Source organism: Lagopus leucura, unplaced genomic scaffold (genome assembly GCF_019238085.1).
Source record: "Lagopus leucura isolate 7727_CA_CO unplaced genomic scaffold, USGS_WTPT01 Super-Scaffold_100002, whole genome shotgun sequence".
Classification (NCBI taxonomy): Eukaryota; Metazoa; Chordata; class Aves; order Galliformes; family Phasianidae; genus Lagopus; species Lagopus leucura.
Window position 1 is genome coordinate 59,634,474 of NW_024962263.1, and position 72,089 is coordinate 59,706,562.

Sequence of the window (72,089 nt, forward strand, 5' to 3'; positions counted from 1 at the left end):
AGATCATTACAGTCTTAGTTATCTGTGCCAATTACTGCATAATTTTTCAGCTGCTGACATGTAAGCAAATGCCAAAAAGATATAGAAAAGTAATTGTTAAAGAATTTAGAACTGTGAAGATGACAGTAAAATAATCCAAGCAAGAGTCTGCCAAATGGCAAAGAAAAGCCCGCATTTATGACTTAATAAATAAACTTAGAAACACACATTCACAAAATCACAAACCATATGTTAGTTGAAGATAGTAAATATGAACATTCTTAACCTTGAAATGCTTTGTCACAAATATTTTCTAACCATTCACAGGAATGGTCAAGTGTCTTCCAAAAGTGAATTTCAAAAATATTCCACATTTTTGGCCTTGTAATGAAAAGGTAAAAGTGGAAGTCTGAAGCTAAAATAATAACTACAAGGACAATTTACTTCACGCTCTCATCAGTTGCTTTTCCTTTAAAATGTTTGTATGAAATTTACCACAATAAATTGCTTTGAACTTAACAGTAATTATATCATGACCCCTGTTTGTTCACCAGGGATTAGAATCCTCTCACCAAATGGGAGCCACATGAAATGATGCATTTAATTTAAATTGGTCACTCCAACCCTCATCTTCAGTGGAGACAGAGAGACATCCACATGATGTGTAGGGAAGGTCCCAGTTTTGAGGCTTTCTTCTCCCAGTCAACATAGAAGATGGTCTGAAACCAGATTTCAAGACTGGATGGCTATGCCTCCCCCAAGATTTAGTGTAATTTCCCTTAAAATCAACTGGGTCTTAGTGGAAATTTATTCACAAAAATTGCAATTGCAATTGCTGCATGTTCTATTTTGAAACTTCATATAATCACTTAGTCGTACAGCCAATATTTGTCGTTACAAATCAAGGCCAGAGGAAAATTTCTCCATTGCCTTCAAAGTACCAGTTCTCAATGGCAAGCCCACTGCCCTCCCCCGCTTCCTTCCAGCAGCATTAACTTTTTCACTGCAATCTCACAAATCGGAAAAAGAGTAACCTCTAAAGCTGTTTTAGACTGAAGGTCAGAATTCAAAGGATTGGTAACTCTATCCACAGAGCTCTGCAATGATATTGCTATTGGAAACACGCTCAGAAGCACCAGTATTCAAGATGTTTTTATTAAGCAATATCAGTAAGTACAAAATATGAAGGCTTTTTTTTTTTTTTTTTTTTTTTCCCATATTGTGAGTTTATCAAGACAAGTATTTGCTTTCTGTCACCGAATTTTAGTTTGATGTTCTCTGAAGTAACAAAACTGGGCTCTATGTTATGTGCTAATGAAAACAGCAGCTTTGGTTTGTTTATCTAAATACTTAAAGAGAGGCACCTCTTGCAGGCAAAATGTAAACAAAGCTTAAACTCCTTTTACTGCTTGGATACTTCCAAGCTGCTAATAAGGATTTTTTTTTTTTTTTTTTAATTAAGTGCATTTTGCAGATTTTCTATATTTCCTGCTTGACAATCTGTCTTCCCAAAGAAATATTTAATTCCTAAACCAATTATTCATGATTACTACTATATTTTAAGTCTATGAACATAAGATAACAGATCCCTGTCAGACTTAGGCTCAGAGGAAAAAGAAGACAAAGGGCAGTCAGTACTTTTGTTTCTGCAAATCTGACATTAATTTAGAGGGAAATAGGTTAGAATAAGGATGGTTTCAAAAGAGCTAAGAACAAGCAAAAGTTTGATTTGGTATCAAAAAAACCCCAGCATATCATATACCTTGCCCTTCTGTCTTGTATCAACCACACTGCATATAGAAGAAGCTGAAGCAGCCTTATCTACCCTGGAGATTTGCCTTACCAAGTTCTGAAATCCTGTCTTCAAGGATATCTTTCCTTTTACAGTACAGGAATTTCAACACATAACAGTCTGCTAAATAACATTGTTAAATGACTATTTCACAAAGACACAGACAAATGAAAACACACCTTATGCTGGATGCCAGTTTCTATGTTGAAAGGTACAACACATACTGTACACCAAGCAGAGGCAGAAGGCTTCTCCAACAAGCAATACCAGGAGCATACAATAATGTAATCAAGGAGAAGAGCACACAAAGATGCACACAACTGAACAAAAGTGTATGAAACAAAGCAGGATGATTAGAGATAAATGGTTTGCACTTGCTATAATCTGATTTTTAAAACAGAATTAGGAACTAGAACCACATGGAATACACTGAGTGCAACTCAAAAATGCTTAATCTTCAGTGTATCTGGTGCCAGTTTCCTTATATGTATGAGTAGGGCACCTTCACATACACAGGCTGATTTTTAGCAGCTCTTCTGGAAAGCAGCAAAACACTGCTTAATTAGACACACCTAGGAAAATTAAGTAGATTTAGCAGCTTGAAATTCAGTAGCCTCAAATGTTCTCCTCCAATGTATTCCTCTTCAGATAACTACTTCATTAAAATAAGTCATAACTCTATGGCTGGAGACTGAATACTTCAAGTGCCCATTTCTGGTGCTAGGGAAGCAATGCTCCACTGCCCCAGGTGAGGACTCCATTGGTGCTGCTCTCACATCAGGCCCTGTGACTGGCCCCACCAGGACAGCATGCCCATCCTCAGCAGACACTGATAAATTGCTTCCCTACCCCTAACTGTGAGGAAAAACAAGTGTCCAGAAAGCTCCCCTTCCAGAACACACATGAGAAAGGACTTGGAATTCAGGAAGCACCTCAGCAACTGTGTGGTGCCTACGTTTGGAAGGGGAATATCAAAGGGACTCAGCCCCCAGCTGGGTACTGCTCAGGCACCATAAAGCTCCCATCCCTCTCTGAGATCTGTAGGAGCTGCTGCAAACCAGCAATGATATCCCTACAACACATTTCTCTTCCTGCCTGTTTCTCCCCTCTCATAAATTCTCATTATTATTTATAGTTGTAATATGTTATTAAATAAGAAAACACTATCAATATTTTCACCTCCAAAAAACTATAAAATATCGTTATAAATCTTAAAGCCTAAATTAAAATAGGATTGATGTTATGAGTTTCTTTTTATGGTACTGGCCTCAAATATATGTGGTGTACCAAGCACAGCTGGAGACGTATAGAAATCTTTCTCTATTAGTTGATGAGTTCCAGGACTTGGCTTTTGTTTTTCTGGTCAGGAAGTAAATAAAATACAAGTTAAACAGCATGCATCATAAAGTAACAACTGGTAGATCAAATATTTTTTAGTCTAATTTAAGATGGAGTTGCCTAAAAATCTTTTTACTACCTCCTGAATAAGTGGGATGTAAGTTTCAGCAGACCCTACACTGGGAGGTTCCTACCAGCCACTGTTGGAGTCAAACAGGGTTTGAGCCTTGGCTACTCCAAGTTTGATTGAAAGTTTGGGCTCTGGTACCCACTAAAAACCCTTTTGAGATCAGAAGAGCTGTGTACTGATGTTCGGAGCCTACAGCTCACATTGCACGATACAGGTATAGTTATCTCCTAATGTCTGGATGCACTGAAGACTCCATTTTCTCAAAATTTGAATGGATACCATAAATTACTTGATGTGAAAATCAATTTAAAAAATAACTGGAAGTTAATATGCAATAAAAATGTCACCCATTAATTTAGTAAGATAATTAGACTTCAGAAACCCCAAATAAGAGGTTTGAAGACTGGTGCTTAAGTTTGATTTACAAATTCAGGTCTATGCATAAAAAAAAATATCCATCATAGTGATTTAAGAGACTGGTTTAAGATACTACTTTGCTAAATCTTTATGCTCACCTAAACATTGCTGTAACTTTGTAAGACATAAGTTTGTTTTAATAAAATCGTACAGCACAGTTCAAAAGTATTTCAACTTTAGTTCTGTTTGAGCTCACACAAGTCTCCTGCTAGAAATGTCCATGCATAACACCAATAAGCCTTCCATCAAACACCTGAGAGCCAACTGTAATGGAAACTATTAGTAATTAGAAAGCAATGATATCATTTAACTGTCAACAAACATGAAGTACATGTGCAGACATCAATAGGAATGTGATAACCTAATAAATAATAAAAATGGCAACGTACAGACTTCGCAAGATTTCTACAGCTCAATGTGACATGAGCACATAGGTGTCATCTGCTCAAGGAAACTCATTCAATATCTCCTTCAGCATGTAAAAAGGTGTTTCTTTCTTCATAAACTAGAAGAACCAAGAAGCCACAGCAACCTTTCCCAACACCAAATGTAACAGTGTCCAAAGTAACATTTCTGTAAGATGATGTATACTCAAAACACCCTAAATCTTGGATTCAATCCGTGATTTGGAAAACCCCAATGATGGACTTACTCCTTATTCTGTTTATTTTCTGAGATATGACAACGGATTCACCAGGATTCAGAAGATAATGAGACAGAATCCAGATTGTCAAGCAAATGCAATTTTTTTTAGGGTCAGGAGGGGTGGAGAAGACCCCTCAATGGAATGTGGGTAGCACCATAGTGAGTGGTCCCTCCTGTGCCTCAAGACCTACATGAAGGATCAAGCTGAACAGCCTTTAACCCTTCAATTCTCACTGTCTAATTCAACTCTCTCACTTCTTAGATGGCAATCTAATGACTCAGCTCTTTGGAGAAGTAGCACACAGGAAGGTCTGGGGTCTAAGTGTGAAGCCCACTTCATGGAGAGGCACATTTGCAGCTCTCAGATTAGAAGGTGGCAAAGAAACCCACAACTACATGTTGCCTCCACAGTGCAGATGGACTTCTCGGATAGAAGAGGTGTGTAGAACCAGGCTTAACTAGAATTTCCTCCATCTTCTTTTATATACGTAAAACCTATGTGTAATCTAGCTTTTAATAATCATAGCTAAACTACTGCTGCAGAAGCAGCATTTCCTGAAAAAAGACTCTCATCAAATCAATGTTTTTCACACCTGCCATGTTCATGTTTCTACAACACCTTATCAATACGAACATTATCAACATGTTTACTAAAATAATTCTTCTGTTTTTTAGGTTTATTGAAATCACTGGGTGAGATGATAGTGAAAATAAAGCAGTATTTAATGAAAAAAAAAATCAATACACAAAAGAACGATTGATAAAAACATTTTCAAGTCTCCTGGTTTTTTTTGTTCAACCTCTTAGAACTGAACCCTTGATTTCATGCAAGTCTAAATAAAATAGATAATATAAATACTAATTTACTGCTTGAAATTTGTTTGTTTTCCTCACCAGCCTGCAATCACAGCTCTGACTTTATTAGCTGAAACTCGCTAAAAGCATCCTCATCATCTTCTCATAACTGCATCCTGAAAGAGTGCCTAATTTCTCCAGGCTTGATCAGCTTATCTGATTACTTCTCCATTTACATAATTCCTTGTTAGCTCCGGAAATTACTTTTCAGAAAGCGTTATCAGAAAGGTCAATGTGCTGTTGAACACGGTGGTGCTTAGCCCCCTAACCACATTATAAATACTTTCTCAGGAGTCAGTCCGCCCACGCAGGAGTGACAGTCAGTCTTACTGCACGTCAGAAGCTTATTTCTCTCCTCTTAACTTTGAAGATGTGAGAAAGAAATGGACATATTCACTAAATCTCTTTTGTGTTTACTCTCACAACTCTCTTCATCAGAGCTACCAAAAGGCTGATTGCAGATACGCTGACTTACATTCACAGAGGACACAACCCCTTGGCAGTGTAGGACACCTGGCATTTTTCCACAGTAGGTTCTACTATCCAGCTGTTCACAAGTCACTCTGAATGGCTAATGATACCCACATTTACCTACCATGATTTTCCAGCCATCTCTCATTTTATTCTTTGGTTAATCGATTTACACGATTTCTTTACATAAACTCATTTTTCACTGGAGAATTTAACCAAACCTATTTCCCAACACCGTATATTGTCTTAGATCTTCCACAGAATACAGAGGGAGCTTATATTTTGCTTGTGACATTTAAGAGTTCACTCTACGACTTAATACTATTTATTACTGCTATACTAAACACAGTAATGAAATGATTTATTGTACATACGAAATATGCTTTATTATATTATTTACACATTTCTATTCAGCTCTTTAACCATTGCCACACTGAGCCTTGCTGGAGTTTGAGCAGTTTGGTCTTACTGGAGATATAACTGTTTTGTTTCCCAGTTTAGGGTCTCATGGAGGAATTTCACTGCTTCTCAGCTTCAGGAAGGGAGGATGTTTGGGTTAAGGCAGTGTTATCCAGAGAGAAAGCATAACATTTCTTTTCTCTTGATCTTTATTTGGTATCCAGCATTCAGTCCACAGGGCAGAGAAGTTAAGATAAACTGACAAAGCCTATGACAGAATAATTGGCAACGGAATTATTTAGCAGGAGATTGCTGCTTGGTTTGACAGGACTTCAAGATGTAGCTGGCAGACAGATGCACAGAGAAAGCTTTGAAATAGCTAGTTCTCCTCACTTTTTTTTTTTTTCTTTTCTTTTTTTAAGGTTATACTGATTCAGAAATATTCTTATTTTGTAGGCATTAACGTTATTTCACCCAGCAGCAGCTATCTCAAGAAAGCAAAGGTACAATCATACTACCTTTTTTCCAGGGAGTCTCAAATTTTGGCTGAAGTACAGACAGCATAAATTTTTTTTTATTATTTTTTTTTATTTTTTTAGACATAACTACTCCATCTTTTCTTTCTTTCCTAAACTGATGCTCAGGAACCTGGCACCTTCCTACTTACCTGGCTTTGGATTTGTGATGCAGAGCAAGAGATCATTGCATAATCAAATTAAAATTATTCATGACTCAAATATCAGCACCCTATCTCTTTTGGTACACCAGTGACAGCTGGTCAGAGAAGAATGTAGATATGTGGATTCTTACTCAAGTGCGTACGCCTTTTCTTCCACCTCCTGTACCCTTCTGATACAGTCTTACAGGGCTATCTTCAGAATACAAAGAGCTAGTTTAACCCAACACTGAGATCCACCACCATCTGATTGACATACATATCTCCTCAAGTGATGCAATCATCTGCCTTTTATTCTTTTAAAGCTAACTTTGGACAATAACTTTTAAATACGCTTGTTAAAATTACAAGCAGATTCAGTGACTTCTTTTTAAACTACTCCAGAAAAGTATTTTGTGTTTTAATAATTGCTGAAATTGTTTTCCTTTGTGTTTAAGCACTTTATTCAGCCACATGCATTTTTTATTACTGGACAGAAGGAGCTTATGTCAATAATTAAAAACATGTAAATTATGTGATCACTTTGTATTTACACTGGCTTTTTCTTCATTGTCTGCATTTTATTTCTGATTGCATAAATATTCATAGAGAAACACCTAGGGAAATTTTCAAAGTGGTGTAGAGAGACCGAGCTATGCAGTTCCTATTAATTTTAATAACAGTCACATGGTTTTGTTCTCATACTCTAATTTGAAAATTTCCCTCCTGTTTTCCACCATCTAAAATAACAGTATAATTCCAAGTATGCCCCGTCTGTGTCTCCCTCCCTGCAATCTATACACGGGGGACACGCAATATTTTCATACAAATACTTTGGGATGCCTTGGTGGCATTTTTTTATATAGAAGAAAAGTCCCCAGCCTAATCAGTGTTACAAAACTCCTCCTGCTGCTCCTAATCCTCATCTTTACAAATATTTCCATTCATTCTTTTACTGAAATGCCTCTTCAGATGCACTGAAAAATATATTGTGGGAACCTCTTGCACGATTAGAAGTACAATTACCAAAAAAATATGATCAAAAGCATCACTAAAACCAGAATGAGACATAATTTATAACCCATCAAACAGTCCCAGAAACCATACTTTGACATTCCTACCCCAAAAGCTAATGATGGCAAGCTAGAAATGAAAGATTTTTGTCATTTGATTATATTTGAACTTTCCTCACAATGTGCCAGGAAGGTCAGCCAGGGTATTTTAGAGCAAGACTTAGAGTTACTTAGTGCCTTGCCAGAGATTCCCTCTGTTTTACAAATCATAGGCAGCAGTTTTCTCTGTTGTTTCTTCTAAACAGCTTTTTTATATCTCCTGGAAACCAAAAGCGGGTGAAGAAAAGAAGGGGAGGTCTGCTATGAGGATAGTGCAACTCCCAGGAGGGAAGGGCTGGGCTTCTGGGATGCAAGCTGCTTAGGAATGCTCTCTCTGGGCTGGGAAGTATTGAGAGTGTATGGCTCAGGGTTGATAGAAATCAACTCTGCCACGCACCTCTTAACAAGACCCACACGCCTCCAGACTGTCTGTGGTCAGTAACCTGCCTTATTCTATGAATTTTCAGGTATCTATTGAAAGATACATTGGTCTCCAGCTTTCACCAGCCAGGGATGTATATTTACAATCTCCACAATCCAACTGTCCTGTCTATTTTCATAAAACTTGAAGGAGTAAATCGTATCTCTGAGACTGGTAGCTCTCCATCAGGCTCAGTTGAGACTTTCCAACAAATTGAGAAGTTAATAATGAAAGATGTACAGCTAGGCAGACATGTCCAAAGAACGTGACTGCAAAAGCCTTTTTTCTTTAGGAAAGCAAGCTGTAACAAGAAACTGCCTAACCTCCATTCACCAATTCTGTTCAGTTAATTTAATGAACTTTTTCATCTTGCTGACATCCATTTTGCTTACATAGCAACTTTGTTTTATGTAGAACGACAGCTTCCCAGAGGGTGAGATCTGTCAGATGTCACAGGAAATCCTGTCAGTCCCTACTTTTATAAGAGCAGAGCTGTACCTGAAGAAATCAGGTTCATTCTCTAGAGGAAAACAATGCTACAGACAAACTCCTTCCTTGATTTGGTTGGTCTTCCCTTGCTGTCAGAGCCCAGCTATAGCTACAATCAAGAAGTCTCTTCTTCCACATCACACTACCATCTGAGTCTTCTTCAGCCAGTGTCTCATGCTTAAGGCTACACACAGCTGGAGTGCCCTGCCTCATACACCTGACCTTCTCTTCCTCACTGCTTAGCAGCTGCTCCTAAGTGTGACATCAGTGAAGAGGATCTTCCCTTTTACCCAGTATCAGCCTACTATGTCAAGCACTAGAAAACACTAATACTGAGGGTAGCATAGGCATACAGAGAAGGATTATATCACTAGGATAAAATAAGCTGAAGGCTCTTTGAATTTAGTGTCCTAAATATTTTACTGCATTCTGTAATTTTCTGAAATCCACATTCTTCTCCATTTTAACAAGTTTTTCCTTTTAAACATGTTTTCCATGATATAATACTACTTTTGTGTCTTAATCCCTCCACAGAAACCAATTTCTAGTTAGTTACAGAAGAAAGCAATAAACACAGAAACTAAATAATTGTCACTAAGCTTTACATCCAATTTTTTAATTATTTTAAATTACTTTTAAATAACATTAAATGCAGAAACCATACTAAGCCTATTCTGTAGCTGTCCTGTAATAAAAAAAAAGGATGAGAGAAGTATAGAGGGACTTGCAAAGCCTCAGCCAACTTGCAAACACTTTATATGCAGCACGTTGGGCACACTTATCAGGCCTGATCAGACACCCACCATTTATGCGAGTAGCTAAGCACAGCAATTTTGATGTCTTCAGTACACATTCAAAATTATAACATATTGCAGTGTTTGGCCTACATGATCCTTAAAGGATATTCCAAAGTAAAGTTCAAAGCTGCCAATTAATTTCACAATGGGAAAAAATGAGAATAGGTGGTGCCAGCTTCACACCCTCAAGAGAAAGGTGGACTATTCCACAACTGAAGCACCAAGGCTTCAGAACACAAAATAGAGCAATCATCATATTTTGTCTGTTTCTGACTTTAAAAATATTAGTTATAAATTATCTAAAATGTATCAATAGGTACTTTTGTTTTAAATTAACTGTTAACAATACAAATACTCATACCATATCAATGCCCCTACACAGAATACAGTCTAAGTTTTTATACTACTAAGTATAAAAGTTTTTATACTACTCTATCCACAGGCCAGAAACATTTTAAAGGATGTCTACTGCAATGATTCCCTAAATCCACTCCTCTTCTCTGAGCCAGTCTCTCATTCACAACTGCCTGTGTACTCTCAGATTGGCTTGTGCTATACTATTAACTAAGCTCATCAGAGGTAGAAGGAAATTTTTGTTTTAACTTACTGAAAATATTAAAATATTGCTCAAGCTGAAAAGATGTCAAATGTAACTCATCCTTTTAGCTTTCAAATGTTTGTAACTGGTAATATCATTTACATGTAATGTTGGAATGGCTTTGGTCTAGTTCCCACTTTTTAGCTTCACATAGAGGTTTGGACCTGTGGAGGAAATGTCAGAGGCCAAAATTACTAGTTATGGCACTGCCACTCACTACATATATGAACCTAGGACCTAGAATGAAGAAACATACTCATGTATGAGTACTTCTCAGCCTTCGTGTATGTGCAAGATCTGGACTTACATGTGAGGGTATGTATCCAAATGTAAGACAGTATATTTTAGCAAATTAGAGCTAGATCCTCAGCAGACATGAACAATGCACCAAGTGAACTTTGGTTACGAGTGTCATCTGGAGACCCATCTAATTAATGTGATCACTCTCACAGGAAGAGAACTATCCTACCAAGCGTATCAGGATACATTGAGACTTAACAGTCCCAACAAAGTGCCAAATAACAAAAAATTGTGATGCTGAAAACTTACAAGTACAATAAATGACTGTTCTGTGAAAAAGGGCATTATTTGCTTTCATTAACAGATGCATTGTGTCGTGTTTCTTCAAGATGAGGACTGTAATATTCTACAGTCATCTGTCAGACTTCGGGGCACATTTACTTAAATCTTTTAAAATATGCCGTCTATTTGGCCAGTGAATTTCAAAGTTAATGAAGCAAACATCCTCACATACACAAGTGAGGGAAAAAAAGGGCATAATTCTTTGTTTGACCTTTATTCACATCTGAACATGAAACATGAGCACTCTCAAAGCGAGGTAGAATTTTGTAATGTACTAAAACATCTGCTAAAGCCTAGTGCTCCAAAAAAGCCTCCTGCTCCTAACTTTACCTATGCACTATATGCCTCACCAAGCAGGTATCTATGAACTTTGATATACTTACTTCTTCAAAATGTGAAAAAAAATGAAAAAAGTAGAAACAACCTAATGATGACTTGGCAGTTTGCAGAGGAAAGCTCTTTGAAACCCTGCCTTGAGCCACACAGAACTCCAGTTGAATAATTAATTACATATTGACAAGGTCTTATAAAAGAAAAGCTCAAAGCTGTATTGACATTTACATCTTCTTAACATTCATCAGAAAATGTCATTCTGCTTGAAACAGTTATTGGTAGTGTTCATGTTTTTGACTTCTTATCCAAGTTCTGAGCAAGAAAATGTGATGATACATAGTAGAAACTTCCCTAAGATTTAATCTTTATGATGAACTAATTTGCACTAGCAGAATCTTAATGTGCATATGTACATACAAGAATGAGCTACAGTGTGCTGGAAACATTTCTGAAGTATTCTAATTAGGCATTACATCTGAATTTTCATTTAATTGGAAACTATTAACACACAAAAGAACACCAAAGAAGTGAATTAAAAAACTGTCCATAAATTTTACACAGTAGGGTGTAAAAAGCAGATGCAAATAACTACAAAACACGCAATTCTGTCAGTGCACTGTATTTCAAAAGGAGAGGAAATACATTTTTATTTCTCAGTTTTTCTATTTCATTTGCAATTAATTGAAGTAGGATGGCATGCACATTTCTACCAGAGCTCCTCTGTTACAGTACTTCAGATGCACTTAATAAATTGCACCTTCCATGAAAAGAAAAGGTGATGGATTGAAAAATGTTTAGCACAACCATGCATAATTGATAGGTTCCCTAGTGCAAATAAGTGTCTAATAAATAATTAAATTTAATCTCATTATAAGAGTTTTCATAATGGGATAATTTAATTAAATGAAAGCCAAAGGGTTTCTAGGGGTTGAAAGATGCTGCTGTTGCTATATTTGGCTAATGGTCTGGGGATAGCATAGTGAAGAAGGGTAATTCGCATGGGTGCATGCATTATTTAATGAATCCCTCTGAGATGCAGGAAAGGACAGATCAATGATAACTTGTCATTTTATCATTGCTTACAATGCACATTTAAACAACCTGGGAAACGTTAAAAACAGAGACAGAATCTTGAAACTCCTTGAAATGCATCAGGCCCCTTTCCGCCAGACGAATAGTGAGCACTTCCTTTCATAATACGCATTTTCATGTTCATCTACTGCTAATCTTTTTCTTTCCTTCAGACCAAAAATAAGAGGAAAGCCTTATAAGCCACTGTATAGTTAGGGCAAGTCTGCCCCTAAGTGAAAGTTATAATGGATACAGCATGTATATCTGATACTAAAAAATTGATAGCTGTGTCATGTGGGACCCATTAACAAGCTTTTTGAGTGGGCTGAGTTTTGAGCTTTAAGTCTCCAGAAGCACTTAGCTAGGCTGGGATACTAAAACCATACAAGTCTAAGTAGCTAGCTCATTTGCAGGTAATCAGTTATGAATTAATATGAACAGTGAAGGTTATATCTTTTCAGATAAGACAAGTGTCATCTTGCACACAGCAAATGTGCAAGACCCAAAAGCTAAATGGAGTTGGTTTGCAGTCGGAACATCCATTTTCTAATGACCTGCACAGGCATAAGCATTTCCTCGTTTAGGAACTTTTATCTTTATTGATTAACTCTGAACACAAGGCCTGCAGTCTTGTGGTTTGTCCATCCAGAGGGTCTCACCCATCTGATTGTACCAAACGCTTTTACCAGAGATGCAAATCACAACAGTAGGACACAATTGCCCTTGGTTTCATCTTCTGAAACATGAAAGTTAAGAAACACCAACCAAAAAAAAAAACCAAAAAACCAACTTGTTTTCTGACTGCTCATGGTACCTGAGTTATTCTTTGTAATATCCTTTTAAATCCTTCTGATTTTGTCTCGTATGGGTAACACAGGCTTATTCTTTATAGAAATAAACCATTTGCCTGCATCAATGTAACCACTTGGATTCTTGACTGGTGCCCTGGTGAGCTGGAGCAACAGGGAGCCACACAAAAGGATGCCTGAACTCCTTCAGGAGCTCTGACCGCTGAAGCTCACACAATTCATCCAAATAGTTTACAATACTATCAGCAGTTATATCACATCCCATAGCAGTTTCTCAGCCTTTCCCAATCTTCTTCTCTAACTAAACCTTTCTTGAATTTACCTATTCTCCATTGACCACATATATAACTGATTAATAAACATAGTTAGCAAAATATTTGTAGCATATAGATGCTGACAGTTTTGCAGATGAATGCCAGTCTCCTCTTTCTACTTGTTCTCTATTCTTACTGCCATTTTTTCAGAACCCACAGAAGTTTAGCATTAATATGCTTCTTGAATTACTTCCTGCAAGAATCCAAAGTGTATCTGCAAATCCAAATATACTGTACGCATCTGTTTTTTGTTTGCCCACGAAGAATGCACTGTCCCTATGTTCTCCAAGGGATTTACACCTCTATAATCTGCTTACCTCAATCAGAAGTGACTTACTGGTTTCTAGAATGGCTGCTCTTTTTTTTAACCAGCTCCTTACAATGAACAAACACTGCAGTTTGGTTTTTTTTCCTGTTGTTCAGTTCTTTTGGTTAGCAGCTGCTTCAGCATTGTAAAAGAAAATGGTTCCTCAACTTTGTATATAAAGTGTTTAATTTTACACTAACATAAATGAATCATTCACAAGTCACAGTATGGGAGATACAATGCCTCATCCCTTCTCAACCACAAAATTTATTTTCTTCCAATGCAGCAGACTTGCTGAATATTATCATGTTGGGGATGAAATGAATAATGTTTTTTATTTTAGTGTCAGTTAGCAAAATACTCTTAAGAAAATACCAGATTATTTTCTGCTATTTTTAAGTTTACCTCTTCCATCTGTTACTCCACATGTAAAAATTTACTCACGGCCTGGGGAAATATCAGGGGCTGTATTTTCTGAATTGGGCATCCAGAACTAAGTAGCTTGATTTCTATAGAAGTTCAATATTCTCAGTGCTTATGAAATGAGTTTGAGACAGTGAGTTGAAATTAAGATGTTCTTTTCTATAGCTTCCTCGGGCACAGTCCTCTCTTTAAATCTCTGGGAGGATTTGTGCAATTTTATTACAACTTATTTAATTCAAACAGCTGGGAGGTGGAATCCATGCTGATGATTCAATAATGTGTCCTATCTTTCAAGAACTAACACAGTTCTCCACCTACTTCCTCTATTCTGTAAGGAGACCGCCAGTAAGCAGGCTAAAAATATATGCAGCATTATGAAATGAAGATTTTTTTTTCCTTGCCTTGTATAAAATACAGAACTAATAAAATAGCATTTATTTCTTCCTTTTACGGATTGTTTCCAAAACTGCGTCTTGGAATGACCTTAATTCTGAACTACTTTGAACAGCATTCAAACTTTAATCAGTTATGGGTAGAGGGATTTTGTTTGGTCAAGAGTGGCACTTTCTACTTATTTATCCTATTAAGTAACAAACTATCTTACCCCCTGAAAGTAGTACTCCTATAGCAAAACCTCAGCAGACAGATATAGCCAGTGCTGCAATAACTATCATAATATAGACTTTAATTATAATCTGTGATTTTTACTCCCTGTTGAAATGCTTCCCAAACAGCAAGACAAAATTCCAATCAGTCATAAAAGGGAAAAATGAGAAATGAACAAATAACATGGAGAAATTTTGGTGAGAAATCAAGTTGTAAGTATATTTTACAGTAAGAAACAATGAAAAGGGGACTCAGAAGTTCCTTTTTCATGCTTTTTTTTCTCCTTACAATAATTCTCATCAGTTATCTTAAACTCCAAATACAGGCAGGCAGAGATATCATGCAATACTGCCTTATATTCAAGATTTAACATTGTTATATGGCTGAACAGTGCTGAAACAGCAGAATAATCAAAGAACAGTATGGAAATATTGTAACTTCTGCTTGCAAACCCACTTAATCCTAACTGGTAAATCTAGATAATGTTTCCTCGTAAAGAGTCAGTACTGGCATTAATGATTATGCCAATAAATGCTTTCATAAAGCTCTGCTTTTCACATACATGTGTTACTACAGCTCAATGCACAAGTACTAGGGGAAGAAACAGAAAGAAAGAAGAAATGGACGCAATATTTTTCCTGTTAAATGTATTCCAAAACTCCCCCTGAAAACTTGTACCAAAGTTGTGTATTTGGGGCACATTTGGTTTACTTATTTTTTAATTTTTTAATATCTACCTCTGTAAACACAGTTGCTGCACTTCTATCACTTAAAATAGTCAGTCTACTTCATGATGACACTGAGATGTACCTTGGGTGACCTATTAAAAAAATATGCATTAAACTTGAGATGAGTTGATATTTTATTATTTCTGTAACTTATATGATCTAGCACTCCACATTAGCTTTTATATTAAAAAAAAAATAAAAAATCAAGCAACAGCACAGGAATTTACACTTCATTGCTTAAGTTTGAAATATGGGAAAGATCCCCAGATAATTTCCTTTTCCTCTGTGTATTAATATCTCATAGATGTTCTCACCTAAACATAACTTTAGTAGATCTCAACAACCAATGAAACACTACCAGTTTTGCTGCCATTTCTAAACTCCATCCTGCTGCTGTGAAATCCTCCCCCTGCTGATTTCCATGACCTCAGTACTCCATGAGGCATACTAGCTGGCATAATGAACAACAGAACTTCAGTTACACTGGAGACAAAATCTACTTAAAATAGAAAGAAAACAAAACATTAATATTTTTCCTACTTACAGCCCAGGAGGGATACTCTGAATAGAAGTGGTCAAAACCTACAGGAATTGGACTGGGTGCTTCTTTCGAACTGAAACCTTCCCAATGGGCTACTGGGAAGCTATGAGACCAAACTCAGGTATATGTTCAAAGAGCTAGCTCCCCATCTATCTTTATGAGCATACCGTTCTATCACCAAATCCAATAATCCTGATCTGTTATTCAGAAGAGCCTGGTGATCTGCTCTTTTCCCATCCTTTTCTGTCCATCTACCTAATACAATTCTCTGCTGATTTGCAGGAGATTCAGTGTCTTGTGAACTTTCCGAGAATGAATACGAAACACTAAACTGCCACTCACTGTCATAAATGCAGAAAACAAAAAGAAACTATTTCAACCTCCAGCTAAAGGAAATCATCTCTTTACAACAGGAATACTAGATATTGTGGGGAAAAATACCCTAAATACCAAACAAAACTATCAGATAATCTCATGGAACTCTTCGTGTTTCTTGCCAACAGCTTATGTGCTAAATGATCTGCTGGATACACTTCAGGGCTTTATGAAAAGTTTCAGCTTCATGCAGTCCAGCTACAAATCCACAGTTCTCTTGCATGGATGAAAGCACTGATAGGGAAGTATAAAGTGAAAAGATGACCGGGGATCTGAAAATATCTGTGAATCTGGTCTCCCCAACATTCCACAGACACTGGTGTGTTACAACTACTATATGCAAACCAGTTAAGAAAGCTAAGCAAAGTAGCTGTGCATTTTCAAACTGCTGGCCAATAAATTGCATTTTCACTTGTGTATACTTGGAGATACAAGAACTCTTCTTTCAAATGAAAAATATTAACAATAATATTGATACAAACAATGTTCCTTTTGGTAACTTCTGGCGCTTTACTTTGCAACAAATCATAAGACATTCTTGAGCCTTGAGCTCGTTTGGGAACATACAGCAACATCCCCATGTACTCTCCCCAGTTCATCCTCAATCCAGTCAGGGAAGCAAAATAATTTTGAATGGAAACTAATGAAGACAACTAAGGGCAAATTTGAAATACATTCTCAGGAAGGCAAGATTCATTTGTTTGTATATAAGCCCACGTTCACAACAGATCAACTCTTCATAGTATGAACAAAAAAGTGGATCTCCTAAGATTTTTACTACTTAGTAAAGCAAATGGTTAAATCTGGTGAAGACAAGTTCTCTGAAGATTCTGTGTTCCAAATACACCTTTTTGGATTTGGCTTTCAGTTTTTCACACTTAATCTCTAAACTTAAAGTTTAAAATCCCCACGGAAGGGCAGCAAGCAAGAATAATGCAAAGAAGAGAGAATATCTTCCTCTACAGATTAAGTGGAAACAGCACAAGAGAGAAGCAATCCACTGACCTTTGGAGGAACCTTGCATGACTAATGTAAATAGCAGATTACTCTTACGATGTGAAGAGCCACTCAAAACCAAAACCCCATCTGGCAGTGAACAGAAAGCACTAAGCATCCACAACCAACCTCTGGGCACAATGCTCACAACAACTCACTGATTTCAGACCAACACTCAAGCAGTGCAGTGGCAATGCATTAACAAAAAAGCAAAAAGATTGGAAGGATCTAAACATGCAAAAAGTGAGCTGCTGGGAGCCGTTTAAGGGAAAAAACATGGCTTCAGTTCTCATAAAAACTATGGCTCAGCCAATGTACTAAATCTGACAAATTTGACCAAGTCTAGCAGCCTTAAAGTGTACTAATAATATATGTCTAATACTCATATAGACATAATCAAGACAAGAACCAAATGGCAGTGAGGCATGGCAGGGCAACAGATAACAATAGGCATAAGCCAAAACAGAAGAGTTTCAGAGCAAATAAGAAAACGTTTTTCATTTCAAGGTGAAAGCCTTGGAGATTTGGCTACATAAAGCCCTGAGCAACCCGGTCTCATCTGGCTTAAAGCGAGAAGTTGGACTAGGGACCTCCTGAGGTGCCTTTTAAACTGAATTTTCCTATAAGCCAAACATCCTAAGTTATTAACTGTCTAAACAGATAAATGGTTCAGTAACTGAGTGCTAATTAGAGAAGAACTCACAGCTCAGAGAACTTGTACCCATAGCATATTGCTTAGCATTAGCCACAGCATCCTGGTCTTTCAGACCCACCACACCACTTACTACAGAGCAAGTACATTGCTAAGCCTTTGGGTAGCATATATTACAAACAGAAGAAAACTGCCACAAATTTTAGTTAATTATTCATAAATTAAATATTTTCTACATAGATTTTAGCATAATACATCACATTCCTTTCAGTGAGCACTGACATGGCAAGTCACAATGATTCATCTGAGATAGTGATTCATAAAATAGTACAATATACATAATCCCAAATCTGTGTTCAGGAATAGCAGATGGGGCAAGAAAGCTTATCCTCCTTATCTAGCACTCCTTCTATCGACACAGCCCAACAATTGACAAAGCATGGATAACTTGGCCCAACATGACATGTCCCTGCCTCTAGTTCCACTTCCCCCAGCAAAAGCGATGTAAGAAAATATCTGTATCATTCCCAATGCAGAGCAGTGAATCCTTCTATTACCAAAGATTCAGCAGGCTGCTTATCACACAGTGCAGAAAAATTGAACAGTCTGAAGAAATCAACATTAAAACAAAATGTTACAGCTTTCCAAAATAACTTCTGAACATTTAAGGGAGCTTACAAGCAGGAGTGGGACTGACTTTTTACATGGTCTGGTAGTGACAGGAGAATGGAATGGCTTTAAACTAAAATAAGGGAAAGTCAGATTAGGTGTCAGGAAGAAATATTTTACTCAAGAGAGGTGATGCACTGGAACAGGTTGCCCACAGAGGTTGTAGATGCCCCATCTCTGGAGATTGTCAAGGCCAGGGGCCCTCAGCAGCCTGATCTGATGGGTGGGAGCCCTGCCCATGGCAGATGGTCTGGGACTAGATGATCTTCAGGGTCCCCTCCAACCTGAACCTAAGATTTATTCAGCAAAGGCAATTGATTGTGTGAATTACTCACTTGGAAATTGGTTAGGGGCTTCTAACTTGTTGTCTTCAAAGACTTGATGCTCTTCGAACATCTGTGATAATGCCTCTCCTTAAGGTCTGAACAAACATTTGCTGTTGTTTCACCCCAGCAGTGTCTGTAAAGTTGTACCTGCAGGAGGACTGCAGGGGTAACTGGAGCATCTAGTACCTGACTTGGCTGCTGTAGGTCTTCCACAAGCTAATGGAAGTTTTTCATGTCTACAGTTCATGCACAATACTATATATCTCTGTATGTCTAGGCATATATTCATACAGATACTCATATGCACATAAATACCACACCTAATTCTTCCAGGAATTTTTAGTTTCCTGTCAGCAGTTGATTTGCCAAACCTAGGCAGTCCCACTAGAACTTGGAGAATGGATAGCTAAAAAATGGGATTTACGACCCACTAAATCAAAAGTATGCGGAAAAATCAAATTCTATTTAGAGCCTCACTTTCTTTGCAGTATTCCTCCTGGTGCAGTGAAAGCTTAGGAAATAGATTTTTTTTTTCTTCAAGTTTTTCAGTAGTTATTTTGCAGAAGTATTTATCACTTACCATGCAAATTGCATTGCAGAGCTTTCTTAAATAAAGAATTGTATTAGTTAAATAAAAAAAATTATGGCACCACAGGTTATTTCTCAGTGATGCTAAATACACCATAAAGGTTCAGAAAGGTACAAAAACATACCTTCACAGTGATATATCTATTAAATGTACAAAAAAATAGGTGCCACTTTGGGAAAGAGTTATTCTTCTCTTATCCTCGATGAAGGTACTGCTTCCACAATCTGAAGAGAAGACTTACTACTGAAGTTAACACAGAACATCTGTTTTTCATTTAGGGTACATTCAAGTGTTCATTAAAGTGTCCTTACTAGTCATTCGCAGCATTTTTTCCCTGCTTCACAATGGTTTTTATCCTAACATCATGGCAATTTCTGCACACTACTAAAAATGGTCATTGTACCATTTCCTCTGAAAAACAGCAAGAGAAACATAAAAGAAAACCAAGCGTGGGCCTCATCTAATTTCTGTGTAAAGTGTAAGAGCAGCTTCTATAGATCAGCTTTTTCATCCTTCCTAGGGTGTTTATTGTCTGCAATTATTCATCTAGGCCTCACTTGAACACTAATAAATTTGAAGAAATGAATCAAGTCTTCTTACTGTCTTCAGGGAGGCCAACCCGGTGTTTTTTTTTTTTTTTTTCTCGAATACACGGTTATCTCCAAATCCATGCTCAATTTAAAATGGAAGAGTTCATCACAATGTATACGCATATTCTTCAAATTTGTTCTGTGGCACTCTTATTAGATGCATTTTTATAGAATCATAGAATGGTTTGGGTTGGAAGGGACCCTTTAAGATTATCTAGTCCCAACCCCCTGCTCCCCCTGCTACAGGCAGGGACACCTTCCTCTACATCATGTTGCTCGGAGCCCCATCCAACCTCCATTCCAGGGAGGGGGCATCCACAACCTCTCTGGGCAACTTGCTCCAGTGTCTTATCGTCCTCACAGTAAAGAATTTCTTCCTAATATCTAAATCTACCCTATTCCAGTTTAAAGCCATTTCCCCTTGTCCTGTCACTACATGTCCTCATAAAAATTTTCTCTCCAGCTCTCCTGTAGGCCCCCTTCAGTTTTTTTGGAATATATATAGACTACAAATGAAGTTAATATTTATAACTAAATTATGGGAAAATTACTAGTTAAATTACTAGTTATTTAATTACACAAAGCTTTCTACGTTACTTATATTCACAGTTCAAATTAAAGCACAGCACTATTTAGTCTCTTTAAAGTTTCCATCTCAATGCTTTACTAGATCAGATAAAAAAAAATAAATCAGCAGTGTTCAGTAAATCCAGCTTAAATAAACATTGGTACGTGTAACAAAACTATGAGCATCCATGGCACTTGACAGGCAAGTGAAAAGAAAAGATTACCTTTAAGCATTCATATACCTGGAGTTAGACTGTAATGACTCTGAAACATGCAAGAAAAAAAATGACAAAAGGTAACAGAGTGTAAATGGAGGCATTAAAAACTGATAAAATGCATGTTTTTACTGTTAGTTTTGTTTTCTGAAACAAAAAGTAATATTTTAATAATTGCATAAGCTATACAAAGACAGTTCCAGTAACCAGTAAGCATAATCCAAGCACTGCCTGGTTGATCTGGACTATGAGAACACTTAGTAGCCTTGCAGCCTGCAAAAGGGTCACAGAATAGTTGCAGAAGAAATGGGTTGTCAACTTATTTTTCATCTTGGCTAGCAGAGGCATAGAAAACTTAAATATACATGTTCTTTAGCTACTAGGGAGGCAAACTCCACAGTAAATCTCAAAGATCTGAAAAAACAGAGCTGGATTTGTTAAAAAAAATAATGAAACTCAGTATACCACAGCTTGTGGAAATCTTGACAACAGATTACATTTTAACAAGTCAATCCTATGGATGATTCTGTTCACTCCTGGCATGCTTTAGGGAACACTGAGTGGGTTGCTGCCTGAAATTAAGGAAGATCTGGGTTTTTACTTTTTTTTTTTTTTAAATAAAGATTTGTTGTTATCTTAATCATTCTCTGCATTGTATCCAGAAAGAGAGGTGGGAAGGCCCTAGGAATGAACATGAGATGAGCACAAGAAAGAAATGCAACCAGGAGGACCCACTCAGGAAGAAACATCAGAACCACAGTGCTGAGATCCTGGAGAACAAAGAATAGGGAATACCCAGGAGAATAGTCTGGTGGTCAGCCACAGCCATCCCCAGCAGCAGATGGCTGTTGCGACTCCCATTCATGAGTTCTGGACGGTCTGGTGACAGTGATACGCACTAAGGACAGACAGGGAGCAATTATTTGATAAGTCAATGCTACTAAAGCGCATAAATGCTTAGCACAACAGCTAAGGAAAGAAAACAAACACATAGCAGGTAGAAAGTGTTAGAAAATGTGACAGGCAATACATAGCATAAGTAGGTGTCCAGATGGGTCTTGAACATCTCCACAGGAAGGGATTCAACCTGTATGGACAACCTGTTCCAGTGCTCCTCACCATGAAGTTATACCACATGTTAATACTGAACTTCGTATATTCAGGTTTTAGGCTATTACTTCTTGTCCTATTGCTATGCACCATAGAAGAGCCTGGCCTCATTTGTTTGCTTCTCACTTCCCTTTGGATATTTATAGACATTAATTAGATCCCCCCCAGCCTCATTTTTTCCCCATGTTGTTATCAGTAATATTGCTAAACAGAGAAAGTAGTTTATTCTAAGCACTGCTGTTCATAGGAATTTACATTCATGCCACCCAGTCTCGTTTTGCTTGTTTTTTCCTACTGTTTACTTGAACTGACATCACCTCAAGCATCCTAAAAATATTACTCAACAACCATCCAGAAAACTCCATTCCTTTCAAGTTTTTGATAGCCCTTGCCTACAACACTGTTTACTGAATCACTTAGGATCTCTTCACATAGTAAAGATTAGCATATAATCATACAGCATTTTTCACTGTAGTTACCTTACCTAAGTCAAGTATCCAAGAAAATACTATTGTTAAAGACAACACCAAACTGGCTGAATTTTCTGTGCCTCTAGCAAAACTACAGCAGCCATGGACACTAAGCACATCACAAAATCATGCTCATGATTAAACAAACCTCTATAAACCCCATCACTCACTTTTCGAAGTGTTACCTTATAGATTGCCAAATTTCAAGACATGTTTTTACTGAGACTTTAGTTCTTAGATATTTTACAAATCCAAACATTTCATTTTTATCCTACATGTAATCTGTGTAATATGCCACAGCGCTGTCTGCATAAACACTGCAATTTACTACAAACAGAAGAATAATTTGTTTAAGCTCTATAATCAGCAGAGAGGCAGAGCACAATAAAAGAAAGCATTCTAGCTTTAAAATGAATAAAAATTGATTGTGTCCCTATAAAAACTAAATTGGCAGAGTGTTAATTGCATTTCACATAAACATCTGTAGCAGTCAGTGACTCGTTACTGTCCTGTAATGCAATACAGGACACTTAGGAATAAATGCATCCTCTAGATGAGTTCATAGAGATTTTCTAAAAGCGCCTGATGAGATTGTGAAAATCTAATTAGTCAGAACTGCTAATGACACATAAAACAAAGGGAAATCTTTAAATACAATTATTTTGCTTTCCTTTTCTCTTGATAAATTATATTCAAATTACTGTTGATTGAAAAATGCCTGCCTTGAAGGGAAATTCATACTAATGAAGGAAAGGTCATCGGACTACAGAAGTATTTGCTAAAGAAAACTGCAGGCACGTGAAAATTTAAAGAACCTAGTTTTCCTCTGTGGACAGCAGTACGATAGAATAACCAAATATAGCTGTCCTTACTATTGTTTACTGTTACCATCACGCATTAGGCACTCTCCAGGGAAGAAAGCAGGCTAAGTTGCTTCCCTGAAGGCCTCAAAATAAAGACTTGGTACCTACAAGATGTAAACACATGTTTAAATGCATGCACAGCAAGCACGTTCCTCAAATTCAGCCACATTAGTTACCTGAAATTGTACATCCAGAGGAAAACAATATAAAAAAAAGCAATGCTTTGGAAAATCATCAAAACCAATAGTTCACATCTGGCACAAGAATAGTGTTTCTCTAAGAGTTCAAGTAAAAATTAAAAAAAAAAAAAAATTGATAACATTATAATTACAGGACCAACAACCAAAAATATGTAGGTATTTAAGTAATTTAACTCTGTTGGGGTATACCTGTAAATTCAGTGCTTACTTCAAAAATGACAACATTCAGTTCAAGATCAGCAAGGTTAAAAAAACAAAGTTAAGTGAAATGAAAGAAAAAGATGGAATTAAAGACACACACTGAAAAGCAATTTGGATTTCCTTCACTACCAGGTCAGAAAACAGTCCATTTTTTAGCTCCTTTTAATTATAATAAACTAGAGTTACCTATGTATATGTAATGCTATAACAGGATGGAAAGCAATAATGGCAGGGTAGCAAAATCCTAAGCTGCAGCAAGTAAGTATAAGGCAGCTAAGGACACAAAAACAAAGTCAAAAACCTGCTTACCCTTGAAAAGCCTCAGGTCCACAGACATCTCCAGCAAAACTCCCTTACCTCCACTGCCAACCCTTAAATGAGGTCTGGGAAGCGATGGGTCCCGGCTCCACCCCTTTCAGTCACTCAGGTACATTGCATGCACCTGAACTCCCCTGGGTGGGTCCTGCCTTCCCACCAGGTGCTTAATCACTGCTTCAAGCATTGACTTAGCATCTCTGCTGTGGTATAATATGTAAAACAACTGAAACGTGTAAAGAGATGGCTGGGCAGAGACAATAAAGAAAATACTGTATGGGCAGCATTTCTGGAGAAACAAGTTTGGAGCAGATCACAAATTTAGTATAAATAATGTGTGAAAAAGAGCAGCATCCAAGTGATATCCTTCCGCTCACCTCCACTTCAATACAGCCCCAGCCTGTGTTAAGTAACACACGCCAATGAAAATGTGAGACAAGAGAAGAACCACGAAAAGATTGAGAAAGACAATCAAGTTCAGGTTATCAGCAATGACTGAGTCTGGAAAACATAGAGAGGAAAAAACTGGGAAGAGGTAGGAAAATCCCTGCCAGTTCCTAAAAGTCTATCACAAAGAAGGCAGTAAACTATTGTGGGAACTGGGAATGGCATAAACTCCAGTATTATAGGTTTCAAAGTGCATATTAGATAAGCATCCACTGATAAAAGGTAATGTTTGATAGAACAAGGGGAAATGGCTTCAAGCTCAAAGAGTTTTAGGTTGGATTCAGGGAGAAAAATCTTACAGTGAGAGTGGTGAGGTACTGGACCAGGTTGCCCAGTGATGTAGTTTACGTCCCATCCCTAGAAACTCTCAAGGCGAGGCTGGATCAGGCCCTGGGCAACCTGATCTGGCTGTGGTGTCCTTGTTCATTGCAGGGGAGTTGGACTTGATAGCCTTTACAGGTCCCTTCCATTCTAAGGGCTCTATGACTCTAAGTTCAGTCCTGCTTCAGAGTGGCCGTAGTTGAAACGATCCACTGAAGTAAGTTCTCTCTCATTTATGTCTGTATTAATGTTACAGTTCACAGCCAGCATATTTAGAATATTATGGTGATATGTAATGTAGTAAAAAATGTTATTAGGAAAGAAAAAGTCCATTAAAAGTTTTAAAAGTCTAATTTTATTCTTGCTCATGTTTTAGTGAAAATTAGTTTCAAACAGGCCTCAAATATGTGTATTTAAGAAAGATCCTTTTTAGATAAATGGTAAAACAACTATTGTTAACAAGATTAGGAGTTGTCTTCTATCAGTTTTAATACTACCATTTAGACTACCATATCAGAATAGACTTCATCTTCCTTGGATTTCTATAAAGTCCCACTCCTGACAAAATCCTCTGGAAAACGCTCTTCCACAGCTCTAAAAATAACAACTCTAACCTTCAAGCAATGGTTTTAATAGATTAAGCTCTCAGAAAATTAGTAAAAGAAATAAGCTGTGATCCTTGAAAAGAGGATACCAGGAGTTTCAAATAAAATAGACGTTTTCACTCCAGCATTACATAGAGCATGCTTTTCTAAATGAACAAGGCTTTGCGTCATACCACACTGCACTCTGTACATTCCTATCTCCAACAAATTATAATAATATGCTGTAAAGCAGCTTGGTCTGAACTGCGGCTGGTTCAGCACCTTTCAATAAATGAAGGAAGAGTGGACATATGGAACCACTAGAGTCTCTTCTATTCATCTATTAATGGAGGGCCCTAAATCAAGAACCATACATTGAGCATGTTGGTAGCTGCACTGATTATAATGAGAGCATTTACTCCCGAGGTTAATGCTTAAACTGATTCAGATTCTTAAAGCAATCAGATATTGCTGGCCAAAAATGTGGTGGAAGGCATAAGTGGATGTTCAGAATAGTTCAGAAGGATTTCCCTACAGTGAAGCTAAATAGAAAGCCCAGCAGCAAGGTTTTTAATTGAGCTGCCAGGTGATACGCTTTGCCACCAAGCTTTAGCCTGCAGAAGCTGATGTCTTTTAGTTAGCGCCACTAAGCAGCTGGGAGTCTTACACCATTCATTTGGAAATCATGCTCCTTCCTTGACTTTCAGAAATATGCAATGAACACAACTTCTTATTGGCAAGGATTTTAGGATGGGGCTTCTATAATGAAGAAGTTTGGTTACCTCTGTTCTAAAATCTGAATCCCTGTGGAGTGAAGTGAACCTGTCAAGTTCTTCCCCTGAGATCTCAGCGCAAGACCCTGGCTTTTATTTAAATCTTAAATCATGCTTAGAAAGCATGCCAGAAAATGTAATGTAGCCCTATCAATTAATATTAATTTTTATGTACTTTCCTTCTGAAAAAAGTAAATATAGGGCACTGTTAATTTGATTTTGCTTTGTTTTGTAGCAGAAGTTTTATATATCACCAATTTACATGACCGATTGCATGCATCTTGACGAGTTCACTCTTTCTGCACAAATGGACAATTATCTTGAACTGATCAATCTGAGGTGCAAGAATGAAACTTTAATGTTTTTAGAACCAGTCCCATATATTCACATGCTACATCTGTTTCTTTCTCTATCAGAGTAAAAACTGCTCTTGCAGCAACCACAACAGGAATATCACTAGAAGGTAGCTCTGGCAAGTAATCTTTCAGAAGAAGAAAAACAGTTGCTTCTCAGTGCAATATCCACAGTACTTTGGTCAGATATACAGCAAAGTATTTTTCAAATTCAGATATTTAAGAAGTCAAAAAAGCACCCCGATGAGAGATCACAAATATTTCTAGATACACCTATAGCAGATAATCTGTTCTTTAAAATCTTTAATACAGGCAACCTATAAAATACCCTTTTAAGACTGTGTGCTGTAGCAGTCTGGTATGAATATATACTGAATATGTACTATTTTCAGCGCGTCATAAAATGAAATTATGTGTTCCAACCCACTGGCTGCTAATTAAGGTAGCACAGTAAGATCTGAATTCAAAATGCTGGTAAGTCTGTAAGGGGCCTCCTGTAGAAGATTGTGTATTAGGCTACTGACTTAATTTTAGCTGGCCTGTAATTATGTCATGTACTTGAATTGAAAATAAAATCGAACATTTTGAGAGAAAACTGGTCAATGAGGCGCTTATACAACTGTTCATGGGGAAAACATTTAGACCCAGTCTTCATGCAGACTACAATTTCTAGTAGCATCCGCAATGTCTTCACTAAGAACAGCTCATACTTCCTTCCTTTTATAGACAAGCATTTAGATAAGAGAAACAGAATTAGTTCTGGGTTAAACATCATCGCAAATAAGCATCAGATTTAAACTAAAAGATACAGTTAATTGCTTCTCCCTTGCATGTAACTGAATCATCATCTCCTCTGGAAGGAATAACCAAAAGTATCTCTTCCATGCCAGCAATGTTCCATTTTGTCAAACCATTCACTCCTCTCTGTTACACTTTAAATAAGTTCAGTGAAGGAAGAGTCTACCACAGAGAGTTCATTTTTGCAGTGTTAGTTCAGCTGCAACTTCTTTTGAATGATTTAATACACATAACTATTATGTAACTGAGATTGTCTTCCAATGTTTTAATTTATTCAGTCATTTCCTTTTCAAAGCATGTGCTACAGGGTACAGCAAACTTACCGGTGTGATTCTGAAAGCTCTTATTTTATTAGTTACACTTCTGACACTAACATATCTAGTTATAAAAATGTAAAGACTTAGAAGAGTTGGAAACAATTGTTTTCATATTTTACATAGGCTTTTGTCCCAAGGTAAATGTGGTAATGAAGTAGATGGGATTTGGATAAGCCCTAGATAAGGTATTTTGTTCCAGAAACACACAGAAATAAGTCTGTCAGGAGAAAAAGCTATGAGAATTGGAGCAACCCACCAAGGATTAAAGAAGGAAACTTGGAGCTACCTTTCTTCTGGTGTTCAAGTATGAGGTAGTCCAACTCATTAGTTATCTTATTCAACCTTGACATTCATTTATATGGAGGAAAAGGCTACAAATGACTTTAGCAGGCATGCAGAGTCTCTTCCTGAAAGGAATATAGTTAGGAAGAAAACACAGTAGTCATTTTACAGTAACTTGCAAAAGGAATGCAGTCAACGCTAGGAGCTTATCTCAAGACATGAATTATTTGTCTCCCCTAATAAGCATCCTTTTACGCTGGCTACTATGTTTAAGCTCAAGATTGACATGGAGGCCTTGCATAGCAAAGATTTAGCTACTGTCTCGTGGTGCTGCAGACCAGATGCTGAAAAAACTTGCCTCATTCAGCGCTGTTTCAATATTTGTGTAAAGCCAAGTGGGCAAGCTTCCCTTATAAAAAGAACATTTGAACTTTAGGCGTCAACACTAGAAGAATTCTTGTTCCTTAATTAGGTTGCTGATCCCTCCACATTTCCATGTCTTGACTAGTCCAACTTTTTCTGGTCCTCAAGACAGTCAGCCTGTCCCCTCTAGCTCATTTGAAAAAGGATGGTTATAACTATTGTTTTGGTACATTCCTCCAAATACCCTGCCTGCACTTTGCATTGTCATTTACATACACATTAACTGTATTTAAAGGAACATAAAACCGTATCAAATAAAATCAATAATGTTTTATAATCCTTTCCAGGGATGTATGTGATGAAACATGAAATACGGTAAGTGAGAATATGACCCACAAATCTCTAGATGAGGTATGATTACTTCTAATTATTAGAGAGCTACCGGTAGTTGCAGATGACTTTTAAAAGTCATTTAAAGACTTTTAAAAAGTTTTTTACTTTTAAAAAGTCTTTTACAAAGACTTTTAAAAGTTGGCCTACTAGCACTGTTTAAGATAAGAAAAAGGGAAATAAATATTAAAAGACATATTCAAATTTACCCCTCATCATTTTTGCATCAGCTAGAAACCATTGGTTGCTGTAATTTTGGGGTTTTCTTGATTTGATTTTTTTATTATTATTGTAAGTCCTCTTGCTCTTAGTCTCTTTACAGCCATTAAACACCAAGAAGTGTCATTTACTACTAAGAACAGCTATTACATAAATAATTCACTTCTGAGGGATAATATGGTACCTGTTAAGAGAATTACGTGTATTCCTACTAAAACATCAAGACAAAAACGTCAAATAGAGGAGGCTACATCTCCCTGTTAAGCTTCTTCATACTCCTCATCTCACTTCTTTCAGCATCTTAAATAAACACGTATATTTCCCTGAGATGTTTTATAACCAAACTCTCTAAAAGATCTGAAATCCTATTCTAGCGTGTGGTCTGTTTTTTAAAATGATCCAACAGAATGCTAAAAGACTTCTTTTACTAGAAAGTGTATTTTAGTACAGGACGAAGTTGAAGGATTTACACAGTTATTTGTATTTTCCCATTATTTGTATTTTACATTTACATTTACATTTACATTTGAGAGCATTGCTTGCTTTTTTTTTTTAAATTCAATGGTAAACAAAAATACAATTTCACGTAAGAAGAATAAGCGTTTCACTGTAGGCCATGTGTCTCTCATTCTTTGCTTGATAGACAGAGGGCTGCTTCTACAGCACTAGGGGAAAGAGATGCCCAGCTGGTAGGAGATCCTGATTAGCTCTTCTCCATAAAAGGAGAGGCTACTTCATAACCTCAATCAGATTTTTAGATACCGGAAAATCCACACAGGAGACAGCTACTGAAAACTGAACTTCATAAAATTTACCATTCAAAAGTCTATCAACTGACAGAAACTGGCAGGCTAGTGGGATTCTGGCAGTTAAAAAGATAAAGAAGGCATTTGGGTCATTAAATCATTTCAAGTAAGACAAAGATAATAATTGCAAAAAATTGTGAGCATGGTCCCTCTGAAATCACTGGAAATCCTCTTGCTGATTCAAATGTAATCACAATTTCTCCCATGATATTTGTGTTAGCAATCACTACAAGTAATTACATATTTTGTCATTCACCTAGGAATACATCATCGGCAACGCTAGACACTACAGTGAAGTATTTATACGTTGCTAGTGTTACAACAAACTAATAATAATTCATAAATGTAGAAACAGAAAGACTGCAAAAGCACTATTTGTGGTAAGGCTAACTATAGTATGACTGAAATGTTCCACTTGGTTCATAGGCAGATCTTTCCTGTAAAAATTAAAGCTCACAACCACAAATCAACCAACAATGGAAAAGCAAACAGCATGATGAACGACTTGCTTAATCATTACCTTGGCTCTGTTTCAGAAGTGTCAGTCAGACACCTTGAAAAGTATAAATTTCCCTCTTACTAGTAACCTTCAGGGAGATGCAATTGCTAAATCAAGACTTTTGAGATTTTCAGTTATTGTAATACTTTGTTCCCACAAAGACTAGAAGATAAATACAGAAGGAATGAAAGCAAATGATTCTGTATAAACATTTATAAATTTTAATTAGCATTTAGAACAAAATTTCCTTTAATAGATCAGTTTTCAAGAATGTAAACGAGATCCATTCACAACAGATGATAGTTATACTTTCAGTACTATTATAAAGATTTCTACATCTTCTTGGTTCATTTAATACATATATAACTTATTTATATGTGTATTTACACAATACATAGAACCATAAAATCAGTAAGGTTGGAAATTACCACCAAGATCACCAAGTCCAACCATCAACCCATCCCCACCATGCCCACTAATTGAGTGTGTTGTACAGAAAAAGACAATTCACTGGTATGAAAAGCCTAAAATCAGTGGTAGCCTCATGGCTGAAAACAACTGCTCTACCATTCAACTATGCTTTTCTTGTACGTTTTTGAATACTTGTACAAATCTCATTAATAAAACTCACAGCTATAAGGGATGCAAAAATACTATTAACTTAAAATTATTTAATAAAAAAACTCAGTAACACTCCTTTATATCGTAAGCAGTCTCTAAAAAAGTGCCCTTTATTAAGGTCTTAGAGTTGCTCAACAGTTTCAACAACCTTGACTATTTCAGAAACCACTGAGAAAGCCTACCTCCTACTGCTAAAGGATTATGCAGAGAAGAAACTTCAAGTCCTTTTTGAACTATTTTATTATTTCATGCATGTTTTAGAAAATAAGGAAAAGTTATTTTGATGTTTAACACCCTGTGTCCTAGGTTCAACAAACGTAGGACCTGAAGGGAAGCATCTGTGATGACTCTGGTTTAAACCCTAGGTAATGCAAGCTATGTCATAAGACTAAGATTTCATAATTTAGTAGTATAGAGGAGAATTCTGTGTTAATACTGTCTCCAGACTTGAGGTCACCAGGGCAGTAGTTTACTCATGCAAGTAGGAAGGGATTACAGAATTTAGACTAGTTTTTGGTAATTGTTCTTAAAGTCTCCCTAGCAATTTGTAAATTAAGCGTGTTGCCTCCAGCATTCAGTAACATAAAAATGGCCAAGGTGCAAGAGGCAAAGGAACTGCTAACATTTTAACACCCATATTTATATAACTCAATCTCTTCAACAGTTTAGCTTCTTCACATCTCAATCATGAATCCAGCACTGTATTCGTGATTATACCTTACCTCACGTAAAAAGATTCCTCACCACTACCAAACAGTTATTACACTGTCAACTTAGCAGCAAATTTATTCATTTGGTGTTTACTGTCTTTCTCTGAAGAGAATAGTTATTCTCTTATAGTTATTATAGTTATTTAAAAAAATCTGGCATAGTTATTAAAAAAAATCTCCAAAATAATCTCAGAACTGTAAGCATCCTAGGAAGAATGGAAAAGCATTTTTATTTTTATTTTTTTAACATTGTAGATCTTGAATTTGTTTTCTGCACTGCATAATGGAAAATGTTCAGGCCCTGGAGTTTAGCTGCATTAAATAGTTTTTGTGGTTATCAAATTTTGTAACCTATCTTCAGCTTTTAAAAGTTGCCACAAAAATGGTCTACTGTTTTGTACACTGTATGGGCATAAACAGTATCAATTAGATAAAATGACGTAGAAATTACTGCTCTTTGGAAAGCAGGAGCTTCCCCCAGGAATTGATAAAATTCTATCAGGATCTCAGAAGTCAAAGGCTCTGCTTATGAAATAAACACTGCAGAAACAATGATCATCCAAGATGTAATAATTACTCTGCATTCTTCTGTAAAGAAATAAAAACACAATTTCCTCTTTCAAGCCACAGTTTATATCCACAATCTGCATTCATGTTTTATTGTTTGAATTATTTTTTCACCTAAATGGGCCTTCAGACAGCTTTAAATTTTGCCAACTTCTAGGCAAATGCCCACTTATATAAAGCAATTTCCTTTGAAGTTTATGGATAGAAATAGCCACGAAAAAAATGGTTCCCTCATCTTGACGCAAGAGTTTGTTTCAAATCCAGCAGAATGGCAGAGATGAAGCTGCCATAAGGAGCATTCTTCCAGTTCAAATGCAGCCTTGGAAAAGCTAGCTACTACACCGGCACATTAAACAATGAATATGGACATTTTCCATAATTTTCATTTTGATTTAATAATTCAGCAGCAATAATTAAAACACAAACTCCACTGTTTTCTCCCTTCTTGTCATCAGAACTACTCGGTGATATGTTTTCCTCATCAGTTTACACTAAACAAACAAACTGATTTCTCTGAAAAACTGAGAGAAACAAATCAATTATATTCTAAGGTTTTAAAATGCCTCCTGCCTCAATCACTAAATTAAAAATTATGTAAGGTCCCACTTATTTGCAAAACTTCAAGCTTTCCACCCTATGTTGGCTCTGTAAAACAAACAAACAAACATGCATTTGGATTCAGCTTCATATTTAATGAGGATAAATCATACATGTATCACTTCAGACACACTGGGAGAGCAAGTTTAAGATCTATTTACTCTACTGGTTTTAATTTCAGTGGCCTTGTAATGTCAGTGAATTACTGATTTATTACAAATATTAATTGATATTGGGGTCTAACTTGCCATTGGTGTATAAGGAAATTAACACAGTGACAAAAACATAGGTATTGCCATATACAACATGCAATTCCCTCTTAGCCATACACAGTTTAATAACAATCCTACTGATAGCCTGGAGAAATAGGCCTAGAGAACCTCATAAAGTTCAACAAACAATAAAGCCAAGTCCCAGGTCAGGAGCAGACTGAGTAAAAGTACAGAAAAAGATGGTATAGAATTTGACACGAGCTAGCAGTAGCAAACAGGGACAAAAGGATATGAGACAGCATTGGTAGAAGTGCAGACAGCAGACCAGAGGGTACGACCTCCTTCGTTTTTTTCCTCTCTATTCGGTCTTTGCATTTTCCCCTCTATTTGAGCTTTGCATTTAGTTTTGGAATTTCCATTATAATAAAGGCATGGTCATACTGGAGTGAGGCCAACAGAAGGCTACTGAGAAGATTAGAAGGAATATACCATATGAGAAGAGGCTGAGGGAGTTGGATTTGATCACTCTGGAGAAGGTTAATAGAAAATTGTATTACTGTTTACAACTAGTTAGAGGGAAAATAAGGAGATGAATTTTGACTTTTGTTAGAGGTGTGCAACAATGGGACAAGAGGCAACAAACATCAGGTTCTTTGTGGGAAATTTCCATTAAGAAAATAAATAATTCTTTTTTTCCATAAGAAAAAAAATGATTTCCGTATGAGTAGCTAAACACTAGTATAGGTTTCCCATAGAGGTTGTAGGAACTCCATCCTTACAGATGTTCTAAGCTTACCAGATGCAGCCATGATCAACCTGGCATAGCTGGACTCACTCTTGGCAGAGTGGATTTACTTCAGAGATCCCTTCCAGCCAATATTACCTGAAAGAAACCAGCATCTGACTGGAAGGAAACATCCATGCAATAAGCATGCTTGCCTCTGCTTTGAAAGGTAACAATAATAATGCACTTTTTTTTTTTTTTTTTTTTAATTTTTTTCCCCTAATTTGAGAGACTGCTTCAGTCACTTTCAGAGAATGTCTGCATTCTCTTCCCTACTTCTTAAATGCAAGAACAGCATCAGTTTTTGGTATGCTAAATGTATCACAAAATGAAGACACTAACTCCATAAAATCTGATGTTGAAGTTGTTGATGCCAGTAGTCATCTACGGCTAGTTGAAAACACTAGAAAGGCTGAGAAAAGGTGAAAGTTATTGGAACTGAAGGCAACAGTGTAAGGTATTTCCACAGGCTGTCATTCTGCTCTTTTGAAAAATCAAACTCAGTTAACTGGTGATTCGAACGAATGTTGCATGGCTAAAGAAGGCCTTCTAATGGGATACTATGGAGGAATAGTAGGTAACAAAGAAGGAAAATTTCCAACAACCAGCGACGACTCAAGAGAAGCGCAATCTCTACTCCTCTCTTCCCTGCTAATCCTTAAATAAAGATGAGGAGGTGCTCTGCTTGCACCTGACCTCCCTGGGTTAGCCATACTTTCTCACCTGGTGTTCAACCATCGGTTCATGCCATTACCTGGCAATTCCACTGCGAATGTCAATACCGTTTGTTTTTCTTTTGTGGTAAATGGGGAATTCTTTATTGTTCTGCAATAGAATTTACTGTGACTGAATGGAAACCACTATCGGGAGTACTTCCACTATACATAACAAGACTGACATAGCAAATGTTGGTCCCATCCTGTAAACATTTTTTATGTGCATGAAGATCGCTGCCCCAACAAAACAACTCTTTCTTCTTAGCTTAATTACTGGTCATAAATCATACAGTAAAAGAAATAACTTTCAATGGGAACATCAAACTATGACAACTGGCTACACAACCAGACGTTTCTATATAACACATCTGATGTAAGGAAGCTATTAATTTTCTAAATGCATGGCCAAACTTCTTCATAACACCTGACACAGCATTTTGCCAGGGTAATAAAAGAAACCCTGACAGCTGCAATTTTCTAGAAATATGGATTAAGCCTTGCACTATGCTCTTGGGAAAGTTTTCTCTTCTATAAGCTCCTATAATTTGTTTTCAGAAGGCTTGCCTCTGATCATTCAAACCCAGAGTCCTTCTCTCTCCACTCCAACTACAACTTATTTTTTTGGCATGCATAAAGACTGCACACATCAGAGCATTAGAAAACCAAACGTATATTCTTCTAAATGTCCTCTCTGACATTGCTTTAAAAAATATTTTGTTTAAAACATTTCTTTCAGGTACGCTTAACTACCAAGACAGTAAGAAAAATCATGCTGATAGTCCCGACTAATGCTTCCTTGAAAAAAAAAACCAAATTATATTAATTGAAGGGGAACATCGCAGCGCAAGTAGCTGGCACCCCCCTCTGAGAACGAGACGCACTGGTGCCTTGTGCTGTCTGGTGACAGGAACTAAATATATTATCTGCATTCTCCATGACATTCCACTTTGAACTTAACATGCCAGTAGCTATAGTACAAGTGAATAGACAGCTGCCATGAGGAAGGCATTTAATGTTTGAAACATAGATTAATAGAGGAACCACTGCTAAGTATAAGAAAAATGTACAATAAATAGAACAAGTACATCTGGCAACTAATTTTACATTTATTATTTTAAGATATTTGTTCTAAAAATTTACATTTTTGAAAAAAGCAATCAACTTACAAGATAATAGACCATTGCTACTATTAAAAATGCATCACGTAGGCCTCTGTTCATGCAGTATTATTTGCGCATAGTAGCCACAGCAGATGACTAAAAGCAAAACAAAGCAGCCTGCGTCCTATTTTAGAAAGAGCTAAAGAACAAATTTAAATTTTGCTTTATTTATCCTGGCATTCTCTTCATTCGCCTCTCAGCACCATTTTGCATTAACTGAACAAACTACTCAGCTGTCTAAAAAACTACTAAACATATCCTACAATATTATCAGAATATTCCCATATCCTATTCTGTCCAGATAAGAGCAAAGAAATGAGTAAGGACTGAACAGTGTCAATTAAATATGTAAACTGACACTGTAAAATGCATGTGTATTCACAAAGAGTACACAAACTGTACTCACAAACTGTACAAATGAATATGTTTTAAGGGAAAACTACTATATAAATTACTGTATAAAATTGCTATAGGACAAAAGTCTGAATCAAATTCACAGCTTTCACTGTGTTCACATAACTCCCACTCTCCTCCACAGGGACAGATTATACAGTATCCAAATTTTGACTTCAGATACTTATCACTGCACAGCATATGGGTGAGTCCTTTTGTGCTTTGGATTCATCTACTGCAATATAGCCGCTATGAGCAAAGACTTTCACAGGAAAAATGTTTTGAGTTTCTTCATTTTTATTACTGTAGGCAGAAGCTTAGAGCAGTTCAGTGCTCCCATTTGGCACTCCCTCACTCAGCTTTCAGGAGGAAGCATGATTTCAATACTTAGAGCTGTTAAGAAAGTGCTTAGTGTAATATGTTTACATAACAAAGTTCACTACAAGTCAAATGAGTTACACTAATCTGACAGGAGAGAAAACATTACTACCCCTTTTATTTTGTACCCCATTTTTCAGACAAAGAACAGGCAGAGCCAGACAATATGGCATCACTGTGGTCCTCTAAGTTAGCAGGGCAGTCTTGGAAAGGATTAATATAATCCAAATCTCAAGTTAGTGTCTTAATTACAAAACCCTCCTTGCACCTAACATTACCTTCAATTAGATAAGTACATCTCAAAGCAGAGAAAGCTAGTTTCTTTCTCACTGAATTTTCACATCTTTGAAAAACATCAGCAGACAACTATGACATCTCCAGTGAAAGCTTGGGCATGCCAGGATAACGCAAAGATTTTGCTTGAAAGACATCAGAGTTTACAGTCGGTTAACCCAGTCCTTCAGTTCTGACACATTCAAGACTGTTAAAAATAAGAAAGTTTTAAAAGTCCTTTGTGAACATTAAACAAAGTCTGTGCTGAAAGAAGATAATCCCTGGGTCAGAGTTCCAGTGCCTGCACTCTGCATGGTCATCCTGTTCATAATCCTGGTGGTACTGCTCCATGTGCCTCTTAGAGCCTCTGCAGCTTCCCCAGCACCACCATCACAGACACGTTTATCTTGGCAGACCCACACAAGTCCTGTGCAACACTTTTTAGCACTTAGTTCACTCAAATGTTACTGTTATATACACAGATGACTTGCAGAAAACAAATGTGATATTACAAAATACACCAGGTTAATCAGCACCATTGGCCCTCTGATGTTGTGGGCCAGCTTCATAAAACAGGAGGCACTGCTTTCAGAGCAGCCTTCATAGAGGATCTTCAAGGTTCTTTCCAACCCAAGATATTCTATGATTCTGTTTGACTTGCAAGGGCAACTCACAATTCCTCAATGGGACATAAGGTTTACAGACAGAATAAAAGAAACCTCAGAACTCCCACCTCACAAGGAGTTGGGGTTAAAGGTGTTTAAATGTGGAATATTTGCCAAGTAACCCTATATTAAGAAATAATACTAAGACACGAGTGCTGCAATAGCAAATCCCCTTTGTAACAGAGAGTATGGCAAGAGTTTATAATCTTCTCTAGGTAACAGCATTAACAACTGTGTAAAGTATTGCATCTAGGAGTTCAGTTTGACATGAACTATCAACAACTGCTCAGCAAAACCATGAAGGACACAACTTCTATTTTTGGCAGTTGTCTCTAAAGCCAAGTTCCCTAGCTTGGTTGGGAGGAAATAATGTTTATCTACTTACCCATTGACAATGAGAAACTAGAATGGCAGAAAACATCAGTGCATGAATATGATGAGTACAGGAAAAAAAAATCCCAAGAGGAGCATTGGCCTTTGGTCAAAATCAGCTGAGATTCACAGATTATTATTAGCACAAGCTGACTGTGAATGGGAGGAAAGCCAAAACTGTACCACTACTGAAGGAAAGGACTCAAGATAACTTAAAAAGTGTGAATGTAAAGTTGGAATGAGTGTGAAGTAAGCAAATAGTCACAATCACAAAGATAATCTGCAGAAGATAGGTATGTAACAAATATATTTCAAAGACACGGTGGGAAAATGTCTAACAAGCATTTTTTCATTGTATTTTCATTTTGATACAAGACCTGAGAACTCAGAAGCATAAATAATTCTTTAGGCATGACTCTGCATGATCCTTTGATCTTTCTTGGTCATCTCAAATAACTGTGCAGGAGATGTGAAAACAAATGCTAGAGCTCTCCCAAAATCTATCCAGCCATTTTGAATCAGCCCCAAAATCAGAATTTTCCAGAAATTTCACTTGCAAGGGGAGAAGAAGATTTTGGTGAAAGAGTTTTTAACAAAAACATGATATCATGGAAAAAAAGGAGGGACAGGGAATAGAGCTGGTGTTTCTTACTCCCCTGGCTACCCTGCAGTCCAAACAATTCAAAATGGAGTTTAATCCCAATTCTGATTGACTAGATCTGGAATTTAAACTTCTCCCCCAGGAAAACATCTTTGCTCTTGTTCTTCTGGAATCAGGTTGCTCTCAAATCTTTCCTTCTGAATACTCATGCTCAGGGGGGTAGGACACCTAGAAAGCATGAGGTGTTTGTTCCTCCCCCTGCTCTGACCCAAGCTGTCAGTCATGGCCACATGTCCCACAGCACAACCATCAGGGAACAAAGAAGGGTGTGGGCAATGACATCTTCCCAGCTTGCTACTGATGCCAATGCCTCATGTTTCTGGCTTTTTGGTCAAAACTATTAATCCCAATTCAACCCAAATTCACAAAGAGTTTGAGTTTCGAACCTATTTTTTAAACTGAATAACAATCAGTAATAAAGGTTCTGAATGTTCTGATATCTCGAATCAATTTTATTTTTCCTTCCTCTTATTCCATCACTTTGATCTTACAAAATTACGTAGCTTTTTTTCCTGCAAATCTTGCCTCATGTACCTCTTAAGTTCATCACTGCTGTACCAGCACTAGTACTCTCTGTTAGGAGCTCTACTATTCTACTCATGAATAAGATTTGCTGCATACTGTGTGAAAGACAAAATTCTGTAACCTCAGTTCTCAGTTGCAGAAGGGACCAACCTCTTTGGGGGACAGTCTATTCAGCTTAACTGTTCAAACAACTCTAACAATAGAAAGCTTTACTCAGATCTATCACCAGTGCTCCACCGTCACATCTGTGAGGATTATAAAAACCCCCACTGTAGAAGTTAGTTTGGGATAGTAAGTTCTGTTCTAAGTCATTGGCACATAATACAAAAGCTTTACACATCATTACAGGGTGGTCTTGTCTCATGCAGAAGACTTTTGAGAAAGAAAAAAAAAAGCAACTGGAAAATCTCATACAGTTACAGGAGATTCATAAAGAGAACTGGTTGCCTCATATAATAACAAAATGTATACTTTGCTTGTTTTGCAGCTTCATTTCAGTGGTGATTTTTGCTGTAAGGGAATGGCTTCAAAAATGCTGTTTTTGGAGAGCTCACTTTCAACAACAACAACAAAAAGGCAGGAGGATGAAATGCAAAAAATGGGATTTTAAAATTCTTCAGCGATATTAAAATACGTCATTGTTTTTGCTTGGAGAGAAGTGTGTGACCCAGTTTTTTGAGTTTCGATGAACCCTCAAGCCCTGAGAATGCCTTGGCAGAGCACCTGGCTGGACATGAGTATCTACTACCCCCACAATCTGGGATACAGGTAAGGCTGCAACCCACCTACCAAAACACCTACCAAAATCTTTCAAATTGGACCAACCAAAGAGGTTTGCAGACCTCTGGTTAAAATTCTGGCTAGGACTGTATGGGTGGTGACTTTCTGAAGCATAACTAAACAAAAAAGAATTAGACCAATAGTTCCAAAAGGAGGTTATGGAACACCTGGACTCCCATATTGTATAAACCAGAAGTTAATAACCAACTATTGCATTTCATTACCACAAATATTTCTTTCATTTTCGAAGAAATACGATGAGGCTCCAAAGGTGCAAACATGAGTTTAGTTATGTCAGCAGACAAAGTTCACATCACTGTCAACTGACGTGGTAGGAATGCTTCATATACAGCTTCTTGGAAAACAGCTTGTAATTCATAATTGCACCTCCTGGAAGTTGGGATGCAATTAATTTCCCCATTTTTCTTGTTTCATATTTTTATGTGCAATGCATGACAGTGTCGCTAAATCAAAGGTTTATAGAATCATAGAATTGCTCAGGTTGGAAAAGATCCTCAAGATCAAGTCCAACCTACCCTAACTCTAACAACCCTCCGCTAAATCATGTTCCTGAGCACCACATCCAAATGGTTTTTGAACACATCCAGGGATGGTAACTCAATCACCTCCCTGGGGAGCCTATTCCAGTGCTTAACAACCCTTCCTGTAAAGAAGTGTTTCCTCATATCCAACATAAACTTCCCCTGGTACAACTTGAGGGCATTTCCCCTCGTCCTGTCACCTGTCAACTGCAAGGAGATATATTTTACATATACAAAGTAGTGAACAACACTCTTAAGAGGTGAATGGTCTGTAACAGTACATTCACTCTGTAATCTCCAAAGGTAACAAGACAACGAGACTGAATAATGGGATAAAAGACTAATAAAATAAAAAGACTGGGAACAACCTCGATGTTGAAACAAGGCCCTTTAGTATTATTTTAGACACCTGTACAAGGTTAGATGACTGGCACAAAGAAGACTCAAGGTTTCCTAGCGAAGATACTGAAGATTCAGAGACATATACAGTGTGTCACATACATTATGGCTAAATATTTGAAACTAGAAAAGGAGTTGAACTTTGTAAATTTAAATGCAAACCCAGGATAAAATGGCTAGGGGAAAAAAATGAAAGAAAAAGAAATGGAAAGGAAAACAAAACAAAAAACTCAATCAAGACACACTGCAGAAAAGCTAAATGAATTATCTTCATGGTACTATGTAAGAAGAGAAGACCTTGACAGCTCTAAACCAAGGTATTAGCAGAGGAAGCTTTGAGACAGACTGACAAAATGAAGAGGCACAAAACACCCAGACTCAAGAGTTCACCCAAGAGGTCTAAAACAATGGAAGCATGATCAAATCAGCTGCTATAATAAACAAGAGAATTGGTTGGCACATGGGAACGTGATGTAATGTGGAAGAGAAGGTACTGCTTTATAAAGGGAAGTAATAGCTTCAAGATTGCTAACATTTCTGTAAGGAGTTAATGATTATTTGGATAAGGATGATTTGGTTAATGTAGTATATTTAGATTTCTGAAAATTTCCCATAAGCCAAAAGCTCTTAAATAATTTGTCACAAGATAAAATAAAAGGTTTGTCATGACTTACTATTTAAAGGATGGAACAGAAAAAGTGAGAAGTTTTCACAATGTTACCAGTCAGATTCCCAAATGACCTGCTCTGTTAAACATATCCATAAATGCGCTGGAAAGAAATGGCACACAGCAAGATAATAAACTTACTAAACTACTTGGGCCAGATAAAGTAAAGCTGCCTGCAAAGAACTGCCAGGATGGTGACTACATACTACAACCAGAGGTGAAATTCTGTGTTGATAAATGCAAAGTAAAACATTCAAGCTGAGAATGAGCTTAGGTAAGTTCTATATTAAACATAATTCCCAATAATGAAATCTTGAAGTTGCCAATAATTTACTGAAAATAACAGTTCAGTGGCCAATGGCGGTCAAAAGAGTTACAATATATAGTGTTGAATATATGTATGTAAAATATATTGTGTTAGAACTGATCAGGAAGGAAAGAGAGAGTAAAACAGAAAACATCATAGAGTCAGAATGCTCACATCTTGTATCATCACCAGTCCTGTGAGAAACCCAGGCTGTTCAACTTGCAAGAGACAGCTTGGCGCCGTGAGTACAAGAGCAGTCTGCAGAATCAGGAATGATTCCGCAGGAAAGGAACAGAAAGTGACATTTCATTGTTTATCACCTCAGGAACACTTAACACCCCCATGTCTTTTTAAGCACTTATTAGGCAGCAAGCTTAAAACAACAACAAGAAACTGTATAATTAACTTGTAGAACTCAGTGCTGTGGAGGCTGAAGGTATAAGCATGTTCAGATAAAAGCGACTTCACAAGGGACAGCGTTAGTTAGATACAATGGTTTGAATATAACTGCCATACAGTAAGTCCCCAAATGCCCATTTCCAGAAAGTAAGAGATATCAAAGGTAGGATTTCATCTGTTTTCCTACTCTCATTGAACTCTGCTGCTGGACCCCAGCAGATGCACAACAGCAAGCTGATTTATCACATCTAACCCAAAGCAGTGGCACTTACGTACCTCTCTGTCTTCTCTGCTGGTCCAAACCTGAGTGCTCTTCAAGCTGCAATAAGAGGCTCCTCTTTTCCTGTCCAGCCCCCAAAGAGTTTGTTTCTGAGCAGCTTCTGAGTAGCTAGTTAATAGCTTCTGAGGAGCTCTTTAACTATCCTTAGTCAGACTAAAATACTGTCAAATTAATCAGAGACAATGATCTTATTTAAAATTGCAGATGGAGAGGAGATGGAGAAGATGGAGCAATCACCAAGGGCAAGATACATTTTACTCCTCACGATTAAAAGCTGTTCTATACTGGCAAATAGAAGGCAATCTTTGAGCAACAACAAACAAGACAAGCTAAGAACAGAATGAGCTGGTATCCAGCGCTGCAAGATTTGGCAGCGTGCTTCTCTTCTGTTTATAGAAAGCATAATGGCGGTACACAGCCATTCCAGGGAAGGCACAGAGGATTTATGCAGTGTGTGCACTATATAAACCTGCCTGATGTGCCACTCAGCTTTTACAGCACCTTGCTAAAAACGGAGGAAATTAAAACATAGATCTGGCACTTTCTCCCTTTCCAAAATATTGCTGCAAATCATACAAATCTGATGTACCTATCAACACGACACTAAATACACCTTGTTCTAAACAAAAAAATATGCTTCAGACCAGAGCAAAAAAATAGAAGTGAGGCAGGTAGATTTAAAAATTTAGATTTTTTTTTTTCATGTGCAAATAACTGAAGGTGAAAGCAAGGCATAGAAGCCTTTAACTAGTTGATTCTGAATACAGAGATACTTTTAGATCTTTTAAATTATTTACAGGCTTAAAAGGGTGGTCAAACATGAAAAATATGTCCATTTATTAAGAATAAAAATAAAATAAATATAGATCATGCTTACTTTCCTAAAAATATCCAAAGTACTAAACCCACATCTCAGTAAGAGCAAACGTCTGAACCTACAAGCACACAGGTAGTGCTTAGCTGAAAGGTCTCTTTCTTTCACCCTGTTTGTTTTGCCCAAATGTAAGAGACTGTACAAGGGCTGCTCCAAAGGTAATGCTTCCTATTTTACAATGTCAGCATCAGAAGCAAATGTTGGTGGTATGGTAATAGAGGTTGAACCTGGACCCCAGTATTCCATTACATGTTGTTTCTGTTTGACAGATGGCAGCAGAGGGGCAGTCTGACAAAATGGCGTCTGACATGGAAGAGCATGTGAAGCAAAGGAGTGTCACAGAATTCCACCATACAGAAAAAATGGCACCCACTGACATTTGTCAATGCTTGCTGTATGTTTATGGAGAGCAAACAATGGATGTGCACACAGTGAGGCGGTGGATGGTGTGACAGCGACATGAAAGACAAAGCACATTTCAGATGACTACGTGCAGATGTCACACCACAAAATGATGATCATCTCCATCAGTTCATTCATACAAATTGGCAGATTATGACCAGGGATCTGAATATCAGCTTTGATGTGTTGGAAATGATGGTGGCAACACTGGAATATCACAAAGTTCACGCCAGGTGCATCCCACAGACTCTCACACAGGATCAGAAGGAAAACCGCAAGTTTGTATGTATGCAGAACAAAGAAGTATGCAAGTTTCTCAGTATTTATTGAGCCAATATGAGGATGAAGGTGCCAGTTTCCTGGATCACATCATTACTGGTGACAGGATGTAGTGTCACCATTACCAGACAGCATTGAAATGGCAGTCCATGAAGTGGTGACATGCAATTCCCAGTCAAAGACACAGCCCTCAGCAACTAAAGAGATGTGTACCATCCTTTGGGATAGGAAAGAGATGACCCTTATGGATTTCCTGGAACCCAGACAGGCTATCTACTCTAACCGCTACATCATGACACTGACTAAGCTGAAGGCTTAAACTTGCAGAGCCAGGCCACAGGAGCACAACCTTTCCCTTGCAATACAATAATGCCAGGCCCCATACCAGTTTGAAGACCATAGAGCACCCTGCCAGTCTTGGGTTGATTGTCCTACCACATGCACCATATTGTCTAGATTTGGCATCTTCTGACTTCCATCTGTTCAGGCCAATGAAAGATCAGCTGCATGGGCAACATCTTCCTAGCAACTATGCTATCATAGCAGCTGTGAAACAGTGGGTCATCTCTGCTTGTGCAAATTTTTATGAGTGCAGCATGAAGGCTCTTGTTCATTGCTGGTGAAAATACAAAGCAGTGGTGGTGAATATGTTGAAAAATAGTGTTTTGCACCTGAGAATTCGCTCATCAAATAGTAGCACTGTTCTCTTTGTATCTTTTATAGTTTTCATAGAAATAAATACAAGGCATTACTTTCAGAACAACCTACATAAAAATTATTACATGAAACTAGCATGAAAGGGTGCCTGAATTTTCTTACTCTGCTACTTATTCATTTTAAAACAGTTTGAGAAAAATAACCCATTTTTATTATCAAGCAATTTAATACATTGACTCATGACCATTAACAACATTTATAGCTCTGTAAATTGTAATCAGCATAATCAAACCCTTCTCTTTGGGGTATAAGCTGATCTCCACAGGAGACAGGAAGAAATTTTCTCCCATCTGCTGCATTGCACGGTTATATAGGTGCATTGCTGGTATGATGTAAAGTTCACCCTACGTGAATGCTGGTGGCAGAATATAAGGCTTTGAATAACAAAATGTGACAGTGACAAATTCAGTATGATTGATGAGAAGTCCCTGTGAAGCCTCCCTACTTGCAGACAGACTCTGCTGTTGTGCTATATACACAGACACAAGACTGGTGAGTCTGCAGCTTCCAAGATAGTCCAGACAACGCAGCTACTACTAGGCAGAAAGAAACAGAGAAACATCTCTTTCCTACAGACTCTGAATTTTAATTTCTCTTGTTGTAAACAGGTCCTTGACTGAATAATCTTACCCCCAGCAAATATAATTTGATTTTACTTTAGCCACATATGTAAATATAATATGAGAAAATCTTGGCATTAACATTATTAACGACTAACAAAATTATATTCCTCAAGTAAAAGCTGGAACATAACCTAATTTAATCTAATACATTCCATGCACACAGACACACACAGACACACATATATACACTCACACCAAATAACATTAATTTAAACATCATGTTTCTGAAATCCACTCATCTGAGATCAGTATGTATAGGATGGAAAACTGCATTTAATCAGGATTTCTCTGTCATTCTACCACATTTGTCTGTTACCCCTGCACAATGGTAAGCACAAATATTTCAGAGAAATCTGGAATCTAGAGAGACTTAAATTTAAATATCCCATGTAAAATAAGTCAAGTTTTTCATCCCTTGTAAAATAATGAGGTCTTTGCTGCATACGTAGGAACAATACCAGCAAAAGCTGTGTTTCAGTCGAGTACCTTAGGGTCCCAACTTTAAAATGTTGCTTAAAATTGCTACCTGCAAATTTATTGGCACACATTGAGGAGCCTCCCAGCAATGTTTTGCAGATCTCTAAGCTGGCAGCTGATGGCACAGGAAATGGTGTTCACTCTATACTTCATCTGTGAGTGCCGTATTCTGAACAGCTCCCAAGTGCTGTCAGAAGGAAAAGGGTGAGCTGGTGACCAGTATCTTTGTCCAAATACTATTGTAAGGAAACATACTTCTGTTAATCCACAGTAATCACAGAATCATAGAATGGCTTAGGTCAGAAGGGACACTAAGGATCATCGAGCTCCAATCCCTGCTGTGGGCAGGGTAGCCAACCACTAGATCTGCCAGTCCAGATGTAGTGATTCCTCCATACAGACTTATTCTACCAGAAAGCCCCATTGCAGGTATGAGTCAGTGTCATGGGGACAAAGCTCACAGCTGGAGATGGTCAGTGCCATTAGTGCTGCTAAGTACCAAACTGGCCATATCAATTAAATCCACAGAGTAGATTTGATTATCAGTGCTTCCAATGAAGTTGTTGAAATCCAGGCAATTGCTTCACATCTTCTTTAACACTCAAACAACTATTCAAACAGTGGGACATGAAGTATCTGATCTGTAATGTTTTAATTTTTTTTATTTATCTCTTTCTCTCTTTGTAACTGTTCACTGAATTGCAGTTTTACAAAATATATACATAAATGCCCTTTGTGTCTGTGAGCCTACTTTAGACTAGAAATCTTAAAAATTAACAGAATATTTGCATTTATTCCAACAGCACTAAGACAGGGGGTGTGAGAAAAGAGGTATGGCAGAGGAACCTTTGCAGCTGAGTGGATGGCCCAGATTCTTAAGCAGCAGCAGGAACACATCCTTCTAATTAAAAATGATTGTTTCAAGAAACAAATGAAAATACATACTTAGGCATTTCAGCTAGCTCATTTAATACTGCATAGAGAAGTTTTGTTATAAAAGTGAAATTCAAAAAGTAGTTTAGGTGTATCTGTGTGTAAGTAAAGCAGCGTGTGTGCACATGTAAATACTATACACACTGACACAAGCCCTTGATGCACTGTGTAAAACTTCAGCTGTATACCTCAGCACTCAGCTCTGAGTCTGGTTACCTTCCGGATTGCTAAGTCTTTCTAAATTAGAACAAGCAATTTCTCTTTGTTTTACCTAATATTTGAAAATGGCAAAAAAGTCCCATGGGTCACTGAAAATTATCCCTTCATTCCTGCCGCCTGTTTCAAGTCAGTCAAAACATTCCAGACTTCAAAAGGGGGCTTTGCCTGCTTAGGCCATTTTGGTGTCCTTCTATGGTTGGCCTATGAGGGATTGGTTATTTGGATAAATTAGTTTGTGGAGCCTGCTGGCCTTCTAGAGGACCTCAGTGTCTGACTGCAAATTAGTTCTACTGAACATGTAGAAATCCCTGGGCAGACGAGAAGAAATAAATGGTGATAAAATCTAATACTATAATGTTTGTAATGCGATTTTATTCTGCTCTGTGTCTTGTAAGCAAAGCTAATGTTGAATTAAAAAATTTTAAATATAAAAATGTCCATGAAAGCACAAAATCAGATCAGTATCCGAGTCACAGCAAAGAAGGCTGAATGCCAACTTAAAAGTTAAGCTTCCAGCAGGAATCTTTTAGAAGAACAAACACAAAACCTCCCGGTTTTCCGCAAAATCAAGCAGGTATTTACATTACGGATGCACCCCCGCTCAAGCCAGGAAGTCACACAGTTGAATTCTGCTGGAGCTTAGTCAGTGAATAAACTGCTATGCAGCCTTCTAGTGCATAGTTGTACAACTGCCTAAGGAGAGTTTATCCTTAAGGAAGAAAAGTCAGAGAGCCAAAACTAACAAACATTGCTCCTCAAGTGGAACAATGGTCCAGAAAACGTCGTAAAAAAGAAAATAAACTTCACTGGCAGTTTGCTTTTTACTGGTAAGGGCTAAGCTACAGCTTCATCAAGACTTTCAAGAGGAGACCTCATGCAGAACATATGTGTATAGCACATACACGGTGTCTGGAAAGAGCCAGATGAGCTGTATACTTTTTATATACCTGTATACATATATACACATTTTTAACAAGGCCATCTACAATTCTAGTATTTTATGATAATATAAAAATATGTCTGACCATAAAAAAGGACTAAGATCCACCTCTCTGAATCAGTGCATCCAAAACCAGCACTGATATCTGTTGACTGATCCCAGTTGAAACCCTACAAGGCTGCTCTCCTACCCCTGAAGTTGTGACAGTCAATCACCTCTGGTGTGTGTGGGAAATGTGCTAAAAATTAGCTAGTTTTTCTTAGGCAAAAAATTGCAAGAGTTACAATGACTGCTGCATTTCAGCTCTGCTTCTATGAGGACTTATGAGTATATGCAACACTACAAACTGCAGGTACACAGCATCTTTCAGTGATACAAGAACTGCTGCCTACAACACTGCAGGATCTGTGCCACAAGTTACAGAAAGTGTGTTTTAAGTAACAGGAATTCCTCTGTGCTGTTATCCCCAGACACAGAATAGTTTGCAGTGAATAAGGTACGCTCATCTGTCTACAGGCTATCCACAATTACAATTTCCATTAGTATTTTCATGAGTATTTTCACTAAAAGATTTTTGAGGGAAAACATCTACTAATAGTTCCAGACCAAATGCTTATCATAAGCTACCTAAAAGCTGCTTGTTTCAATTTTGGAACCTTACCTCGCCTAGTTCTGGCTGTTCATTATTTTTGACTCTTAGTGAGTGCTGGAAGTTGGTTTTGTGGCTTATGTCTCCAATATCCGACCAATTTCAGATAGCAAGGGGAAGGGGAGTGGGAAAGGTGCAGGCGGTTACATTTTTATGGGATCAGTTACAGAATGCAATTGTATGGCCCTTGTTGGTTTCAGCCTCGAAGAGCTTTCCAAAAAGAAAGCACATTACATTTCTTCAGAATAGCATGGAAAGGCAGAAGGGACACAGTGCTGTGTCAGCCTTTGAGAGAAAGTAAAGTAGCATGAACATACGCAATCTTCACTGGTGACAGCACTGTGAGTTTTCAAAAGAAGTTAAAATACTTGCATTTCACCTGTTTTCCTAACAGACATCATCCCCCAAGGTGACAAACAGGTAACTGGAGTGGTTCTGCAGTCGATGTTGTTTTTCCAAGCTGGGGGTCATGTCTGGGTGTCACCCACTGCTGCAGCTGGCCTCTGCACTGCTTGGGCTGCAGAGCTGTCCTCCCAGACTCCAGCTTGCCTCCAATTAGAATGAACTTTCTAGCCTTCCTGGTCGCAAAGATAACCTTGAAAACGTGAAGGGAGTGTAATCCGATGCCTCAGTAAGACTGCAAAGAGCTTGAAACAAAGACAGAGGAGACGTGAACTGCCCCAGCCATCTCTCTCTGGGCCCCATGGACTCAGCATTTCTGTGGTCGTGGAGTCTGGCCTTGTTCCAAGATTCCACAGAATCTCGCATGTTTGCTGCAAAATTCATTATTTTGCAGCAGCCAGGTGCTGGATGTTGGTTTTTGTGTTGGTTTGTTTTTTTTTTTCCTCTTTTTTTTTTGGTCTCTTTTTTTTTTCTTTTTTTTTTTTTTTCCCCTGAAACCAGCTACTTGCTCAGCATCTTTCCATTAGCAGAGGAACAAAGGGAAATTTTGGTGTGATTCCATCACACATGGCACCTCCATGCAGCCTGGGGCACCCAGGAGCAGTGTCTGGGAGGAGCCAGAAGTTGGAAGTATGCAGTCAGGCTGACCAGAGTGCCAACAGAAAGCTGAGGTTTGGGGGCTGCAGGGGGAATCGGAGAAGATTAACTGCTGCAGCAGACTACGAGCACCTCCTTTCTTGGCTCGCTGGGTATGCACTGTTTGGAACTAACCTTAATGCTGAGAGCCTCAGAGATTTCTCTCTGTTTTCCAGATGGGCAAAGCCCATCATCAGACAAATTCAGTGCTGAAATCATTTTTTGACATACCATTTTGCCATGAGATTTTTCAACTATAAGCCTGGATAGTGTAAGAGGGAAAGGTACTTTATGCTATATAATATCCTAACATTATTACCAAAGACATACAGAGAAGCAGTACACTCCAAAACATCCCCATGGGGTTTAGTATTCTCGTATACTTATGAAAACTTCCTTGTCCTGAATCTTAGAAATTAGTAAAAAAAATATATTATTAAAAAATCACTAGGCAAATAAAATGAATTAAAATCACAGAATCATAGAACGGCCTGGGTTGAAAAGGAACTCAAAGACCATCTAGTTTCAAATCCCCTGCCATGGGCAGGATCACCAACCACTAGACCAAAAAATACCGACTTCCTTCTACAGTGTCTTTCTGGACTTTTTTTGGAAGGTTGTTATCAAGGCACCTCTAATAGAGGAGTGTATCTATCTCAAGTGCATCAAGTCAGAATCTTCTGATGTCAGTGTCTGTCATGTTTATGAGGCTTCTAAGTTTCTAGGGCTCAGGATTCAATGTCGAATTTTGAATTAGTGGAGATATAGTCTACCACAAATGTATGCCACAAAATTTTAGATCAATTTTTTCAAATGAATTTGTTGTATAGTGTACCATGACCCAGTTTCGCTACAATTGGAATTTCTCTACCAACAAAACTGGCATTTTCATCTCAAAAGCACTTAAAAGAGCATACACTCTTTTCTTCTCAGACTTGTGTGAGCAGAGGGACTCAATGCAAGTAACTGGCAGGTAGAAGTGAGTCACCTTGAAGAACAAGGCATACAAACTCAAGCAGGTTGGAGCTGTACCACATCACACTTGGCATGGGATGCATCCCTATGCATGCACAGTTTAACCATGTTGAGTGCATACCTGACATTAAGATTTCAGCAGCAAGCCAAATAATATTACTTGGTTTGCTCCAGAGACAATCAGCTGAAGAGGCAGATCCAGAGAAAGATCAGGGAGGTGAGCAGCACAGCACTCTGACAGACTTTGAGATCCAGCCATTGAGAGGAACTGGTAAGACCTCCGCTTTCACTGAGAACTCTGCCTCGCTGACAAGTTGGATTGAAATTAATGACTACTTTATTAATACAGAGATGCCGATAAAATTAAAAAAAAAGCCACAGCAGAATTACAAAATTCAAGAGCTCTTCTTCTAACTTGGTAAAACAAGAGTGGAATATCCGCCCTTAACAGATGCATATATCATCAGCAAATGAGCCTCCCTGCATTAATAAAGCCATCAGAGCACCTTCCTTTCATAGATCAGAGATTGGCATCAAGATCATCTGGCAAAGAAATAAAAATGCTGCACCTTGTATTTTGATCTAAAATTCAGTGAGCCTGCTCCTCTCCTCCCAAAAGAGCAATGCCAGCCACTACATGACTGTTTCTTGACATAAAAGAGAAGTCATGTGAAACAGATAAAAGTGAGCAATCCACCATGTGGTGTTTCTCCCAGAGGAGCCCTTAGGAAGAACAGGTACAGTCATAGTGTGAACTGCAGACCCTCATTCATACGTAATTCCAGTCAGTAAGGTGTATCCTTAAGAACATCCTCTTTCTGTACCTTTTCAATTCCTAATCAGTCTTTTGGACATAAACCACCTATATTGACTGAAATGCTTCAGAACACAATCACACTGTGGACCATGGGCAATAAACACAAAATTAAACAGCCTTCCCTTTCATTAGAGTAATTAAAGATTTTGTTTCAATGCCTTCTCTTTCTTGGAAAGAAAGAAACTGAACATTGGTGACCTTTTCAGGTAGGATAATGCACTGATATCCTCTGTCTAGTCAGCATCAGATTTGTGTTGTATGTCTTACACACCTAGTAAAAGACAGGCAGAGCAGATGCAGTGTTCAGGTTTGCAAGCACTTCATGAAGCACTAGCCAGGCACTTCCTACAGAATGTGAACCAAATGCATTATAGCACCATTAGGACCATTTCTACAGGTGATGAGACTGTTGCTTAGATACTAAAATCCCCTCTCAGCTGTATGAAAGCAACAGGGAGCAAAATTTAGCCTACTGGGCTTACTCTTGTGCACGTTAACACCGACAGGCATTCCCATGTGAAACACCATCCTGCTTCTCATCTGGCAGAAATCTTGGCCAAAGAAAGCGGCAAAGTATCTACTCATCTACTTTTTCATAGTGCTGCCAGATAAACTTTTTTCCTTTTCTTTTCCCTTCTCCTGCTACTTCCTCCATTGTTCATCTAGCTGTGGTTTCCTAAGACATTATACATTATTATCTCAGTTGCAGAATAAAGGTCCTCCCCTTACCTATGTGTACTTGAAATTGCTTCCCCAGAATAATTTGCACTGCTAATTTGCATTGCCCAGTTCCAAAATCAAAGTATCTTTCAATTGGCACACGCAGAAAACTTTCCCTATAGACTACCAAGAGGCTTTAGCAATGGCTCTATGTGTTAGGGATCTTTAGTCACAAACAGCTTTCGGTTTTGTATTGTAATTGCAGCATTTTTCTCTCTCTCTTTCTTTCTCATCTTCTTTCATGTGTAAACACACAAGCAAAGCAACATAAACAAAAACACTGTTCACACCATCATCTTCATTTTCAGAGAGACTATTTTAACTTTGGATTGCTGCTTTTAAGAAGTCTCCACGATCTCCAACCAACTGCTGCAAAAGTAGTAGCCTGTCCAATTAGGAGTGAATTAAAGAGTGGCTTAATTGCAGGATTTGATCCACCAGTGTACTACCCCAGTTTTAAACCTATCTAATGACATGGCAGCCAGAAGAGTCACAGTGGCCCACAGGCGAAATACCACAGTAATCCTGCCCTGGGTCATATACCTTTGGGCTGTCTGGCTCTTGCAGTTACAGAAGCCTAAGTGCTTTTCGATGTGGCAAGTCTATTCAGCAGTCACTGTTTTAGATTTTGATAATCCTGATAGCATCCATGACTACCACCCACTTGGGTAATGGGAAGGGAAATTCTGAGCACGATGAAGTGTTTTACAGGCTCTCTGGGCTAAGTGGTGAAAAGAAGGAATGGAATGAATAACCCCAACAGGAGTGCTGGTGGTGCCAAACCATGAACAAATATTTCCCTTAATACTCCCGTTATGTTAAGTGACAGTTACATTTGTCATTACGTACGACTCCCGCGTACAATTACCAGACTCAAGCCCATGGCAGCACACGAAGCACAGGCTCTGCTGGCCAGCAGAGAGGAGAACAGCAGTGGGAGCTGCAGGCAGTCTGAATGGCTTCAGAGAAAGGCTTCTCATGCACAGAGAAAATGCTGATCCAGGCTACAGCAAGGGCCAGGCTTGGGTGGTGCTGAGAGCTCCATGCCTACAACAGCAACAAGGGCCATCCCTGTCTAGCAGCACTCAGTAACCACTGCCACTCCTTTCTCTGGGGCTGAATTGCTCCTTTTCATGCACTGCTGTAGCAGCGATGGATAAATACCCAAACCTACACATAGAGACAGACTGTGGAATAAATGAACATCGGAAAATAATCAAAGCCATATTGCTTCAGACAGTAAAAATGACACTGGATGAGACGTGTAACAAAAACACAACGCAGCAGGCTTGCTATTAGGTGGCTGATTTCTTCCCACTCTGTTGCTATGTGAAAAACTAACACAAGTGTTGGGAAAACTGGTTATACAAGGGAAACAGTGAGAGATGGTACAGAGCACAGTCAAATGTAGAAAACAAGCCAGAAAAAGAAATGCAGGAAATAAATTTAATCAAATTTACTAAATAGTAGTTTTTGGAGTTATTTTACAACTCGTGAAAACAAGGCAGTCTTAATGTACGCTGTTTCTGTTAAAACAATCATGAATAAAGCCATCTACACGGCATTATGGTGCTCACTGAGTGCCAGCAATGATATCACAAAACAAACTAACAAGTCCATAGCGTACACCAGTCATTACATGGAGCATGAAGGGCTACTTTAAAACAGCATTAACCAGGTCTGATAGTTTTCAAAACTCTTTATCATTGCGACTTTCTAAACAGCATTTACAAGAAACAGCGAGCAGCCAGCGACATTTTTTTTTAAGAAGACCACATTTTTCCCCACTCCCCAAGGCAGCGTGAATCGCATTGGTTTCTACAAAAGTAACTTTTGCACAAATTCACACAGGCAAAAAGAAGTAAATTCAGACAGTGGAAAGAAATCTCTGTAACAGATCAAAATGTTAATAATGATACAAATGCAGGAACCTGAATATGTCTTAGAGAAAGCAGCAATCATCATCAGGCAATCAGTGAATTATTGCAGATAAACACTTCTAATCAGTACATACTTCCTTATCCAATGTAGCTTTCACGTAAGCCTCCACCTCTGAAGCAATTTCATCATCTGCTGCTTACAGTCATTAAAAGTGTGTGTGGCTTCCTAAAGCCTTCCAACCACTTGGTTGCAACAAAAATAATTACTACTTTAAAAGCAATCACTTTTTTCCTTAGGACTGACACGTTGTTTACTTACAGCCTTCCCATTTATTCCCTGGGGGTCTTCCATTGAAGATTTCTTCTTCCCAATTACATATGGGCTATTAGTTACAGTGGGGTTCAAACACTCCTAGTACACACACACCTGTGGAGAAGACAGTACCACAGAGCTGTATTAATCTGTTGGCACAAAATTAAGAGCTGATGTCTCCATCTGCAAGTTTCCATTAACTATCACACATTCACATGTAGGGAACAGCTATCTTCAGCGAATCAAATTAATCTGTAGAATAAATATATGCTTCAGCTGTTTATTGCGGACCCACAGGAGCCAGAAGCAAGCAGCGAGAGCCCTGCTGCACTCGCTGTCAGCAGACAAATAAAGGCAGCCAGGAACTCCTCCACGGCTGTTATTTCTGTGCCAACAACACACGAAGGCTTTCTTCCCCCCCTTTCTCATGAAGTTCGGCTTCTCCCTGATATCTATCAATGTCAACTGTACTATAATACTAAGAGGAAATAATAACAAAGAAGTATGATTCTAGATTGAGCCCAGATAAAAGAGAAAATCTGCAACGTTTTCAAAATGTTGCCCTCAAGCTAAGGATATTATACTAAATCTCTTTGAGTTTACATTAGGTCATAGTTCTGGCCCCTATAAATCATAAATATGGGATGCTTTGTGTTCCCTCACCTTTGGAAACCATGTTCTTTGATGTCAGAAATAACAGCAAAGCACTGAGGTGAATTAATGAAGGCTCATCCCCCCACAATAGACATCAGCTTATAACGCCGCTTTCTTACAGAGACAGTTTTCTTTACAACACACGTGGTGACATTCTTAGAATTTGAAACTGATTGTTTATATAACTGAACCAAGCCAACTAATACATCCATTAAAAGAAAATGGTGTTTTTTAAATAGACATGGAGTAAGAGTAGTCTGTTAAATGATGATAAAAATGTAAAACTGAATTTTTAGAAGCATATCTATCTCACTGTGTCTCATACTCAGAGATGTGACTAGCGCTTTGCTCATCTGTGATGAGAGAAGATCCATCAGCCTGCAGATATTCAATTTCTCCTAATTATCCCCTGCATTTTAAAAATATATGTACGTTTCAGGATCCAAAATCTTATTTCTATCTAAATGGGACTTTGGCAAGAAAGGAAACTCCCTTCAAGTTCAGTGCTTCTGTGCATAACAAATCCATACTAGGCACTACTTATTGCAGAAATTTGGCTACTTTTGTAAAATTTCAACATTAAGAAAGTGTTAACAGGTCCAATCCACACCCTAAGGAAGATGCTAATATGAAACATGTTTCTGTGGTGCGTCCACTCCCCTGCTTCTAGTTTCAAATTGAGAGACTAATCCAGTCCTGCTCCTGCTGAGAACAATGGCAATCTGAAATACTTTTCTGAGATTGGGGTTTGGTGCTCACATTTGCTCTGACAGGTTTTTAAAAAGGCTTTTAAAAGTGACAATTTAATCGAGGGGGGGAAGAAGAATTTATTTTAACTTAAAAAACAAATAGCAAAAAGCAGAAGAAAACAGATCTCTAACAATGCCCCGCTCCTAAGCAATGACTGACATCTGTTTCAAAAACTCCTTTATTGCAAAATTCAATAAATGGAAAAACCGCACAAGCTGAAAGTCTGCCATTTCAGCGAGAGAATAAAATGGAGCCTTTTCTAATGGAAAAATATTCAGAAGTCAATTGATGTAATGCTGGTATGTGGATGACCTGACAGATTCTCAGACCAGCAGTGCTCTCTTTACTAATGGAAAGGAAACTTTACCAAGACTGGTAATCGTCTACGTTTAAAATGCACTTCTATTAAAGTCCATAAGGAAAAAGCATATACGTTTTAGTGTGTACTGTAGTCCAAGTGTAATTAAGCAACCAAACTTGCAGAAGCTGCTGCAGGAAACATAGCCTCTCTCCAGGAGAAGTTCCTATGACACATCAGCATCAAAAGAGCTCATGGTTGCTTATTCTGCTCTGGCATATTCTACTATACATTACAAAGGAGACTTAAGAAACGGTCCTATACGTACCCTCCCCATTTTTGGGGGAACAACTTGTCTTCTTCAGCAAACACTACGACTGCTGGCAGCAGAATCAAACTAGCAGTAACGTGTGGGCTTAGAAGTTAATGCAGAACAGCTGATCTTCAATGTAATTAAGTCATTTTAATCTAAAGGATTCAACTTTTAAACTTAAACTTGGTTACTCTTATTATGATTGTCATTTGGGGTTATTTTTAACTTTTCGTAAAGCTTTATGAAAACTAATTAAATTCCCCTGAGTTGTTAATGTGTCAAAAATTACATCTAAATTACATAGAGTATCTATTACAGAGAAGTTGTTATATGCAAAATGTGCCATCCAATATGAGGGAAAATACATTAAATTATAGAGAAAGACAAGATCTAAATCGAGGGGAAGTCATGAAAGCGTATATCCCCTTTTATTTTTCTCGACTACTTTTGAAGTCATTTGCTTGGTTAAATATTATTACTAAATACATGATGGTAGCAGTTGGAATCCAACCAGATAGCGAAACCCTAGCACAGCAGGCAGGATAAGTGACAGCCCCCTCCTCCAGGCAGCTCTTCCTATTTCCAAGGGAATGAGAACACAGAGAGCAGAGGAGCTGCCTGCTGCACCCCCACCCGCAGACCTCAGGACACACTGAGATCACCTCCGAGGACCAGGCAGTGCTGGTGGAGGGTGATGTCTTACAGAGAGGTCATTAAATACAAGGCTTTTACCAAAAAGTATCTGGTCACAGCTGACTCCCAGCACTTACCGACACGGATGTTTATGACGCTGAGCATGATTTCTTATGCTTGCTGAGCTGTTCTCCATAAAAGCTTAGCATTCCCATTGCAATCCCTATCCTGCCACAAACACAAGCATCTCAGAGCTGTCCCAGGGCTGCCGTAACGTACATGCAGCTGCACTGCACCTCTGCTGAAACTGTGACCAGAAGCAGCAGGGACACAACCACACCCTGTGCTACCTGCTGATTCCTCATCACTCAGAACATCTGAAGGAGAAAGGATTTGACTTTTTCCCCTGTTCCTGTGCTAGTGGTGGGGCTGCCCAGACGCAGATGTCCCATCTAACCACACCACTGCAAAGTCTCCAAGATGAGATCACTTTCAGTCTCAGTACTGGATACCACTTTGCTTTTCCTTTTTTCTTTTTTTTTTAAATTGACACACTGATCACGCATTCTTTTAAACTAGAACTACTTTCTAATAATGCCTTGATAAAAATCTGTCCCCCAACTGTACTCATCTGCTGAGAGAAAACAATAAAATAAAAGCCACACATGCTTTATCATCAGGTATCGAGAAAGAGAAGGAAGTTTTGAGTCTGGGTGAAATGGTCTTTTTTTACCATCTTGCCTGTATTGTTTTATGGCTATTGTTAGGGAAGTTGGTGGTTTTGATTGTAGGTGCTATATTTGGGAAGTTTCCTTTTTAGCACTTGGTAAAGGAGCACAATATTCACTTCATTCCCAGGTAGGTCTCTCGCCCCCGCTTCCTTCTAAGGTGTTAAATTTGGCAGATATCCTGCATAGCATTTAGAAAACAATTACTTCCAAATGCTAGGAAAGAAACTTGCCAAGTCTAACAGCCAAAAAAAAAACAGAAAAAGAAGAAAAAGAGAAAGGAAATAAGAAGGAAAAGGGAAAGATATTAAAAAAAAACAACAACAAAAACCAACAACGAAATTTAGTAAGGACCTTTCTGCAGCTTTATAAACAATTAAATCCAGTGCTCGGACTGAAGACCACCTCTGATTCAGCCTGGAACTCCTGCGGATGCAATAGAGCATCCTCCCTCCCAGCACGCCTTGGGGACAGGGAGGTGCCCAGATGTGCAGGGCCTTACATGCACATCTGCAGGAAGACACCCCGCACCGTCTGCAATGCTGATGCTAACTTCAGCGCAGAGCCTGGGCCAGTGACAGAGCTCTCTGGGGACACACGGCCTGCAGACACCTCACCCTGCCACAGCATGCAAGGTAAGTCACTGCTTCTGCATGCTGTACCCTTTCCAATGCACCTTTTTTCCAATAGCAGTGGCCAGAAATATATGGGGCATCAGGACTTGTGGAATGGGCAAACTTGCAGTTGAAGTTTGCAGGAAGAGTGCTGAAAAAAAAATCAGTTTTATTGGTTTATTAGCAAGCTTTCTGTTCTAAATTAAAAATAAAGGATCCCAGTGTCCCTGGTACACATGTGTAAAATTCACAGAATCATAGAATTGATTGTAGAATGGACCCGGTTGCAAAGGATCATCTAGTTTCAACCCCCCTGCTATGTGCATTCACAGAATTCACATCAGTGATTCTCATTGTGAAGTTTAGGTCAGCACCAAAGCAATCTCACTCTTTGTAGATCGGTACTATAAATTAAACATCTAGATTTTTTTGTCTACCTGGATGAATCACTTACAAGTTTAAAATAAAGAGAATGAAAATTGCTTAAAAACTAAAATTATGATGTCTCCTTAATATCTCAAACCTCACTGAAAACTAACATTTCTGCTGAAGACACACAAATGAGGTGTCATCAACTTAGAGAGAAAGCTCCTGGTTCTGGGCCAGGTTAACAGTCGGAGGAGAGATGAGAGCACAAGGAAGAAAGAGAAAAGGGAAAGAAGAATGATAAAAACAAAAAATACAGCCCAGGCAAATGATACTAGTGACAGCCTGGAAAATTGATCTGTGCTACTTTTCACATCCTACTTACATTTATAAAATGACTACAGCACAGTAGCCTAAGTGTTTGTTGAAAATATTTGACAATAGATTTTGTGTCACATTTGTCCCACATCACAGAATGTTTTAGGTTGGAAGGGACTACTTAGGATATCTAATCCAACCCCCTACTTCTAGTAGGTTCACCTACAGCACATTGCCCAGGATCTCATCCAGGTAGGGTTTGAGTATCTCCATAGAAGAAGACCTCACAACCTCTCTCGGCAGCCTGTTCCAGTGCTCCATCACCTCACAGAAGTGAAGAAGTTCAAGTCTAACAAGAAAAACTGGGCAGTGAGAAAACAAGGACAACGATATTGGTTCAGTCCAACAATCCTTCTAGTCACATCTGCAATAACAGCCATAAATGAGCGCAGAAGAGCCATTTCCCCAATATTTTCCCAGCCTCTTGCTAGTTGAGGACTTCCTGAGTGCCTGATACCCTCAACAGAGCTCACAAGTAGTTGTTCATCTTCTTCTTGAACTCATGCAAACTTTTTGGATTCCTAACAAATTTGAACATTCATTTTTGGGAGGACAGAAGCAATACTGAGCACTGAACTTATTTTCTTGGAATTATCTTTGATGCTCAGATCTCATTTCTGAATGGTGAAGATCAGCTTAGTACCCATCACTAGCCACGCACAGCTGTAATTGTTTTGCCCAAGGTCTAGCAGTTCACATTTATCTACAAGGAATTTTATTCATCTTTCTATTATTTAGTTGGCTTGTCTCATAAGGTCCTTGCACAGTTCTTCACAGCCTGCCCTCACTGCTATTCGGCTCATTCTCTGCGTCATTTATGAATAATTTGCTAATTTAAATAGCTAACCTGAAATATCTTCCATTCAAGCAGAAACCACCTAGGAAAATGATTGTGCAGAGTTGTTCCAATGAAGCTATTTGAAGAAAGTGAGGTTAGAATAATGGAAAATTCCTAGAAGAAAATCCTTCTATTGCAGAAGAAATAAGCAGACAGGAGATGTTGGCATGCTTATCAAAGAAGGAGATTCTGCTGACTGCTAATTTCAGTAAGCTCAGAAGAGCTCTCCAGTCTCCTAAAGTGGAAGGGACTCGGTCACATACAAAGAAACTGCTCCTGAGGAGGAGAAAATAAGCTGACAAAGGAGTTAGCATAACTGTGAGAGAGAGGGGCAAAACGAGGGGCAAAACTCCAAAAGTGAGGTTATTATTTTACCATTATAATTACGAGTTCAAAAACTCGAACGCAGCTGCTTCAGAAAACATCTTGATAATGTTTTTGTGCTGCTTGCTTCATCTGCCGTGTCTGGGAATGGTTTAAATTGCCAGGGGGAATGAGGCCCTGGTGAGAACGCGCATCGGGTATCAGAAGCGGTGCCAGCGACGGCAGGACGGCCTCGTGCATCTCCCTGGAAGAGGCACCAAACAGGCAGGCTGTGTTAGGAAGTTCTACAAAGAGCCAAAGTGAGAGACACACACATATATAATTTTAAAGCAATAATGTTATTCTAAAAGCAGAGCTCTCCAAACATAGCAAAAGATCATATTTTTTCATTGAATACTAAATACACATGAAAGTCAAACTGTAAAACAATGTTAAAATTATACTGGCAACTTGCTTGCCAGACTTCTTTTTTTAATAACTTACAAAATTAATACGATGTTTAAACTACGCAGTGGGATCAACTTTATTTGTATCTGAAATGCAGTTTGAGACCGTTCAGCAAAGAAACGCGTTACCAGTTTAGAGTGGGAAATAAAGAATATTTTTTAAGGTGAAAAAATTAATAAAATCACCATTTACAACCCAAATTCTGCGCCTCAAACTAACATTAACTAGCTTTGTTCTGAGCATCCCGTGGGATCTTCTCAAGAAGTGGCAAGGACCCCCACTTTCCTTGGATTTTTCAACGTGTTAGTAGCAAACAGAACAAAAAGAGAATGTGATAGCCAACTCCTTTGCTTGTGAGTTTTTTGAACAGTAAATCCATTTTCTGTTTTTTATGTGCCAGATGTACTGAAAAAGGCCTGAGGATCCACACAGATTAACACTGACTATTAGACGAAACGTCATAGTTAATAAAGAATATGAAATACATATATAATAAATCTTGAGCTATGAACCATAATGTGCAACAGGAATACCTGCCTAGCTCAGGAACGAAGCACAAGATGCTTTACATGCAAAGCTGATGTGTGGTTCTGTACAACATTTCTAATGAGTAATATTATATTTGTGCTCTATGAAGTATTTCCATACCTATTATAAATTTAGATTAAAGGTAGAGCGTTGCTTATTATTTTACATGGGCTTTTAAAATACTTGTAAAATACATGTAGTCCATAAAAATGTGTGGCCTAACAACAAACAACTGCTCTGCTTCTGCACAATTCAGTGCAAACAAGTAAGGGTTTGTTAATTATAGGTAATACAAGTCAGATGTAAACATTGTGAGGCTTACATAAAACAATTAAATCTAATTTTCCTCTTGTTGAAATAGTGTTTTATTTTCATCAGTTTTTTTTTTTTAAACTTCTATTCATTTCTTCAAATAAATCAGATTAATTTGGTTTGAAATTCCAATAACCTACGCTAAAGCCCAAGCCTCCACCGTTCTAGTGAAAGCATTTAAGCAGGAAACACTATCAGAATTAATTTCAGCAGCGAAGCCACAATAGAAAAAATAGAAACGCAGAAAAATATGCCCAAATAGAATGGCTTATAGAAAGCAGGTGTAAGTGGGCCTTGCTGGTCCTGGAAAGCTAACACTCAACTGGAGAACGCACAGTGAGTGGTCCTGCCCCTGTCACTGCATCCTTTTCTGCAGGGGTGGGTACCCAATGGTATGTTAGAGCCAGATTGGAGCCAGATGGCCACAGGACTCACACGGACCATAGCCGCATGTATGTGGCATGGAGCCTGGGCTTCCCAGTCTGGTGACAGCCCTGCTGCTCCCATGGATCAGCATAGCAACTCAGTGTCCCTCCCAGACCAGCCATCAGCTGAGGCTCAGCTGAATGTGAGTATCATGGCCTTCCTCATATTTACACGAGTAAGGCTAAAGATGCTGCTTTCTTATTTACCCACTTACATGTTCTGCATGATGGGAAATGTCCCCTGTCTCTCCAGGTCAAACAAAATGTTCACTGATAAATTACAACTTTCACATACTGCCAGAAGCATCTTATTTGCAACCTGTATATCAGATCAAATGCCAGAATTTCTGCTTTCCAACTAAAAAAACCTTCACTCATCATCATGCAGTAAAGTTCTCACTTTACTTGCAGAAGGTGTGAGTTTCACTAGCGGGTGGAAGAAGTCTATTTTCCCAATTTGGGCACATCTATGAGATCTCTTTCAATCTCAAAGTCCCACTGAAAGTGTATGACCAGCTCTAAGCCCATGAAAACCAGGAGGCTGTATCACCGAACTGTCAAAGTTGCCAACGTGAGGTCCAGTTGGACATTTAAAGCACATCATGAGGTTAAGCATCTAGAGTCATTTCCACCCATTTCTTTATTTGCACCACGAGCAAATAAAATGAATGACATCAAGCACGCAGCTGTACCTTCAGCCACCTAAATACTTTGGAAACCTGACCCATGGTGACCAGAGATATCAAGAGCCTACTAACTGTAAGTTAACTTCAAACCACGTGTGATGTTGTATTTACCTACCAGCGATGCCAGTTTCTTTTCCATTTCCTCTGCTACATCCTTTGCCTTTCACCTCTCCACAGGTGACCATGGGCCCCACTCCGTCCCCTGTGCGGCTCCTTGTCCCTGTCACAGGGCCAGAAGCAGAAGGCACTGCCCGTGGGATGTCACCACCCATGCTGGGCATGGGGCGGAGGCTCCGATCAGAACCTCTGCGCCAGCCCACAGTCACTTCTTACGAAACTGAAAGCTCACTAGTCAGTCTTCACCAGATTTGGACGATTGGTGTGAATATTACAGGGGAAGAGAAAGCCATTATTGTGAGACCGCCTGTAGGACTCCCATTTCACTCTGAAACAATGCTAAAAAAATGTTTGTAAACGACGGTTTGTTCAACTTTGTCATATTTCTTGCTTAACAGATAATATTCTGTTCCTCTATTTCTGCCAAACTGTTTCCATGAAAATGAATTCAGTAACTCAGCATTTTTAACATCATAAAAACTGAAAACTTAAGGCTTAGAAACCATGGTAAATAGGTTCTGCTCTCAGAACTACACAAAGATGCATTATGTGCTTCTGGTGAGCAAAAATATACCAAGTTCAGCCAAACAGCAGCATTCAGTTTCCATTCTCCATGTTTCAAAACTGTATTGGCTAATGGGAGTAGCTTCTACAGACCTATATGAAAAATAGAACAAAAAAAAAAAAAACAAACAAACAAAGAACACAGCTGAAGTTACTTAAGCCATTAAGCTGACCCGGACATGTCCTTTATCAAAAGCCACACTTCTTACCAGTTTGCTTATCCAAATGCCCTTGCAAACTTATTCACTGTCACAGTTAGAATAAAACTGTAGTAAAGTTGTGCTGGCTGCAGTAACACCAAGCATGAAAAAACACAGAATCATAGAATGGCCTGGGTTGAAAATGACTACAATGACCATCTAGATTTAACCCCCTGCCATGAGCAGGGTCACCAACAACTAGACCAGGCTGCCCAGAGCCACATCCAGCCTGGATGAGGCAGACATCAGATAGTTTTCATAGCTATAGCATTATTTTCATAATTTGCTATAAAATATGAGTTGATGTTACATTTATCCAATAATGTTACAAATAAATTGCAATAAGTATTTCAGACTAAAGGAAAAAGTAAAGAATGTACCGTGTTAAGGTCCTGAACACAGTGCTTCTCTTTCCTTTGAGAACCACATAACCTAGAAGTTAAAAGCAATAAATTCATTCACATGACATCACACAGTCCTTCTCAATGTGAGGATGATAAAAATCTCAAGCCTCAGTAATTGTAAGCGAGAAACTTCAGGAATGAGGCCAGCTGCCCTAAGCGGCAGTAGGTGTGACTTGCTATGGAAACAGCATGGGAAGGACAGAGAAACAACCTGGAGCTGGAAAGGCTTTAAAAAGAGTACAGAGTACCCAGCTGTGGCCTCCTTGATTTTAAGGACTTTACACACAGTTTCCTTTCTCGTAATTACAAAGGGCTTCCTCCCAGCTCACTGTGTTATATGGGGAGCTGTGGACATGCACACCCACCTCACCAGCCAGGAGCTCACCATAGTGATTTTTCCAGGCTGGTGGCATGGGGCAGCCTTCAGTCTTCACTGCCCATGCAGGAGATTGTCCTACACGCCATAGGATGGCTCAAGAGCTCACTCACACCATCAGATCTGGTCACACCTCGGTCTAAAGCCTTTTCCGTTCTGAGACAAGATATCTTGTCCTTATTCACAGAAACTGAAGGTAAACTTCTTGCTAAAGTTCCCATGGTCATGAAGTGGGGTTAGCACTTGGAGACAGTGAGAAGGGATACTGTGCCACAAAGAGGTTAAAAAATATGAAATAGCACTAAAAGCATGCAGACATTTGAGAAATCAGTGTTATGTGATGATTGCTGTTTCCGAATGCACACCAGAAAATGAAGAATAGAAAAGAAAGGAAGGAAAACTCAAGCCTCTTAATCTTGCTTTATCTCTTAATTTTATACCTCTCCCTCTCTCTAAATCTAGAAGAAAAGTTTATTATGAGCAATGACATTATGGATACTCTACCTAAATCATTGAATGAAAGACACAGAGAAATAGCAGAGGACACAGGAGGCCCCCAGCTTACAGCTGACCCGAAGAACTCTTCCAGTGACCTCCAAAGATGTACAAACTCTGATGCTGAGGAGCCTTCCCCTTACCTTGCACACAGTGATGGGAGTTGCAAGACAGAGCCTTCCAACAAGCCACCTCCTATTCATTCCTAAACTTTTCATGACTCAGTTTACATGCAGATAATGAAGTAAATCAGAAGTGAAACATCGAGCCTGGAATAAATAACACAGCTGATGGGAACCAGTGATTTGGTCTATGCTTCCAAGACTTGTAAACATTGCTATTGATGCTATTATGCATTCTGCAAGAGGGTATTGCATGGGAGCTGAAGATTGCTGAACCATTCATCAAGAGTAATCTGTACTTTTTCCAAGTTTGTTCAAGCGCACAAAGAGTTTTGTGTTTTACCTTACACTGAAATTTATGGTAGGACAAGATGTATGGTCTGGGGGTATCCAGAGCAGCTTTCAGAAGGCAGCTGCCCCTATGAGCTGCAGCCCTCATGTAGGGGCATTTCCATATACATTGCCCTCCTGCCCCATGTTTTCTGCTGCAGACAGCCTACCTGCTCCTTGGCTGCTCTGTGATCCTATAGCTACACTCATTATGGTTCATGCTTACACAGCCTTTGGCAGAGAACAAACAGCTCTAATCTGGAAGTTGTTTCGTAGGGACTTTCCACACACCACATTCTCTTTTTAGAAAGAGAGGAGAATTATACTTCTCATGGCGCTGAATGACTGATTGCTCTCCTTACAGCCTTAGTTTTGTAATATAAAAAGACTATGGAAAGTGTGAGCATTCCAAGGCAGCGACTGTCCAGCGCTGCTACTTCTAATGCATTTTGCTAGTGCATATGTAATCACGAAAGTGTTTTGCAGCTCAAAGTCAATGCGAACGACTCGCAACACCACGTTCCTTAGAGCCTAAAAGAAAACCGCCTTAACGATATATTTTAATAATTAAAGAAAACTTTGTGATAGAAGGAGTGTATAGGATAGTAGGATTTAAAGAACACGGCTTTTGCGTCAGAAAATAATCTGGGCTCCAAACAGCGATCACCTCGCAACCAGCCCCATCCTCGGAAAAGCTCAGGTGTGCGGGTCAGCGGGCCGGACGGGCGGACGCCTGCTATGCGCCCAGCCCCGCCGCCTCGTTCGGAGGGAAAGGAGCCGAGAGGATGCTCCTCGCAGCCTTCCTTCTCCGGCCCACCTGGGCGGCGACGCCGGGGCCGTGTCGGGATACCTCGGCAGCTCCGAGCCGATCCCCCGAGCCCCGACACCCCCCCGTGCCCTCCCGCGGCCGCCCCTCCCCGCCGCGCTGCGCACCCGCGGAGCCGCCGCCTCTCGCCCGCACCTGAGGGCGGGCAGCGCCGGGCCCCGGCTCGACGCGGCGCGGTTCTCACTTACTCCGCGGGGCCTCCGTGGCGGCGGCGCGGGCCCGGCGGTGCCCCGGGCGCGGCGGTGAGTAGCGAGGAGGCGCGCTGGGCGGGCGGGGAGGGGTTTGGGGGAGGCGGCGGTGGGGAAACTTCCCCGAGCGGAGCGGAGCGGAGCACAGCGCAGCGCAGCGCAGCTCGGTCGCCCGCCTCCTCTCCTCCTCCCGCCGCCGCCGCCTCGCCCGGCGGCAGCACCGCGCCTGCCCGGCTGCCTGCGGCTCGTCCGGCGCACCCAGAGCGCCGCGCGCCTGGCCGCGCTTTTTGTTATTATTTGATTTTTTATTTTTAAAAGGGACGTGAGGGTTTTTCTGTTTGTTTTGGTTTGTTTTTTTTGTGTTTTTTTTTGTTTGTTTGTTTGTGTTTTTTGAGGAGGGGGAGGATAGGCACGAAAAGATCTCGGCTTCCTGCAGTGTTTAGCAGGGGAAAAAAGGGCTCCTTGGCCAACCTGGGCAATCCAACTGTGCCCAGCACAGTTGTGTCCAGCAGGGAGAGAGGAGTTGGAGGGGAGCTGCGCGGTGCTGCGTGCCCCACCTAACCCGGGGATCTCGCGTTAGGTCCTAATTGAGCGCATCGTCATCCTTTCCTCTTTACCTGTGAGGGGAGAAAACCATGGCTCTGGGGTGTCGTGTCATGTGCTTCAGGTCGGGGGTTGGTGCAGGGCAGCCGTAAAGCGTTCCCTTTACTTGTTCTATCCTAAGGGTATGAATAGAAAGCCTTTAGCAGGGTCTGTTGTGATAGGATTAGGGGAAATTGTTTCAAACTAAAAGAGGAAGATTTAGGCTGGACATAAGGAAGTTTTTCATGATATGGGTGGTGAAGCACTGGAGCAGGTTGCACAGAGAGGTGGTGGGTGGTGAGCCATCCCCTGGAGACACTCAAGGCCAGACTGAGCAGTGCTCTGAGCAATCTGATGTAGCTGTAGGCGTCCCTGTTCATTACAGGGGAGTTGGACTAGATGGACTTTAAGGGTCTCTACAAGCTCAAACGATTCCACAATTCTACAATTCTAAACTCTGCAGAAGCATGAAGCACTGGCACCTGAGTCTAAAGCAAATGAATGTCCTCTTCAGTTTGATAAGTTTGTCACTACAGAAGAGCACAGCTGCTGCCAGTCTGTACTGTAAATATGAACACTGCAGCCCAGACTTCATTCTCCCTTTCTTCATTCTTAACCCAGAAGGTGTGCTCCCCTAGACAAGCTAACAACAACAACAGCAATAATAAAGTTGCCATTGCTTCAAGCTCCTCCACTAAATTCAAACACTTCCTTGCCTTCCATACCTATCCTTTATCTATTTTCCTTTTTCAGCTCTTCACACCCATAGACCAATTTCAGAAAGTAAAAAACATCTCTGTACTTGTAGAGGAAGTAAGGTTCTGTCCCCACAGTGATATCCCTTCACCACAGGTGCACCAGCATTGCCACTGAAATCAAAAGAGTATTTCACTGTTTGTCCCAAAGGACCTCAATCAATTGGAATCAATTCTTTCTTCTTAACAAGGATATAGAGTTTTTCCCCAGTTGTTTATTCTCTGGTGTAGCAGTCCTGGGCTGTGCACAAACATGCCAACAGAGACAAAGCGCAGATTTTTCTTTAAAGTAAGTAGACCTACTAGGCCATGTTATTATTTATAAGAGCATAGACTTTAGATTTCATAAAACTATTTCTAATTCACCACAATTTTAAGATATTAAAGAAAGGTTACACTAATTCCCATTAAATTCAGTAATCAGACTCACCTTGGTCCATGACAATGGGCTATAGTAGGAAGCAGTAGATCGTGCTGCCTCAGGTGAGCTTTTCCTTCCTGTGGTCTAGCAGATTAGTTTGCCCTAATACACCTGAGGGGAGGATGTAATCTCTGGGTAGTAAAACAGTGGTCCATAGTCTAGAAGACGCTTAAGTAAGGATGAAGTCATAGGTCCACCTGCTTCCTTCTGATGGAGTGTGAAATGGATAAGAGCACAAACGGGTCAACAGAAATCTCAGAAGCAAGAAGGAGAATGGGACATGTGTAACATAATTTCTCCTGTGCTCATGTGATGCAGCCTAAATTCCACACTGTACAGAGAAGATTCTTGAGAACCTTAGACAACCTCTGACTGAGGTTGAGCCTTACACTGTGATAGTTACAAGTGTAAGCCCACTTATCAAAGTGAAGGAATGGACCTCCTTCCAGCTGCCCTGGACAATATGGTGATGAGCATTTCACATTTGTTAAGAACCGACTTAGCAGTGTTTCTGTTGGCCTTTTGTAGGTTTTTGAGTTGTTCATGTAAGAAGGGTCAAGTGAAACCTATGTAATTTTTAGGCACAGAGTAAAAGAATCATCATAAATACCATTCACAGTAGATGATCAATAAATGTGGGCTGTGGGCCAAAGTGTTTAAGATGAGATGTTTAAAATAGTGTTTTTATTGCCATCCTACTTCCTAGAGTCCAAATCTCAGGAGCTTCCAGCATCTGCCGCTTCCACTGGGGTAGCAGTGAGTTTTGCTCTCCCATGCCCAAAGCTGTCAGCTCGTCTGCTGCAGTCATCCCCTTATCTGTGTCAGAAACCTCCAAAACGTTACATGCCTTACACAGCCTACAGCTCTATCTAAAAACAGTTCAGTGCTTTCTCATACAGCTAAAGAATTTCAGGAGGAATAGTAAGAAAACGTATTTGGACTGACTAACTCCAAGTCCTGAAGCTGCAATATCTTTGAATATCTTTGCAATATCTTTAGAACTGACAGGAGCTCCAAGGTGAATGGTTCTCTCTCTGTTGTTCTTTTACTCCTCAAAGCAACCGCCTCTCCCGTCCCAAGAGCTCCTGGCAGGTATGATGAATGGCAAACCCTAATGAAGGGTCTGGTTTGGCTGGAAGCATCAAGACTTAGCACGCTGTACAAATTCTCATCTGAAATGGGAGAATCAGGAGCCAATTTCTGAAACATAATTTATTCCAGACACTAGCTGGAATAAACAGCATTCTGTAACCTCCTCAGATATTTTGCCAGTAGGGAGCTGTCTTTACACTTCTTTCAACCGAGTCAGTGATCCAAACACAAAATTCATCACTCAAGAACACAATGTGGTTTTACAGACTCGAGGATTTGAGTTCATTACCACGGACATTACTGTGTCCTATCTGGATGTTTTTCCTTCTGTATCAAACCCACAGCAGCAAGCTGCTTGCCTTGCCCTGAGCAGTAAAACCAGCAGCCCTCGGTCCATCGTGTGGTTTAACTTTCTAGAAGCAACTCGAGCATGCGCTGAGTTTCTAAAATATTCATTGTTTTACTTCAGTAAAGTTTTGACCTGGAAAAGCAGTATAAAAATAGGACCTCCTCACTCAGTAAGTGCTCTCTTGTCTGCCTCAGAGTCTGTTGGTGTCCTTCAGAAACAGAAAGAAAACAGTAATGCCTTTGCCCCCAGTCCCGTGCAGCAGCACGTACGCAGCTGTGGCTGTGGATGAGCTGGATTCCAGCTGCCCTGGTATTGCTGTTCAAAACAAAGGTACTGCCATGAGTGCAAACCTGGGTGCCCATGCCAACATAGCCTGGTGAAATGCAGCTTTCCAGCCCCAGAAATACATGTCATCCTCAGCTCGGTGCCACTAAAAGCAAAGTCCTGCACTGAATTTTTATTAGTACAAAAAATGCAAAGGGAAAGCTTTCTAAAGTGGTTTCTGATGAAACATTTTGGAGGAAGATGCTGCTCCCTCTGACTTCCAGTGGATTTGGAGCAATTTTTTCAGTGTCTGTGAAATCATCAATTGCTTTCTAAGATCCAGTGTCGCAAACAGTTGTGCTTGTAATTATAATGAGCCTCCTTATGGAGCTAGGTACAAGAACATACATATGAAGTTTCCCTCATGAAACAAATGCCTCAAATCAGATTATAAATTGTTGTAGAAATCCTATTTTATTGCCTTTTTATTTCAGCTCCCTGTTGCTTTTAGTTGTCCCCGCTCTTCCTGATATGCATGAAGACCTTCAAATTGAGCGCTGCATGTGAAATGGAACAATATCATTTGCTTTGGTCTCTTTAAGAGCACAATTCCAGACGAGGTTCTTCAACAGCAAAGGCCTGAAGTTAGAAACCTGCGTGCATAACAACTACACCGATGGGGCTGAACAGTTTTGAGTGACAACCCGCGTGTTTAAGGTCTTGCAAACATAGCTTTGTACATCAGAGCTGTGTGAGACGCTCCTGAAAGCTGCCCGGTGCAGAGCGACTACTGCAAATTTGAAACAGCAGTTTCCCAAATTCAGTTTAGTCAAAGGTGCCTTATCTGGAATCTCGGGAAACTTCTTTGTAAATGTGCCTCATTTTCCTGAGAAGGTTATGGCTCCATTTAACTCCTAGCAGTCCAAGAGGCTGGTCTGTGTAACTTAATCATCTTGTTTACGATCTAAGCCTTGCTTATCTATCATTATTCTATCCTCAGGAAGATCATAAAATAAAATTACTCGGTATATTCAAGAAAACTGTGTTCATAAGAAGATGTTCAAATGGTTTTAACATTTTCACCCTCGGATCTCCTTGTAAATATTAACCCACAAGACACGGACATGTTGCAATGATCAGAAAATAGAAGAGTAATGTTGTTCTAATGAATGAAAGGATATGAAGGCATTGCAGCGCATTTCTCACACATCAAGAGGAAAAAAATATATATACATGTCCTCAGCTGTGTTGGGAAAAGTTGTTTATCACCTTCTGTGGCCTTTTCTGTGCACACTTCTGGGGTTACTCCAGACAGCGAACTCATGGGGAATAAATTGAGGGAAATGCTGAAAGTTTTAAGGAAATATTCTCCTATGATCTAAGTGAAACTTGTGGGGCAGAGACAAAAAGCGGTGTTTGTGGCACAGAGCTCCTGCAGTGCTGCGGGGCCGGGGCTGCTCCATCCATGCCCTCGGGGTGCGCGAATCTGTGTGTGCTGCGCCCCGGTGCTGAGTTGGGCGCTGAATTCTTTGACGGGACTCCCCGGCCTGAGGCCCTTCAGTTGTTTTAATTGGGATTTGGGGTTGTGCGTTTTTTGGTTTTTTTGTTTGTTTGTTTGTTTGTTTGTTTTTGTTTTTATTATTATTTTGTTTTGGTTTTGTTTTGGTTTGTTTGTTTGTTTTTGGGTTGGGTTTTTTTTTTTTTCATAGGGGACAAGAGGTGGGACTGGGCCAGGGTGTTGCAGCGGTGACCTCCTGCAGCACCTCGAGGGTGCCGGGGGAAGGATCTCAGGGCTGTTCCTTGAGCGCTGCCGTCGAGGGGGGTTTGATGCCCAGCTGAAAACTGGGACGTCAAAAAGGATGGGAAAACAAAAACAAAAACAACAAAAAAGACGCACCCTCCCAACAAAACAAATACAACAAAACCAGGCAAACAACAACAAAACACCCCGCAACCTTAAACCGACTCATTGCTGCTTCGTAATAGCCTCCTAAATACAAGCAGCTGACGTGACTTTGTCCCTTTCGCTGCTTGCAGTGTCTGAGCGTAGCAATTGGCGATAGACGCGTTCGGGCTTTGAAGTTATGGAAATGGCTTCGCAGGCATCAGTCGGTACGATAATAGGTTTCATTCTGGCTTGCTCGCTACAAGATGGGAAAATGCCAAAAAACGCAGCTCTCTTCCGGGGTATCTGAAATGTTCGGTCCCTCCTCCGAGAGGCATTTCTGTGGGAGGCCAAGCTCGGAGAGATGAAGGAGTGCATATGTTCAAAATTACGCTTTCGATAGAAATTCAGATCTACCGCTTCGTGTTTAAATGCGAAGTGGGACAGAAGCGAGGGGCGAAGGGGGGTGGGGGACTCAGTGTGCAGGAAACATCACTGAGAAACCTGGAATGTAGCAGCAAGGATCAAAAGTTAATGGCCTATTTGATGTGAAAAGTGAGCTGGGGATGCCTGAGAGCGAAAAGAGCCGGCGGGACGCACCGCGCCGCCGGACGGCCCCCGCCCTGCGCAAACAGCTAAGCCAAAAATAGCGCGCAGGTAGGAGCGGCTATCCGCGCTTTGCTTCGACTGTTTCCCGCGGAATGGCACCGCGGGTCCCGCAGCTCCAGCGGCGACGAGTTGCGCGCAGTGCGCAGAGCGGGGCGGTGCGCGGGGCGGAGCAGCGAGCACAAACGCGCGCAGGGGCTGCGCGGCCGTGGGCGGGCAGCGAGCGCAGAAGACGTCAGCTCTGTCCGCACAC